The sequence below is a fragment of the Telmatherina bonti genome (genome assembly GCF_933228915.1).
Source record: "Telmatherina bonti genome assembly, chromosome: 1".
NCBI lineage: Eukaryota > Metazoa > Chordata > Actinopteri > Atheriniformes > Telmatherinidae > Telmatherina > Telmatherina bonti.
Window position 1 is genome coordinate 39261079 of NC_136619.1, and position 72089 is coordinate 39333167.

General features: G+C 40.7%; 3 protein-coding genes across 3 annotated transcripts in view; all 3 read left to right on the forward strand.

The window, feature by feature from the left end:
• Positions 1 to 9031: 9031 nt before the first annotated feature.
• Positions 9032 to 10213, forward strand: socs4 (suppressor of cytokine signaling 4; the record flags this gene model as incomplete). Its single annotated transcript, XM_079246029.1, has 1 exon — positions 9032 to 10213. The coding sequence occupies one exon, from the start codon at positions 9032 to 9034 to the stop codon at positions 10211 to 10213; it is 1182 nt and encodes a 393-aa protein (XP_079102155.1).
• A 5484-nt stretch (positions 10214 to 15697) lies between these two features.
• On the forward strand, positions 15698 to 46876 carry wdhd1 (WD repeat and HMG-box DNA binding protein 1; the record flags this gene model as incomplete). The annotated part of the gene is made up of 25 exons (XM_079246366.1): positions 15698 to 15774; positions 16307 to 16418; positions 17758 to 17909; positions 18556 to 18667; positions 20187 to 20237; positions 20318 to 20413; positions 20495 to 20587; positions 22538 to 22648; positions 27094 to 27231; positions 27751 to 27961; positions 29198 to 29382; positions 29450 to 29634; positions 29713 to 29954; positions 31827 to 31964; positions 32057 to 32213; positions 34449 to 34563; positions 34910 to 35041; positions 35156 to 35379; positions 37425 to 37558; positions 37644 to 37697; positions 38833 to 38864; positions 39423 to 39587; positions 39696 to 39838; positions 39928 to 40063; positions 46700 to 46876. 25 exons carry the CDS (start codon positions 15698 to 15700, stop codon positions 46874 to 46876), a joined length of 3372 nt encoding a protein of 1123 aa, XP_079102492.1.
• Positions 46877 to 49845: 2969 nt separating this feature from the next.
• Positions 49846 to 72089, forward strand: part of gch1 (GTP cyclohydrolase 1) — a gene marked incomplete at both ends in the record, with an annotated part of 29360 nt that continues 7116 nt past the window's right edge. Inside the window, 4 exons of the mRNA XM_079250287.1 lie at positions 49846 to 50218; positions 62683 to 62792; positions 68762 to 68817; positions 71605 to 71636. Of these exons, the coding sequence (XP_079106413.1) occupies positions 49846 to 50218; positions 62683 to 62792; positions 68762 to 68817; positions 71605 to 71636 (571 nt within the window). The remainder of the gene's footprint in view (positions 50219 to 62682; positions 62793 to 68761; positions 68818 to 71604; positions 71637 to 72089) is intronic.

Sequence of the window (72089 nt, forward strand, 5' to 3'; positions counted from 1 at the left end):
CACAAAAGTTCAGCTTGGGTCTTTCGGATGCTTCACTAAGGACACACAAAGTGTAATAGATAATCTACAGCAACTGTAGATTACGCATTTATTACGCATTTATCACAGATCTGATTAAATGGTGGCCTTGACAACAGACACAGAGAAGGAATAAGTTGCACCCAAACATGAGGGAAAACAATCTGTCATCATTGTTGTGCAGCATGAACGGTCACACGTTTCTAATAATCCAGCATCACTCCGTTAATTATCTGTTCTAAGCCACCTTGTTGAAGATCATTTTTACACCCTGAGCAGCAAACACAGGAAGCCTGTCCTCATACGATCGATGGAAGAGCTTATCACCACTCGACCTGACAGCTGTCGTGTTAACAGGCTGGCTGATGATGAAGCAATCCATCCCAGAGACAAAAATGCTGAATATTATCATCTTCTGCCTGTTTTAGTTTAAACACTGAGTTGCTTTAAGTTGCTCTTCTTTCTGAGGGTTGTCGGTACCATCTCCAGAGTGCAACGATCTTCCCTGCAGGGCATCTGTGGTGTAGCATGTGTTACCATAGCAACAAAAGAGTCAGCTGAAACTAACTGGTGCATATTAATACAGCATGAACTAAACATTAGCTGTTAAAATGTAGTTACATGTTTGTTGTAAGCGATGAGTTCGTAGATTTATGGAAATCTTTTGGACATAAATGAAGCGTAATATGATTTTATCACTGATGAAAGGCATGATTAGAAGGATCATCATGCATCTAAATGATGAATTTATGCTACATATACAGGCTGCATAGGTTTTTCTTGGAGTCCATCATGTTTCCTGAGCAGAAAGAGGGAACATAATATCTGCCAAAGTCTTAGAACAGTGGTTCTCAAATGGGGTAAATGTTCCCCTGGGGGTGCTTAGAGACTCCACATGTGAAAAAAGGGGGGATAACTTGTTTAACTTTTTCTGTATTTCTGATTTAATAGATGTGACTTCAGTTTGTATGAGGTGAGTCAGTTCTTGTGGTCAGGATCACCACACGCGCATGGAAATGTACACGTATGTACTTTAAAAATAACTTCTAGATCTGGAAAAGTTATTCTGATTATAACATGGAATACTGTTTTTTTTTTTTTTTCACATTAAACATATGATCCATTGTGATCTGGAAGTTGGAATGCATGTGGAAATATGTAAATAAAATGTAAAAAAAAAAAAAAAAATCATTAAAATAAACAATGCATCAATAGAAATAAAAAATAGCAACATAATGTATTTAATAAAATTAATAATACATTTAATGTACAAGATGGCAAAAAATCAATATAAAATATTTCTTTTGTAAATTTATTGTTTTCTATAATATGCATGTATATAAAATTTTAGATTTTATCATAAATATGTAGCATTCTTTAAAAAAATCCAATCAAATCAAATTAAATTAATTAAATAAAAAATAAAATAAAATAAAATAAAATAAAATAAAATAAAATAAAATATGTAATGAATATCACAGATCAGAATCTGAATCAGAAATATTTTACCCCCCAGGGGAAATTTCAAGTTTTTCCATATATTTCAGGTTGTTTCTAAAAGAGTTTTTCATTAAATATGAATATCTTGACAATGGCCTTGTTATTCTTTGCACAAATATGTAAGAAAAAATTAGGACTTTTTCATAATTTATAAGTGTTATTTCACTGGTTCTGTCGACTGGAGACCAGACTCCATGTAGAGTAAATATGTTCAACGAATTTGAGTAAACCGAGCAAACAAACTTCAAATCTCCAAGAAAAAATGTGAAATATTCCTTTCAACCCGGAACGTGAGTGCTACAGCGATGCTGTTGGTCAGAGGAGCCTTCTGATACAGATCAATGGAAACAACTGAGACCAGTGGAGCCACAGACCGACTGCTGATTCAATTTACCATCTCTGTAATTCACATGATCCTACTGCCTCGCGCTGTACACACACACACACACACACACACACACACACACACACACGCACACACACAGCAGCAGCAGAGACTGTGTTACAATGCTTCAAGGTCAAAAGTATGTTACCATGCTATCATTTAGATCTTAAAAAACACAGATTATTGATAAATGAGAAGTTTAGTGTTTCACATCCAGTTAGTCATTTTCATTCATTCTTTCCCTGGTGATGCTGATGCTACGTTCTGTGTGTGAGATGGATCTGGTTCTCTTCATTCTCTCTCGGTTTGGAGTGAATGACGGACTCTTCTCTGCATCTACAGTCAACACACACTTCTTCACACTGGTGTTCAGAAACTGGTTTAACTTCCTGAGCTTCAGTTTGTTACAGATGTTTTCTAGCTGTTAGAAGGAACCAATAAATCACATTTTTCTGATTTATGATTATACATGTTCTCACATATTTTTCATTATTTATGATGTAGATCTAAACACAGTTTTAAATTGAAAAACAATAATTCTTTTGATACCACCAAATGAACCACCAAATTAGAGAGAATATGTCAGAAATGCACTTCAAACTGTGCTGGTTGATGATAAAAGAAAGGTTGACATGCAGTGGGATTTTGTTTTTAAGAATATATCCTGCATGTAAACCTACTTGCCTTTATGGACAATTAGTCCCAACTGAGACCAGACACAACCACAAGACAGGACAGGCAACGAACAATAGATTCATACTTTACTGAGGACCAGTGCAGAGAGAACAGTGACGTGCTGCGCTGTGGAAGAGTGGAGCAGCTTCCACCTCAGCTCCCATCGCTGCTTAAGCAAACTGGTTCCACACATAAATAAAAAAGCAAGTTGTTTTCAGAAAGATAACTATAATTTCTAACTTCTTGATTCCGTTTTGTTCTTATCTGTCATGTTGTTTGTTAGTCATGAGTTTTAAATATTTGGAAATGGTTTTATTTTTTCTTATCCATCGTGTGTTGTTGTCTTGGACCTCTGGAAGAATAGCTGTTGCTCCTGGAAGGGAGTGATGACTATTAGGGATCTTATGAAATTAATAAATATCTATATAATAAATAAATAAATGGCAGTGTAAATGTTCAACATGTTAGATCAGGGGTGCCCAGCTCCAGTCTTCGAACAATCCTGCAGGTTTTCCATGCGTCCCTGCTCCAACACACCTGACTCAAATTAATCAGGCATTGTGCAGAACGTCATCTGTTTCATGGAAACCAGTTGTGTTGGAACAGGAATACATGGAAAACCTGCAGGACGTCGGCCCCTGAGGACCAACTTTGGACCCCCCACCCCTGAGTTACACTAAATTTAGTATTATGGTGCAGATGTGCAACTATATGATGTCCTGCATGAGAACACTAAGACTCGGTAGGTCAGGAGGCTTTTATGAGTTCATGAAGCTTTCTGTCCTCTCTGCAGCATGCAGTCTTCTGCATCTGCTTCAAGGTTGCATGTGTGTGTTCAGACTGCAGATCTTTTTAAATAGGCTCAAAACCTGCCTTTTTAGTTTAGCCTTTAATTAAATTCTTATTCTTCTCTTATTTAATATATATTTAGTTTTTTAATCTCTTATTTATTGTTGTTCTTAACTAATTTTGCGACATTCCACATGTAGTTTTTACGTATTTATGCATTATTTATGATTACTTTTATTGTTTGTAACTATTGTTTTACAGATTTTGGGATTTGTTTTTATTTTGTTATTTAATCTTGGTCCTGCGATGGACTGGCGACCTGCCCAGGGTGTACCCTGCCTTTCACCCACAGACTGCTGGGATAGGCTCCAGCTTCCCCGCGACCCTTCATTGGATTAAGCGGTTAGGATAATGAATGAATGAGTGAAAGAATGAATACTTTATCTTGAGTTTTTTCCTTATTTTACCTCTTTAACTTTTTAGTTTACATGTTTTCCTCGTGGGGATCGTCCATGTCAGGGTGTTTGGTCGTCAGGGGTCTCCCTGGCCAGCTTTGTTGCTGTGGGTTCTGCGCTGCAGCTTTATGGCTGCGGTGTGGGTCCTGGCCTGTCCCACTCTGGACGTGTCTTTTGACTGTGTCTCTGGTGGTCATTCTCGAGCTCCTGATGTGGTCGGATCCCCCAGATATTCGTTCCTCGTAGCAGTGTCAGGCCAGATGCAGAGACAGAAACAGGAAGCTGTTATATTTTAGGGGAAGGGTTGGGCTGTGTGTTTGGGCTGCGTGTTGTTGCGTGTGTGTGTGTGTGTGTGTGTGTGTGTGTGTGTGTGTGTGTGTGTGTGTGTGTGTGTGTGTGTGTGTGAAAGTGTTTTAATGTCGTTAATCACTTTTAAATGTATCTGTATGAAAAGTGTTATATGAATAAAGTTTGATTTGATCCTCATATCTTTGTTCTAACCAGCATTAATTTGACTTTCTGTTGCTTTTCTAACATCTCCAACCAGTCTGCTGGTTCCCCTCTGACCTCTGACCTCTGACATTTTCAGCCAACAATGCTACATTCAGAGCCACTTTAATCCCCTTCCTCCACTCTGATGCTCGGTTTTAACTTCAGCAAGTCATCTTAATCACGTCTACATGCATAAATTGATTGAGTTGCTGTTGTATGATTGGCTCATCAGCTGTTTGTGATAGCATGCAGCTATCTAAGTGCACCTCACTGGCTGCTGCATTTCAATGCAACATGTTTAAGTTGTTTTGCTGAAGCTAATTAACACCAAAGATTTCTAAAAACAAAACTTATATGGGTTGTTGGATGCAGATTCACTGGCAAATTGATCAGTTTTGTACATTTAAAATAAAATCTAAAACATGATGAAGTGTGTTAGATTTAAATGGGTCCGAACACTTTACACCACAAGACGGGCTTGTTGATCTTTCTGGAATTTACATGAAGCGAAAGCAAGTGTTTGTTAAGTTTATGATTTAACCCAGTTTGCTGCAGTTCGAGTTCATGTTGTTAGCAATGTAAATTCAGCAATAGAACAGGATACCATGCTGAGTCAAATGAAACGTATCAAAAGTAAGCTGTTGGAAAAGTATCCAAAAACCACATCATACAATCTCACGGAGTGCATTTTAATCCATTTCTGAGAGCAGACTCTGAGATTGTAACTCTTTCCGTCTGAATTAATGTCAGGAAAAGGTCTTTTAGTCTTCATGTAAAAATACAAGCTGAATATCATCTCCGTTCATTCAAAGCTGAATCAATTATTTATAAATGTTCCTGTCAGCGGCGATTCTCCAGGGATCAATGCCTCTCTGCTGTGGACTGATACGAGGCCCTGGTCGAGTCCTTGCTGCAGCAAGTTAATGGGCCAACAGTATTTCATCCAGTGTAGAATGAATTAACTTCCTGGACAAAAGCCCTCGCCACACCTTCCTGAAAATCTTCATTTCATCTGAGTACGAGGAGAGAAAATCAAACCTGGAAGAGCCTGGAAGGTTTGGAGAGGGAATATACTTGCCTTTAGGTTCTGAGTCAACAAATATGTGCAAAGAAGGTCAAATGCTTTGAGCTGTGAAGGACTAGTTGGAAACTATTTATACTTTATGAAGTAAGTTTGATAAGTTGTCAGTAAATATGTCAGAAAGTTCACAAACCTGCAAAAAAATCTCTGTGAATTTAAATGTAGAGGAAGTGCACTTTAACCAGAATCAGAATCAACTTTATTCGAACACATGAAAGGATTTTTTTTTATTATGTCTGGTAGGAAGTATAAAGATAAGTAGATGCAGTAGAGGAGCAGACATGAAAGTAATGATACATATTGTGCAACTGGTTGGCTGTTTATCTGGAGCAATTTATAAAGACTGTGTGCAGAATGAGAGGAGTCTGTTATGATGTTACCGGTCCTCCTTTGAGTCCTGAATAGAGGACAGTCTGCAGTCTGCTGTAGTCTGGTCTTGTCCTGCTTGGTGGCAGCTCCAGACCACACAGTGATGGAGGAACAGTGACAGTAGCAGCTGTTCCCAGGAGAGCTCAGTGTGTCTCCCAGGCATGGGCTGGGAGAGCACCATGGGTTTTTGCAGGTGTTGCATTGGTTTAAGTTGCTTTGCTTGTGTTTTGGTTATGTTTCTTTAATAAAGTTTTCTTTGCAAAACACCCACTTTCATGCCTGCCTCCCTTCTTTGTTGCAGCCTTTTGATCTGGGCTGTAACTAGAGATAGAGATAGCAAATAAAAAGCACCTGTTGACTCAGTAAAACCCATATAAAAGAATCATAAAGGCAGAGGAGATGCTTTCTGCCTCCAGAATCCTGAGAGTTGGTACTAATAGAGCTGGTCCTGAAAGCTCAACGCTCCGCTGCGCATTCTTTTATTTTTTTAGAAGCTATAGGAAGCACATATAATAATAATTTGTTGGGGAATTAATTCACTGGAAGAAGAAATATTCACTGAATATTTAGTTTGTATATTAACCTGCTTAATATATCTTTTATACTTCATCTGCGGTTGCCTCCAGGCGTGTTTTCATCTGTGGAATTGAACCTAATAAAACTCAGGTTTTATTCTCTCAAACAATGTCTTCACCCACACATGACAAAGATAAATGGTCTACTCTGTGGTTCCCACACAGCTAGGAATTTCCAGAATACTACGTATTCCTTGTGAACTGGCGTGAAACTCTCTTCCTCTGACGGGATGAAACACCTTGCACACTTTTGTCAGCTGTTGCCATGGTGAATGCAGGTATCAGAGCACCACTGATGATGCCTTCTTTCGTTGTTGTTGTGTTTTTGCACGTATTTAGTTCTGTGTAAAGGCACTCAGCTGACTGAACAAACTTAAAGCAGCTGCTTTGGAGCCAACAGCTCAGAGTTCCTCAACTCAGAGTAAAGTAACCTAAACTTTCCTGTCAGATTCAGAGTTAGCTGAGCTGCTAATTATCTTGGCCTGGATGCTCTTGGTTCTCCGTTTCCTGGTTAAATATGCAGAAAGAAACAACAGTCACCATGTGAAGAGCTCACAAATGAAACCACAGTGATCTGGAAACATTAAAAAGACAGAGGTTTTGTAATTTTAAACACCTTAGTAAGGAGTTAAAGTTTGCATCGTGTCTGGTTTGTTCTGTAAAATGTTCAAAGCCCGTCCCCCGAGTTGGGAGTCAAATGCATTGATCTTGTTTGCCAGAACATGTGGCGTTATCATCCTGCTCGGCTGAGTGATAATGTGAAGAGCATTAAATATTCAGTTTGGAGGAAGTTGAGCGTCACTACACGGTCTGAGATGTCAGGAATTTATTGATGACCATCCTTAATCTATCAGAGCTGAAAGGGCACACAGAAACAGACACAAGCAAACACACTAAACCACTGGGAGTAATATTATTTGTCTGATAGATGTAGTCTGGTTGTTTCATGAATTATAGATCCTCCAAAATTCAGCGCCAAGCTCACACATTCTGTGCATGACATCATTTTGACTGATGAGACCTTTCAGCAGGATCCGCTGGAACTTTAAAGCAGGACACTCGAAGGTCACTCAGTCAATACGCCGAGCTTTTTTTAAAATGCTTGGATGTTTCCTCTGCTGTGTTCAATCGTTAATTTGAGTAAGTCCACACGAGTAATCTGTTTGTAGTCTAGCATCCTCTACGGCCAGACTTAAATCGATTTAAACTCCCCAACAAAGGCACTTTGATGCTTTAAGTCCATGCTTTGCCCTAATGAAGTTCAAATGACTCAAACAGAATCACAAGCAGAAATAATTCACTTTATGTATGAAAAAGCACTCTCTGGCTGCTCTGGTTATCTTTTATCTTTCACTTTTTCCAAGATGGAATTCGTCAGTGAATAAGTAAAGAGGACATAAGGCAGAAAATAGGATGTCTCAGTGCTGTTAACCTGAGACCACCCCCTCCCCTCCCTTCCACCCCGGCCCGCCTCTTTCTGCCAGCTGGACCCCACTCCACCTCCAGTCCATTCATTCAGACCTGGCCCTGGCGGAAAGGAAACTGCTGCCCCCTCAGGGACTTGGCACCATAATTATATAGGAAGCAAAACAGTCTGCCGTCTCTTAGAGGATAGAGAGGCTGCTGGCTGGTCACAAAGTGCTGCAAACAACTGGCTGCAACGTGGAAATGGAGCTCCGTTTCTGACACAGTTTGGAAGGTAAGATAATCTCTTGCATTAATCTCCGAAGAGTTTATTTTGACAGCCTCCTGCTGCTAACAGTTTGTTCACTTTGATGAAAACATCTCTGCATACTGATGCACAAGGTAAAACAGCTGGATGAAGCTCAGAATGAACCACAGATAGTCTGACCTATATCTAGATGCTGTATCTGTTTTTGTGGGTTATAGAAAGTGATTAGCTTTTGCCTGCAGGTTGATCATTTATGGCCAGAGGTGGTTAATGGATCAAATAAGGACTTTAAATAGCAGTCTTGCACACATCCAGTACATTAAGCTCATTTCTAACGAAATACGGGTTTAAAATGATGATAAATCGTTGCTGAAATCCACTAAAGCACTTTTAAGGTCCCATCTGTAAATAAGTTTCCTTGTTAGAATCAATTCAGTGAGTTCATAGATGTTTTTAGGAGAATAAAATCTCTTCAGAAAATAATTATCTCACAATAACCTTTCAAATTATTATGTTAATGTACGCCATGTACATAATTTACATCTTATAATCATGTTATTTATTTATTAGCATTTAAATCATTTCACTTGGACTTGAAACATTTTATTTGCTTTAATGTTCTCTAAGAATAAATGTTACTGCAGAACCTTTTGCCTAAAATGCTCTGTTTTAACTCCTGTCTCTTTTAGAAGCCACCCCTCCCCTCCTATAAAGATAACGTCTACTCTGATTGGTTGGAAAATGAAAAAAAAAAAAGCCCTTTGTTCCTTGTTTGATGTGTTCCAAACTAACTATTAACCCTGTATGTTAACAGTATTTCTATTGAAGATCAGTGTTTACTGAGAGAGAAAACGACTTGGATTTAACATAACTTTCCAGTCCTTTTACTGGCACCATGAGCGACAAATGACCCCTAACCTTAAACATTATAAAATAGCCTCATGAATGAGTCGTCTTGTGATCCATTCATCTGTTTGTTTTTGTTTTTTATATTTCTCAGAGCAGAAAGACAAAGCAGGCATGTCAGAGAAGAAGCCAAGAGGAGCCGACACTCGGCCCAAATGTGGCCTCCGCAGCTGGAGCGCAGACAGTTACATTTGGCGGGGAAAGAAACGTTCCCGGAGCGCTCGCAATGGATCAAGTCCTGGAGGTTCGGAAGCAGACGGGACCGAGGAGCTGGGTGTCCGGTCAACATCCTGCCCGAGGCGGCGCAGGGAGAGAAAATGCAGCTGTTGCGCTCTTGGGGAGGCTTTGACTGCTGGAGACATTGATGTTTGTAGGAAGGCGTTGTCCAGGCGCTCTCTCCGGCAGAAGTTTCAGGACGCTGTGGGCCAGTGTTTGCCTCTGCGCTCTCACCATCACCACCATCACCACTACCACCACCCACCTGGGTCTTCACGGGCCTTTTCCGTTCTGTTCTGGTCGAAACGCAAGATCCACGTCTCAGAGCTTATGCAAGACAAATGTCCATTTTCCCCCAAGTCTGAACTGGCCAAATGTTGGCATCTTATAAAAAATCAAGCTAGCCACCCAAGTGCCCTCAAAGACATGGAAGCTCCCTTAAAGCCCAATGTTTCATCTTCTACCTCTCCACCACAGACTCCCATTTCCTGGGAGGACATCTGCTGCTCCCCTGGGTCTGGTAGCACCCCTCTGGAGGACTGGAACCCTTCGTGTCATCATGGTGGAGCAGATGGCAGCTGTGGCCATACCGACTACATCCTGGTTCCTGATCTTCTCCAGATCAACAACAGCCCTTGTTACTGGGGAGTGCTGAACCGCTTTGAGGCAGAGGAGCTACTGGAGGGTCAGCCTGAGGGGACATTTCTGCTCCGAGACTCTGCCCAAGACGAGTTTCTCTTCTCGGTCAGCTTTCGACGCTATAGCCGCTCGCTCCATGCTCGCATTGAGCAAAACGGAAAGCGTTTTAGCTTCGATGTGCGTGACCCGTGTATGTACCAGGATCCCAGTGTGACAGGACTGCTGAGACACTACAGCGACCCAGCAGCCTGCCTCTTCTTTGAACCCCTTCTTTCCAAGCCGCTGGCAAGGACCTTCCCTTTCCCCCTGCAGCACTTGTGCAGGGCTGTGATCTGTAGCTGCACCACCTACCAGGGCATAGACACCCTGCCGCTGCCACCTCAGCTCAGGGACTATCTCAGACAGTACCACATTAAGTGTGATGGAGCCTGTGCTGTGTGAACTGTGCCTCAAAACATGGATCATCAAAGGAACAGGTACTAAAGATGATTGTTGATCTTCAGGAATACAAAAGTGGATAATCCAAACTATGAGATAACAGTCTTGAATCTATTATGTGGGAGAGTTTGGACTTAATGTCTCAGTTGTCATGCCTCTCTACTGACTAGCTTTGACAGTATTAGGATGAGACATCATCAAAAAGATCCAAATAGTCCCATTGACTGTTATATAATGTTGTGTTTTCCATTTTGAATGTAATCTTGGCTTGAAGGAACTGCACCAGACGCTACTTCTAAATGGGAAAATTGTGTCAATCAGGGGAATTTGATTTAAGCTGCAATACTTGTCTTTACAACAGATGGGTTAAAGGACTTTGCAATCAGCAGAAGCAAACAAAAGAAACATGACAGAAAATATCAATCCTGGGCAGGAAGTGGACTTTTTGTTAAATCAGGGTGCATTCTGCTCTCTGGCCACAAGATGGAGCCCCAGCTGCAACGATCAGGAAAGCATTCTTTCTGTCTGTATTTCACTTATCTGTAAATCAGTACTTTAACATCAGTTCTGTCTCAAAGTATAGTTTCGAGGACTATTTAATTCATTTTGGACAGATAAATCCCCTACAATGTCTTCTAAATATCTGAATAACAGTGTTGCCCTTCCTTTCAAACATATTCTAATAACCACTCAACTACACAAACCAATAAATGTAATTTTCATTGCCACCGGTGTGACAGTTCCTCATGCTTTTGTCATCTCTGCATCCTTTTAGCAGTACAACAGGAGTCATGCTCATCCATCCTTGCTCCTGCTGCATAGCTAGAGAAGCTAATGATATGGAAAATTCTACTCGCAAAACAATTCATCCCAGTTTTTGTAAAGGACACCTCCAAATGTCAAAGCAAATGGACAGATAAGGACATGAAAAAGACAATTTTGGTGGAATTCAGATGTTTTTTTCAGTAGATTTGTGTGTCATTCAGCCACTCTTCGGGGGGAAAAAAGTGCAGAGGTGACTGCATTCACTGAATTTCACTGAATTAAAAAATATAAATGATATATTCATCATGCATCAGTTTGGCTTGATACTTGAATATTTTTCCCTTTTTTCAGAAATTTTCTCAGGTTTTACTTCTAAAATACATTAGTAAAGTTTTGGAACATGATGTGCCTTTTTCATCCTCAAAGTTCTCAGTTCAACAGCACCATATGTCGGCATTTATCAGTGAAAGTGGATATGTAAAACTGATAATCACTTTTTAAAACCTTTTCTGTATTGCTGATTATTCCTTCATTCAGCTTGGATCAGGAACGGACTTTCTGCAGACAGTGCCACTGAGCCACCATATCAATCTAAAGAGGAGATCTCAGTGAACGCCTAAACAAAATTAAACATTAGAGGCTCCATGTACACATCCATGTTGTAACACTTCTGGTTTTAGAGAAAAAAATACAAGAAAACTCAAAGAAGTTTTTGTTTTCCTTTCAAAGACTCGCCATGTGTGGCCGTGTCATCCTGACCTTTAACTTTAAACCCTCGAAGGCATCAGCAGCCACTGAAATAAGATATGAAGATTTCTGCTTTTCTGGAACTAATCAAGGTAAATTAAAGTAAAAATCATCACGATGACCTAAAAACTGCTGCATAAGGTGAGCTTTCCAGTCAGTTATTTAACCCTTCAAGACCCATTTATAAATAGCAAGAAAAGCCCCATCTTTTGAATATGAGATATTTATTTGGACCCTGAATAAAATGTTACAAAGAAAATTGACTTTTTTTTTGTAGGATATTTGCCATTTATTAACATGTCACGTGTCAATAATACTATAGTATAATCTTCTGCTTCTTGGTATCCATCCGGAGGCAGAAGACAAGTATCAGACTGTGTTCAACAGGATTTTACCATGAAGTGATGCAAAGTGCATGTATGAAACATGTTGACTCTTGTGGGTTAATATGGACTTCATTTCAAAATCACAAGAGACAGTTTAATAATCCTCCTACATCATGGTCCATCTACCCGCATTTCAGCAGGAATTCCAGTGTATTTTTGTAAACAACTAAGATCTGGTTCCTCCAATAAAACAATTTAATCCCTCAAGCTTTAAAGTTAATCATAGATGTCTGAAATCACACAATGGTTTTGTACAAATCACTTCTGATGTTAGTTTTTTATTATTATTATTTTATTTAATTTTTTTCTTATTCATTTTTTAATGTACTTTTCTTATTTATGCATTTATTGTATGTTATGCATTTATCATTTATCTTTTTATATTAATTGTTATTTATCTATTTAATATTTGATGGCATTTTATTTGTGTCCAGTCGTTCTTTTTGTTAATATGTTTCTCATTTTTTTTCAATACTTACTTATTTTTTACATTAACAAATGCAGGTCTTACAAGGAAAACAAACCAAAGAGAATAAAAAAAAAATCTAATAGAAATAAAAGAAGCCAAAATAAAGAGATGCAGACAGCAGAATTCATTGTGTGGGTTTTATATGATACAAACAGACATCAATTGGAAACTTCATCATCATCACCATCATCATCACCATCACTGTCAACACGTGTGATGATATATTCAGGAGGAAGAAGAAAACCTCTCTATCTTATTAAAATCTGTGGCAAATGAAAGAGTTTTCTGACCTGACTGAAAAGAAGGAAAGTTTGGATCAGACTTCAGGCTTTCTGGTAGATTATTCCAGATATGAGGAGAAGAGAAACTAAAAGTTTAGTTTCAACTTCAGGACTAAAAGTAAACTGGACCCAGCTGATCTTTAGAGGTCTCAGCAGCACCTTCAGGAGATCGGATCTATATTTTGGATCCGAATCGTTCTGATCCTTGTACACCAGCAGCAATACATGTAAAATCAGTAATTTGGAAGGAAGCCAGAGTTGACATCTGAGAACCGGAGAAAGGCTTCCTTACATTTGTCTGTGTGAGGACTCGACTGAATCAGCTGCAGTTGTCTGAGCCATATTGTAAACGTGTAAAAACTCCATTAACGTCGTCAGGCTGACTGAAAACAAATGCATGAAGTGGTTTTTCTAAACCATGCTGAGCCATCAGTTCCACTTGCATTGTAATTACTGCTGTAATCTGGCTATTAAAATTTACTTAGAAAGTAAAGGTTCTTTATCTATTTATTTTATGCACCTTTATTTAACCAGGAAGTCCCATTGAGATCCGAAATCTCTTTTTACAATGGAGACCTGGCCAAGGTGGCAGCCATACAAAGTCAAAACTATATAAAACAAATACAGAATTAAATACAGAAGAGGCAGAGATGGCTTTTTAAGAAAAACAATGACATTCCTCCTTCACTGCATTCCTCAGGGTAATCTTAAAATCATAAATGGATATGAATATTTTTTATTTGACAATTTAATTTAATTCTGAGTATGATGAGAAAACCCGTATTAATAATTCTCAGGGTCAACTTGGACTATTTTATTTTCTTTCTGAACCAAAACTTTTTTAAATCAGTAAACCAAAAACTTTCATTTTTTGAGCAAATTTCCATGATTTCTATTTTTTTCCATTAATGTCTAAAAGGAAAAAGTTGTTAATGTAAAATTATTAGAGAATAATTTACTATTTCCTAAAATAAAAGAATAAATGTAAAGTCTCTTTTGATGCCATGAGTGCCAACGTGCTCATAGACAGTCAGGAGCCACTTGTATTGATTTTTCTGAAGCACATCCATGAAATATTAATGCTGTCCTGTATGATCTGGTAAACAGCCTTTTTTTTACCAGCTCAAAACCAATATTTAATGTTGTATTAGTTGCATGATACATTTCATATTCAAACCAGAAATATTAAAGTTTGTTTTATGATGCTTTAAGTTAATCTGAGACAGCTTCAGGTGTCCATGTGCATGTGTTGGCTTTCAGAAATATCTCCCAGTTTACTTTCTCCTCAATTATTCTTCTGCGCTGTTGGTGTTCAGTGGTACAGTGTTTTGACACCCAGCTCTCTGCCAATGGATTATTTCCTGTTGCACTTATCAAATTTCCTCCAGAGATGACCCTCAGACAGACGAGGGATTAGTCGGTCAACAGCAGCAGGAGCAAAAGCCAATAGGTGTTTGTGTTGAATGGATAAATAATCAAATGAAATAAGTGCTGAGTGAACATCATTGTGTTGGTTTCAGTTCACACCCTCAACCTGACCTCAGACTAAAAATACAAGCCTTCTCAAAACATATAACATTTATCTTCTCCAAAACAAACATGTTCGTTGAGGTAATAAGAAAAATATCCATAATTATTGACGATTAAACAACACAAACATAATATGATCAGATTTTGTATCAGGTTTAGAAAAAAATATTTAATCAATTATTCTTTGACACTTTAATGTTGCTGATGGCAAATATTTTCTTACCAACTATTTTAATTCCTTGTTTGGCTTTGTCCTTAGTTTTAATGACTTATAGGTCAGGATCCAGTGGATAAACAAACACATTCCTTTGAAAAATTATGATGGACTGGAATGAAATTAAAAAAAGTAATCACTGTCCCAAAAGAAACAGAAAACACATACACAAAAACACACACTTAAAAAGACACGAAAAACCTTTATAACACATCCATGAAAAACATAAATAAAGCTATCATCTAAATGAAATGAAATTACATGAAATAAAATGAAATGAAAAGTACTTTATTAATCCCCAAAGGGAAATTAAAAGAAGTAAAGAAGTGAGACTGGTTAAAGCTTAGTTATCAATTGTTTAATTAATAACAACATATCATTAGTTTTTTTTTTATTAAATTAAATTAAATTAAATTAAATTAAATTAAATTAAATTAAATTAAATTAAATTAAATTAAATTAAATTAAATTAAATCATGCAGCAATATGATGTCTTATTTGGAAAGTTAATCAATCATTACCAAATTAAATTTAGTATCAATATTATTTCAATAAAAGTTATTTTCTTAATCTAAGTTGATTTAGAGTTAAATATAAAAGTAAATTAGTTTGCTCTAACAGTACGTGGACAAATAATCACAGCAAAGTATCCAGAAAACATAAATCCGACTCGAAACAACGTGGCCCTATTGGGGGAGGAGTTTCCATCCTTGCGTCATGACGTAGCTGGCGGGAGTCGTGACGCCGCGCTTCCTTGTTTTCAAGTCAGCGCGGGAATCCAGCAGAGTAGCTGAGTCGTCGTGGAAGTTGTAAGTAGTCTTCCTAACTCGATAAGCAAGTCGTTGTTGTTTAGAAAACGCGGTTAAGGAGCAGAAACCGAACGTGTATAGCTGTAAACAGCGTTTGTTTCACTGACTGAGGAGTTTTTAAGCATTTCACAGCATTTTATATAAATGTATTATTAGCATTAGCTTCACTGTTCTGTTAGCAGTAAACATGTGACGGCAAAGCGGTGTCAGGTTGTGTGTAATGTCCACCTTCACGTGCTGATTGTTGATTTTGTTTGCATGCTCAGATTGGGGTTTTTGTGCCGAAATGCCTTGTGAAAGGAAGCCGATGCGCTACGGGCACTCGGAGGGACACACCGAGGTCTGCTTCGACGACACGGGGAAGTATGTCAGCCGAGGCGAAGGCTTGAACTCTGGGAGCTGATTTAACAATCAATGTTGAAATAGATGAGATCTGATGTTGTTTCAGAGTAAACAGCTATTTCTTTGCATCGTGCTTATCTAATCAGCTGCTTTCTATATTAATAACAGAGCTGGTGTGGGTTTGGGTGCATCATCTATCAGTGTAGCCTGGAAGTGTGTAGTTTAGTTATTCATAGCCAGGTTTAGGGCCTGATAACCAAAGGCTCTGCCTTATCTATACTCATTTACCTGGTAAATATTAAAACATTACATAATCTTGTGTTTTAGATTAATATATGGTTTAATTACCTGAAAAAGAGATCTGCCATTGAAAGCTTAAGTACTAAACTTGTGTACGTTAATAAGAAATATCATAGATATAGAAAACACACAGTGACATATTCACTCATAATAATATCAAATCAAAGTGAAATAGATTTTATTTCTTGAACATTTAATCTGATTAATACCGTATCAAAAGTTTAATCGGGAATCTGTGTGTAATTTCTCTCAGGTTTATTGTGACTTGTGGAAATGATGGAGATGTTCGTATATGGGAAAGTCTGGATGACGACGATCCAAAGTTCATCACCGTCGGGGAAAAGGCTTACTCTCTCGCGCTCAAGGTCAGTCACCTGCCAGCTTCTTGCTGATTTAATTGATCAGCTTGGACACTTGATCCGGGGCTGAACGATTGAAGGAAAAATTGCGTTTTTTCTGACAAATTGAGATTTAATCTTCTAAATTCCAGTTTCCTCCGTGTTCACAGAGAATAATATTCCCCTGAGATAACATCAAAGTATGAACAGCTATATTCTAACACAAGGGGGGGTGCAATGTTATTTATGAGTGGCTTTACTTACCTCCTGCCAGCTGAGGCCAACATATTGAAGCCTGGATGTTACATTACAAGGTTTATATTGTTTCCTTGTAGTAAAAACTCAACAGCTGCCTTTCAATGTCAGGGCAACTTTAGGCCTCATCTCAGCCTTGAAAAAATTGAATCCACACTTGAATGATCTGGAGACCATTTTCTGCACCAGGGCCCTCCTTTATTCCCTTCCTGACCAGGTGAAACCTTTTCCACATCGCTGATATTTGTGATACCAACCTACTTTCTAGATTTATTAATCTTAAGCTTTTTGTTTTCATTTTTGGTTTTTAGCTATTCCCATTCCCCCTCTACCTCTATGCAACATATGGATGATCACTGAAATAATTGTGGGTAATGCAGAACTACAAATGTTAACCACTCAGGGTGAGGTATGCTTCAACATTGTTTCACCAGAAACGGCTTGTATTAGCATTGAAAGCTTCAATAAAAAGAGCTGAAACATCATTTCGACGCGACAATCATCCGTTTTCTATGCTGTTTATGATGCTACCCAGCAATGAGCAGGTGTAGGGCAGGGTAAACGCTGGACAGTCCATCACAGGGCCAAAGCAGCGGGACAGACAAGCAACCATGATCACTTCTAGGGAGAATATAGACTTTTCATCTAACTGAACATTAGGGCTGGGGATTGCTTCAATTTTCAAGAATCGATTCGATTCTAATACTGAAAATTTAGAATTGATTATCACAGTCAGATCTGATCGGTTTGATCCAATATGGTTTGGTCAGAATAGTTTTTTTTTTTTTTTAAAAATACATAACTTATGTTGTTAAGTTAACTTAAAATTGATCTTTGGACTAACGGATTGATCTTTAGGAATAAATATGAAAATCGATTCAGAATAGCTGAATTGATCTTTTCAACACACCTCGACTGAACATGCATGTCTGTGTGCTGTGGGAGGATGCCAGGGTACCTGGAGAGATGAAAGCTTAGATAAAAATCTCTTAAGAAATCTGTCCTCTTACTTAACTGCAACTCTAAAAGTCATGATTTGGAGTTAATATCTGTTAATCGTGAAGCGCTGCTGAACTGCGATGTTCATGGCGATGCTCTCTCTGCCCTACAGAATGGGAAGCTGGTGACAGCGAGCTCCAACAACACGGTGCAGATCCACACGTTTCCTGATGGAGACCCGGACGGCATCCTGACCCGGTTCACCACCAACGCCACGCACGTCACCTTCAACAGCAGCGGCTCCAGAGTTGCTGCCGGATCCAGGTAGTGTGCTGACAGACGGCTTTCTGTTGGACTTCGTGGACAGAAGCAGTCGTTTGTGAAAATGTGTCAAATTTTAAAAGGCAACATTTGTGTGGAAATCCTCGACGGGGAATCTTAAAGAAAGTTGGTTTAAACATGTCAGACATGAGCTGACTGAACAGATTTGTTTCTTACATCCAGTGGAGAAAGGTGGGGGCTGACAGATAAGCGGATGCCACTTTCCCTCAGTCAGACCATGTGCACTCGCTCCGCCGCAGTGATGTGGTGAAGCTGTCGTGCGTAACGCGTTCACGCTACGACTAAACCAGACATGTCATGTCGGTCCAACGTTGCTTCTCCTGGCTGCACATGCTCATGCAAGGCGCCGCTTTTTATTGCTTTATGATTACTTTTGATTGGAGTGTTTGCTGTCTGAATTGATCACTGAACACGTTTATCACAGCCATAAAAGCTCAGAGCATGATTCCTTATTGATGCTGCTATTTTTACACTGGTGTGATCGGTTGTGGTATTGATTATTAAAAGTCAGGCAGCTGTGGCTGCTGGAGCTGATGATGGAGGAAATCTGGGGTATTTTATCTTTCTTTTTTGTTGATTTACTCCTGTAGGTTCAGTCTGTTTGTGTTTTATTGTTTGTTTCCTTCAGCGACTTCATGGTGAAGGTGGTGGAGGTGTCGGACAGCAGCCAGCAGAAGACACTCCGAGGTCACGAAGCACCCATCCTCAGCGTCTCCTTTGACCCTAAAGATGAATACTTGGTGGGTAAAATGACAGTAATGAGATTTGTTTAATCATCACAAACTGTAAAAAGTTACATAATTATCTGAATTGTATTGAAGGTTTTTTTTTGTCTCCTAGTAAAACTTCTAAAAACAAACCAGATCTGATTTCATGTGAACACAGGATCCTTTCTGTTGTGTAGCCTTAACAACCTCAGTCCGTTGAGCTTGGATGTCATGTATAGTTTCTGTCTGCAGACCAGAAAGGCCCCCCCCCCACCTTCATAGTCTTCCATTTTAAGGATGTCCAGCAGGTTCTTATCAGGGTTTAGGTCAGAGGATGATCTTAAGTTTAGTTTTTTTTCCTTTCTACCCTCGGCAGTGAAAGATTTGGTGATATTTCTGCAGCATGGGATGGAGTGATGTCTTTATTTTATATCCTGACATGACATGTTCAGTTAGAAAGCACGCAGGGGGGGATCCACGGTGGCCATCCGCTCAGTCTAGCATTAAATTCATCAGTGAGGAAACTCTGAAAGTGATTCGTCTTGTGTTTCTGAGTCCTTTATAACCATTTCTCTTCGTTAGCTTTAAAGGAGGCACAAGTGCAGCTTCTAATAGCTGCTGGTTGTTCATCAGCCGCTTTATTTAGCATCACAACGATCTCTCTTTCGATCATGCTTTTGGGCTTTTCATTTTCAGAAAGACTCCCTCTTTTTCCCCCAGACCGCATGGCCACTGGGATGTGAAACAACCCCGGTAAATCAGCTCAGCTGGGAAAGTAAATCTGTAACCTGTCTGAGACTATAAAACTGTCTCAGACGTTTCCTGTAACACAAACAAACAGAAATATTAAAACCCAAAATTACAGAAATCCTCTAAGCAGGAGGGTGGCGGTGGCTCCGGTGGTACAGCCCATTGTCCTGTGTGCCTTGGAAGGCGGTGGTCCGAGTCCTGCTCCCCTACACTGCAGCACCGAGCCCGGATGAATGCAGAAAGTTGCGTCAGGAAGGGCAAACTGTGTAAAACATGTACCACCATGTGACCAGCATGAAGCTGGTGATTGGCTGGGGCGACCCCGTCAGTATAAACCATCATAGGAACCAACATTTCCATTCCAGTTTAAAAAGCTTTCTGCTTTAAGTTTCCTGTGACATTTGATGTGATTGGAACATATTTTGTGTGTCTTTCAGGTCTAACAGAAGGTAAAGGTGCATCCTTCCTCACTCACAGCAGTGAATATCACTGAGAACTGTGTTATGTTTGCTTTTTATTGCTTTTATTTGCATTTGATGTGGATTTAATTTGCCGTTTTGGTTTTGTCCCACGTGTTTTGTGTGAATTATTTAACCTTTCATTTCCTCCCAGAGCTCCGTGGATGTTAGTTTGTTTTAGTTGTTGCTGCTTGTAAAGAAAACTAAAGTTTAATAAGATTTGTTCAGTTTTTGTTTTTTTATTCAGATTTTTGTTTTTTTTATTTAATAGCTGACCATACCTTTAAATGAAACTTTATCCTGCGTGTTTGGAGCCTGACGGCTTTGTGTGCTTTTTCTGTCAGGCCTCTGCCAGCTGTGACGGCTCGGTGGCGGTTTGGAATATCGTCGATCAGGTCAGTGTTTCAGCTGTTATAAAGGCGTTATTGCAGGCGAACGAAGCTCATTGGTGACGGCGGCGTCTCTTCTCGCTCAGACTCAGGTGATCAGTTGGCCTCTCCTGCAGAAGACGAATGACGTCAGCAGCGCGGCGTCTCTGTGTCGGCTGGCCTTTCAGCCCACAGCAGCGAAGGTCGGGAAAACTTTTATTTCTTGCTGTTTAAGAGAAATATCAGTTCTGAAATAACTACAAAAAATATGATGCGCTCATCAGTTTTTAGCGGTTCCCGTGGAAACGAAGGTGCACCTGTATGAGCGGGGGTCCTGGGAACATGTCGGTACTCTGTCTGATGATCTGCTCACGCAGGTAAGAACAAGTCGGTTTCAGTAAAATGACCTGCGAGCTTGTAAACTGAAGCTTTTCTTTCAGTAAGAAAATCGCGATCAAGTGTTTAGAAAGCAGTCAGAATATCAGAAACCTGCTCAGAAAGGAAAAACAACAAAAAACCTTATCTATGTATAAACACCCAGAGGTTACGTTTATTTCATAATATAGTTAGTTTATTTTGTTTTGTTTGTATCAGTCACAATCAATTTGTCCATTTACAAATAAACAATCAAATAAAACAAAACCAAAATAGGCAGAAGCAAAGCTTGTATATCTAATAATGTCCACTTACAAGTAGTTACCTTAAATTATACAAATAACAAAAGCAGATGCATTACATACACAATGTATGTTTTATAAAGAAAAATCATTTATAAAGTCTCGTATCTCTCAGAAATAAACTGATAAATCATCTTTTTAAATAGAAATAAAGAATTACAATTTTTTTTTTTTTACCTCCTTACTGAGTTTATTCCACAGTTGAACGTCCTGAACGGACAAACATCTCTGTTTCTCCCCCTGTCCTAGATTTTGGAACAATAAATTTCATATCTAATAAAGTTTATTCTTTCTTTTAGTTTTTAGTGCCACATGAGCAGCAATATTTCATGATAGAACACACTTAGGACCTGCAGACCTTCAAAATAATATCTCATTTATTTATTTATTTTGGTTACTTTAATTATTTAATAAATGTTTTCAATCTTTTGGAGGGCATACAGTCCAGGACGGTTCCTCCATCCTGAGATTTCAGCTTCTATAGCAGAAACAGAAGATTCAATTCATTTTAATTTCAGCTTTTTTTGTACAAAACTAATTCATCATGACTTTACAGACATAATCAGTTCAAGCCAAGTCATTGTGATCCGATGAAAACACACTAGTCTAATCTATAATAGCAACATAATCACTGATTAAATGAATGTCTTGCATCTCGTCTTTGATTCAGTCGCCCATCCTGATCATCCTGAGCTGTAAACAGAACTGGTTGTAAAACAGGATTATTGTGGGATTTATTCACACGAGGTCGAATTTTTCTGTAAACTCAACCAAGAATAAAAAAACAAGAAAAGCAGGATATGGGTTGAAATTCGACAGCTTTGTGTGTGTCTGATGTTGCCTGAAGCTACAGAACTGGCGTCTCCTCTGGGGAGTCCGCGACGACGAAGAGACCAACAGAAACACTGAAACTCTCCGAGCAGTTAGAAAGTTTCCAAAACAAAATGAAGCTGCCTCAGTGTTTTATGTGAAGCGTTACAAACGAGGAGTTGTCTCCATCAGAGCTGAGCTGAGTGTTTAAGATGCGGCTGGAGGAGAATTGTGGGAAAATGATCAGTCCGTGTGCACGAAGCCACTGTGGGAGATAATAACCTGTATGTCGAATAAAACGAATATTTTTTTAATGAAAAGGGGATGTTTATGGTTGATGAGCAGACTACTGAGACAACGGCTCCTCCCTGCAGACAGAGCAGGTTGAAATCTTTTATCTGGTGCATTTTCACATTAAAACACAGAGCAGCGGCTTCATCTGCAGGTGTATGAGATAACGTACGATTAATGTTTATAGTGATGCGGTGAGTTCTGTCCAGGCGTTATGCTGGAAGAACCTTACAGCTTGTAATTCAGACTAAAGCAGATTTTGCCTTAAATTTTATGCTGAAAGTGATCAAGCCGAATAGAAGGGAAACACAAAAAAGATTTTTCTTTTAGCCATTAGTTCGTTTGTTTAAAAGTTATAAAACTTTAATTTTGAATTATTATTTAGAACATTTAACACAAAAATCTACTCATTAAACTGGTTTTGTTAATGTGTCAAACCATTCAAAATCCAGATTTTAGTGCAAGATTGTTGACAACGGTTTCAATAAAATTGTTTTTTGTGAAGAGTTGAAAGTTTGTCTGGATTTTTTCTTTGGGTTTTCCCTGCAGCCCATCAACGTCTTGGCCTGGTCGCCATGTGGTCGGCTCCTGGCAGCTGGAAGCGTCGGTGGTTCGCTTACAGTGTGGGACGTGAACAGCAAGCTGTGTGTGGAAAGGTTTGTAACACGAATGTCTGCACAGGTTCAGTCGTGCTTAGTTTAGTCTGAAAAAGCAGATCGGATGAAAAACAATTCAATTCAATTTTATTTATATAGCGTCAAATCACGGCAATGCTATCTCAAGACGATTTACAGACAGAGGGGAAAACATAATGAAGGCCAATTCATAACAGCCTATATAAGGAAACCAACAGATTGAGTTGAGTCCAACTCAATCTCCCATCCTGAGCAAGCACACTGGCAACAGTCGGGGGGAGTAAAAGAGAGAGATAAAGAGAAAGAAGCTCAGTGTATCAGGAAGTGTCCCTCAGCAGTCTAAACCTATAGCAGCATAACTAAGGGATGCTAACCATCCCTAGCTATAGGACTTATCAAAAAGATAAGTCTTCAGCCTAGTCTTAAAGGTGGGGAGGGTGTCTGCTTCCCTAACACTAACTGGGAGCTTATTCCATAAGAGAGGGGCCTGATAACCAAAGGCTCTGCCTCCTGCTCGGCTCTTTGAGACTCTAGGAACCACAAGTAAGCCTGCAGTCTGCGAACGAAGTACTCTACTTGGTATATAAGGAACAATGAGGTCTTTGATATATAGTGGTGACTGGTTGTGGAGGGCTTTATATGTAAGGAGAAGGATTTTAAATTCTATTCTAGATTCAACAGGCAGCCAATGAAGAGAGGCTAAAACTGGAGAAATATGATCTCTCATGCTGGTTCTGGTCAGGACTCTTTGGCTGCAGAATTCTGGATCAGCTGAAGGCTTTTCAGGGCATATTTAGGACAGCCCAGTAATAGAGAGTTACAGTAATCTAGTCTCGAAGTAACAAAAGCGTGAACCAGTTTTTCTGCATCACTCCGAGACAGAATGTCCCTAATTTTGGCTATATTACGTAAATGAAAGAAGGCTGTTTTAGTAACCTGCTTAATATGTGGGCCAAAGGACAGGTCAGGGTCAAATATTACTCCAAGGTTTCTCACTGTAGCACTGGAAGCTAAAGTAATGCCATCCAGGTTCATTACAAAACCGGAAAATTTAGCTCTTGAGTTTTTCAGATCCAACGAGAATTACTTCAGTCTTATCTGAGTTTAAGAGGAGAAAATTTCTAGACATCCAAGTCTTTATGTCTATGAGACAATTTTGTAGCCTATTGGGCTGATTTGTTTTATCTGGTTTAAAGGATAAGTATAGTTGAGTATCATCTGCATAACAATGAAAGTTTATTCCATGCTGTCTAATAATTTTGCCTAAAGGGAGCATATATAGCATGAAGAGTATTGGTCCAAGTACAGAACCTTGAGGAACTCCATGACTTACTGTAGTTTGGGAGGAGGACTTGTCATTTACATGAACGAAATGAAGTCTATCAGATAAATATGATTTAAACCAGCTTAATGCTGTACCTGTAATTCCAATCACCTGTTCTAGTCTTTGTAACAGAATGTTATGATCGACTGTATCAAATGCAGCACTAAGATCAAGCAAGATAAGTACGGACACAAGTCCTTTGTCTGAGGCCATAAGAAGGTCATTATTAACTTTCACCAATGCCGTCTCAGTGCTATGATGAGCTCTAAATCCTGACTGAAACTTCTCGCATAAATTATTTCTGCTCAGGTGGGCATGTAGCTGAGCGGAAACTATTTTCTCCAGAATTTTGGACATAAACGGGAGGTTAGATATAGGTCTATAATTTGCTATCACCTCTGGATCCAGAGATTGCTTTTTAAGTAAAGGCTTGATGACAGCAGTTTTAAATGATTGTGGTACATATCCTGTCACTAAAGACATATTGATAAGATTTAGTAGTGATGTATTAATTAAAGGGAAAATGTCCTTAAAGAGGCTCGTTGGGAGAGGGTCTAAGATACAGGTGGATGGTTTAGATGAAGCTATTATTTTAGTTAATTCAGAGGGTTGGACAGGACAGAAACTATTTAGACACAAGTCAGATCCTGGTTCTAAGGATGCTTCGGAGACCACAACAGGCTCAACATTATAGGTAGAAGGAAGAGTATTGTGAATTTGATCTCTAATAGTGTCAATTTTATTCCTGAAAAAATACATGAAATCATCACAGCTAAGTGAGAAAGGAATACATGGCTCCACAGCGCTCCGGCTCTTAGTAAGCCTAGCTACAGTGCTGAAAAGAAACCGAGGGTTGTTTTTGTTTTCCTCTATCAATGATGAATAATAAGCTGTTCTTGCCGTACGTAAGGCTTTTTTGTATACGATTAAACTTTCTTTCCAGGTTAAGTGAGACTCCTCTAGTCCTGATGAACGCCATCTGTTTTCCAAACGCCTTGATGCCTGTTTTAGAGCTCGAAGCTGGGAATTAAACCAGGGAGCCTTCATAATCTTACCTAATTTCTTCTTCTTTAGGGGAGCAACATTATCCAAGGTTGTACGTATTGAAGCTGTTATAGTATCAGCATGTTGATCAATCTGAGCAGGAGTAAGGCTTAAAGGGGGACTCTCAGTCATGCTAACACATGGTAGATGTGAAAAAATTGATTCAATTGATTGTTTAAATTTTGTAACATTATTGTCTGATAAACATCTACTATAGTAGAATTTATTTTTGGTCAGTGAGTAATCAAATAAAGTGAATTCAAAGGTTAATAGGAAGTGATCGGACAAGACACGGTTTTGAGGAAAAACTTTGAGCTTGTCACTCTCAATACCATATGTTAGAACCAGATCAAGAGTATGGCCATGAGAGTGAGTGGCTCCATTGACATTTTGTGAAAACCCAATTGAGTTTAGAATAGAGCTAAAGGAAATGTTTAAACTATCATTTTCATCATCAACATGAATATTAAAATCACCTAGTACAATGACCTCATCAGTGGTCAGCACTAACTCAGACAAGAGATCAGAGAATTCGGTCAGAAACTCAGAGTAAGGTCCAGGTGGGCGATACACTAATGCTAAAAGGAGCGGTTTCTCTGAATTCCATTTTGGATGAGATAAATTTAATGTCAGGAATTCAAAGGATTTATAGTTAGTTTTGTGCTTAGGATTAATTAAAAATTCTGACTTAAAAATAGCTGCAACACCTCCTCCTCTGCCTGTAATTCTAGGAATGTGAAAGTTTAAATAGTTAGCTGGCGTAGCTTCATTAATACTAACATAATCCTCTTGCTGTAACCAGGTTTCCGTAAGACAGAATAAATCAATGTGGTGATCACCTATCAAGTCATTGACTAATAAAGACTTATTTGGGAGGGATCTGATATTCAGTAGGCCACAGTTTATTGTCTTATTTTCAGATTTTATTAGATCCATTGTTTTTATTTTTATGAGGTTTTCACGATTAACCCGTGGAGTGTTTTTGTGTTGTTTAATTCTTATTGCTGGGAAGTTGTATAAGGTCGGAATGGGGTTTTGGGTGGGCGGCGGCAGGTGGGAAGCTGCAGAAAAGTGTGTAGGACTACAATTCTGCCTCCTGGTCCCAACCCTGAGTTGTCAATTTAGCTGACTAATAAAAGAGTCCATATTGCTAGATAAGAGAGCGGCTCCATCCAACGTGGGATGGATGCCATCTCTCCTAATAAGACCAGGCTTTCCCCAAAAAGCGCTCCAATTATCTATAAAACCCACGTTGTTATCGGGACACCACCTAGACAACCAGCGGTTGAAAGACATGCGGCTAAACATGTCATCGCTGATTAAATTTGGCAAGGGACCAGAGAAAACTACGGAGTCCGACATGCTCTTGGCAAAGTTACACACCGAAGCAACATTAATTTTAGTGACCTCCGATTGGCGTAACCGGGTGTCGTTACCGCCGACGTGAATTACAATCTTACGGTATTTACGTTTAGCCTTAGCCAGCAGTTTCAAATACGATTCGACGTCGCCCGCTCTGGCCCCAGGAATGCATTTGACTATGGTCCCCGGTGTCTCTAGATCCACGTTTCTGACTATGGAACTACCTATAATCAGGGTTTCTGCCTCAGCGGGTGTGTCACCGAGCGGGGAAAATCTGTTAGAAACGTGAACAGGTCGGTGGTGGCCAGTGGGTTTTGGTTTGGGGCTACGCTTCCGCCTGACCGTCGTCCAGCCCGCCTCGGCTCCCAGCTGCGCGGGAACTGCTGAGGGACCACTAGGGTGGAGGATAATGATGATCTCCTGCTATCTCCACAGACATACTTCTGCAGGACAGTTCTGGTCCATTAAGCTCACTGTTAAATGCATCATTTCAGTCAAAAGTAAACATAAAAGATGAAGGTAATTAAATGTAAAACACTTGAATGATGGGAGAGAAAAACAGCATGAAGGAAAAAGCCAGCAGACGTTCGCTTAATGATTGCTTCTCTTCGGACGGTTTATCGCAGCGGTGCCAAAGTTCTGGTCTCTGCAGAGCTGAACGACGTGTGAGGGACGCAGACAGAAAGGTTGTAGAGTTTTGGCATCTTTAGTTAATTGTGTTTCGTCATTGCTGCAGGCAGAAGCACGAGAAAGGCTTCACGGTGTGCAGCTTGGCCTGGCATCCATCAGGCCGTCAGATCGCTTACACCGACACCGAGGGCTGCCTGGGCCTGCTGGACGGACTCTGCACCTCCTCCACCGACACCGGCAGCTCCAAGGTGCTCCTCCACCAACAAAGTGAAAATCAGCACAAAGCAGAGAGATGGCATCGTTACATTTCACCTGCACAAACATGGTTTTATTCTGTTGTCACTTGTTTAATTTTTCCTTCATTTTGTGCTTAAATGGCGGTTAAAAGTGAAGCCTATGCAGAAGTGCATAAAACTGCTGTTCCAACACAGAGCGAATCCCCATAGACTCCCATGTTAAAAAGACCAACTTCACAGCAGAAATGAACATGTTTACAGCAGGAATTAACATGTTTACAGGAGAAATAAACATGTTTACAGCCTGGTACAAAAGTACATTATAGGTTTAATAGGTCAGGTTTACCTTCATGACAACTGTGGGAGGGGGGGACAACTGTCGTATCAGCTTGCGTCGTGGTGCACACCTTTATATTATTTCCTATTAACACCATAATCATAAACATTTTGTCGTTTTCTATGTTATTTTTCTACTTTTTTAAACTTCAAGCTGTGAAATCGGTCATAATTTACTGGTTTGACTCTCAGCAGGAACCTGCAAAGAAACCTGCTAAAGACTATGACGACCTGTTTGACGACGACGATGACGATGACAGACTCATGGATGAAGGACTCAGTGACACCAACTCTCCGGCGAAGAAACCCGTCGTCGGGGACGACGATGACGACGACGACTTCCTGATGCCTTCCACCGGGCGGGTGAGGAACAGAGGGGCGATCCTGGATGATGAGAACTCTCTGGGTGAGTAAAACACGAGTCAAAAACAAACTGATGCTTAAATAAAACTTTGAATTTATCCACGTTGATCCAAATACTCGTTCCCTGAACACATTCACGTTATTTCCTCTACCGGCTGCAGCCACTTAAAATAAATTAACTTTTCTTCTTCAAGCTTTTTGCTTCAACAATTAGTGCTGTGAAGTCTGCATGACAAATGGACTAGTTGACTCATTGAAACAGTGGACAAAGTGGACTTTGAAGTTGGAGCAGAGGAGGTTAGCTGTGAGAAACTGCCTGTTTGGTGGTGAATAGACCGGCTGTAAACACCAGCACAGTCCCATGCCTGCTGAAGGTAGCTAACCCTGAAGATAGCTGCAGCTTCAGCCCAGGAGGAATTCCCTCCCTTCCACTTTGTGATCTTGTTTTGGAGGCTATAGAAGACATGTATTCTGGGGAGCACTATGTGCGTGTGTGTGGGCGCAGTTAGGTGTAAGTGCATGTGGGTGGCGCAAAGTTTTAAAAGGTACATTTTCACTTGGGGAAATGTTTGGGAGAGGCAGCTGGGTAGCCGTAATTTTTGTTGACCGCTTTTCGCTTTATTCCTTTGTATTTTGCTTTAGCCTTTTGTGTGTTTTCTTCAATATTATTCCGGTTTATTTTCTGTCTAGTCATCACAGCATGTTTTCTGTATATGTAAAGCAACGCCGATCCTTGTAAAATAAACCATCTTAAACGCAACTGGATCCAGCATCTCTTTAGCAGGATGAAGCGCGTCACCAATATTACAGGACCCAACACCTCTCAGCGGCTTTAGGAAAAGGAAGCCGCAACAGAGGCAAAGGCAGAAATATGTTTCAGCTGGAAGGCAACAGGCAACAACGCAGCTGCTAAAGGACGGATACAAAGCATTTAGTCTGTTTTCTGCACACCTGACATGCATAATTTGGTCTGTTTTCAAGCCTCTTGCTGACAGAGCAAATGGAGTAGTTCCACCAGAAGCGGTGGAGGCAGTATTTAGCAGTAAAGCTGATGAACAAGCAGCAAAATGAAAAAAGAAAACGAATCGGATGTATTTAGTGGCAACACATTGGTTTGTTTGTCGTTGTCTGAAACAGACGGAGGTGAACCCTGCCCTCTGACGGTGGTATCAGCTACCAACCACACCAATGTTCCTTATCACAGAGAGAATAACCTAATTTACATCATTTATTTACTGAAACATTTAGGATAAATCTGTGTTTGTGTCTCCTGCTGCAGACACGGGATCTCTGAAGCTCGGTCAGGACAAATTAATCGATGATGATGATGCTGGCAGTGCTGTGGTTCCCGTAGCCGCCCCGCTGGTCCCCCTACGCCCCGTCTACGAGGGCCCCATGCCAACGCCCCCACAGAAGGCCTTCCAGCCGGGCTCCACACCCTCACATCTGACACACCGCTTCATGGTAGGACTCTTGACGGCTGGCTGACGATCAGACCGATGGAGATGTTTAAACGGGAAATGTGCCTCAGGTGTGGAACTCAGTGGGGATCGTTCGAGGGTACAACGACGAGCAGGACAACGCCATCGATGTGGAGTTTCATGACTCGGCCGTTCACCACGCCATGCACCTCACCAACTCTCTGGGTCACAAGGTGGCCGACCTCTCCCAGGAGGCGGTGCTGCTGGCTTGCCCCAGCACAGACGAGCTGGCCAGGTAAAACCCCCCCCCCCACCCGCCTCCTGCGCCTCTCTTTCAGTAAACATCTCAACCCGCTTCCCTCTGTGCTCCCAGTAAGCTGCAGTGCCTCCACTTCTCATCGTGGGACACCAATAAGGAGTGGATGGTGGACCTGCCGGGGGGCGAGGACGTGAAGGCGCTGTGTCTGGGTCAGGGTTGGGCGGCGGTCGCCACCAGCGCGCTGATGCTCAGGTTGTTTTCCATCGGAGGAGTGCAGAAGGAGATGTTCAGCTTGCCGGGGCCGGTGGTGTGCATGGCGGGACACGGAGAGCAGCTGCTCATCGTCTACCATCGAGGTTCCACAACCTAAACTCCTACTCTGTTGTTCTGTTCTAATCTTGCTCCGTATTTTATAGATAGATGGTGTTTGGTTTTAAATTATGTTTTAAAAACAAGCAAAATGTGACAGATTCCTGTTTTCTATTACTGCGTGCTTCTGTTTTAAGATTAAATCGTGATATTATTATTTGATCAACAGACAAGCAGCTAAAAGTACCGGAAAATGCTGAAATATTACAGGTAATATAGGAAAACTAAAAGCATTTCTGGAAAAAAATCAGGAGATTTCAGAGTAAATATCAAAAGTTTAATCTTTTATATCACAGGTGTCAAACTCAGGTGTATCCGGCAGGTTTTTGTTGTCTCCATGCTCCAACACACCTGACCGAAATCAATACACAGGTTGATAAGAAGCTGCTAGATCCATTTGATTTGAATCAGATGTGTTGGTAGAAGGAAACAATAAAGACCAGCCGGATACCGGCCCTCAAGGACTGGAGTTTGACACCCCTGTTCTGTATGAACAAATTTATGCCATTTGTGTTGCATTAAACCAGTTTATTTCCATAACGTGAAAACAAATGAGTCTGACTAAAGTCAGGCATTTAAATGCATTTAAAATGTGAATAAACATATTGAAATTATGGACTACATGTCCAAAAATAAAAGCTACCACCTGGATATAATGAAGCCTATAGAAACGAGCCTTTCAGCTGCATAATTCCTGTATGGATGCAGGTTATTTAACACAGACTTGTGCAGTGAGCAGCTTGTCATTCCTGAAACAGCCGTCAGAAGGGACATCCTGTCGATGTGGGGAAGATGTAGTGTGTGTCAGGAGGGTCGGATTACCAGCACAAAACAAAGAAGACATGCTGAAAGTTTGATTAGGGGAAAAAAGTCCAACTCATGATTAAAAACAGGAAGGCTAGCGGGGAATCTTCATCTCACAGGACGAAATGTGGTGAGAGATCACCTCATGTGTGGTGAAATGCAATCATAAAACAACAGTAGAACTCAAGACTATGTTTAATAGTCACAGTAATTCAATTCAATCCAGCTTTATTTGTACAGCGCCACTTCACAACAATGTTGTCTCAGGACACTTTACATACACGTCATTTCAAGCCAGTTCATACATATCCTATAATAGAAACCAAGTGATTGCATCGAGTCATGACTTGGATCCAATCCTCCATCCTGAGCTGCATGCGGTGACAGTGGGAAGGAAAAAACTCCCCTTTAACAGGAAGAAAACCTCCGGCAGAACCCGGCTCAGGGAGGGCAGCTATAAAAAGCTTTCCACCTGAACAATGTAGAGGATTATAACTGAGCCGCTGTGCAGCCGTAGGGGAACCTCTGATCAGCGAGGCTAACCAGAGGAAAAGGCTACAGGTTGTTAGGGAGTGTAAAGGCTGGACTCTGGAGCAATGAGAAGGTCATGTGGGCTGATGAGACCCTGTTCCAGAGCGATGGGAGCATCAGGGTGAAAAGAGAGGCAGCCATCATGCCTGGTGGTCTGGGATAAGAGGTTACTGCAGTCGATCAGGTGTAAGTTCAGAAACATTTTGTTTCCGCTGAGCAGGTTGTTCCATCTTACCTGCTGGCATGCACATATTCCCAGTTAATTATAGGATTCATGGAGCTCAGAGTGTGAAAGAGCGGTTCAGGGAACAGGAGGCATCCTTTTCACACATGGATCCACCACCAGAGTCCAAACCAGAACTCCAATCAGAATATTTGCAATGTGAAGGAATATTTCCAACTGTTACTGCAGAACTACATAAATTCCCTTTCTGGGACTGGAACTGTAGTTGTGGTATAACTAGCTTTGGTTCAAACCTGCTTGTAAACACAGGAGTGGCGTTTCTGTCTGCTTACATCCTCAGCCACAGGATTCGATGGAGAACAGGCTCTTGGAGTTCAGCTGCTGCAGTTCAGTCGCAGGAAGAGGCAGCTCATCAATGGCGAACCCCTCCCTCTGTCTCCCAGATCCTACCTGTCCTGGCTCGGGTTCACGGCCGAGGGTCAGAAGCAAAGACTCAACACACTTTTTTAACTTAACTGTATCATTTCCTGCAATATGTGTGTTTAAGAGGCGATTTGTGTCGTTTTGCAGGAACGCCGTGCTACGTGGATTCAGACGGGATGGTGCGGATGCTGAACCGCTCACTGGGCAACACGTGGACACCAGTGTGTCACACCAGGGAGACTTGTAAAAGCAAATCAGATCACTACTGGGTGGTTGGAGTGCACGAGAACCCCCAACAGCTCAGGTGGGAATAAAAAGTCTACATATTAGCTTTTTATTTTCACTTGTTTTGGATAAAAACAGAAACTAAAACACTAAAGTGATGTTATCGTCACCTTTGTGACCTGAAATAACACATATACAAGTTTATCTATGTTTGTATGTTTGTTATTTTGGACAGCATTAACTTTTCAGTATGAGGCAGTTTTTTTTCTGGCTTCTGTTTAAAAGGAAATAACCAAAACAAATCAGCTATATCTTCACAGCTACAAGGGCCGGATGCATAATGTTGCTTTCAGAAAAACCGGTGTTACGACCCGTTAGGAAGGTTGGTGCAACAAAGTACGGCGGACACCATGGATGCAAAAGAAAGGCATTTTATTTTATACCCCTGGGTGGCCAACACAATGTAGTTAAGCATGTAGCAACACGCTAGTTGTTTGTTGGGGTAACGGGAACAGCTAAACAGGAAAAAAAAAAAGGATTGCAAAAGCACATACTAAATCACAAAACACAGCCAATGCAGCTGTTCCCATGAATGGAATAGGGTGGTCTGATGAACCCGACCCAGGGTGTTCCAAAAACCCAACCAGGGCAAGACCGCAGAAAATAAACAAAACAAAAGACTGAATCCCAAATCAGTGGTTCTTTCACAGGTGCTCGTAACAAACGGACAGTGTGATGTTTGATGTGTCTTAATCACGATAGGCGTTAAATTCACCTGAAACACAGCAGAAAACGTACATGGTGACCCTCTCGTCAGGTAAAACTTCATTCATTTCAGCCCAACGCGGAGAAAAGCAGCTCAGTTCATCCAGGAACCAGGAATGTCAGATGAGAAGCTGTGTCAAAGTAAAAGGTTAAAAGCCTGAACTTGAGCTGTTTTACATGTTTAATAGAGGTTTTATGCAGGTAAATAATTCAGGAAGCTGCTGGCTCATGCTGATTATCAACATCTCCATCAATGGTTAGAGTTGTGAGAATAGAAAGATGGCCACTAGATTCATCCATTTTCTGCCGCTTATTCGGCGTCAGGTCGCAGGGGCAGCAGCCGAAGCAGGGAAGCCCAGACTTCCCTCTCCTCAGCCACACTCGTCAGCTCGTCCAGGGGGATCCCGAGGCGTTCAGAGGCCAGATGATCTCTCCAGCCTGTCCTGTGTCTTCCCTGAGGTCTCCTCACCAGGCAGGCATCCAGAAGGCATTCTGACTAAATGCTCGAGCCACTTAATCTGCGGAGGAAACCCATCTCAGCCGCTTGCATTCACGATCTCATTCTCTCGCTCACTTCCCACAGCTCATGACCATAGATGAGGATAGAAACATAGATCAATCTAGAGCTTCAGCTCCTTTTCACCACGACAGAACGATGCAGACGCCGCACCGATCTGCCCGTCATCCTCACGCTCCATCCTTCCCTCTCTCATGGACAAGACCCAGACATACACAAGTCCTCCACAGCAATCCTCCTTGCCACAGCTGGCATCGATGTGCCATCCTGGATGAGCTGCACTACCTGAGCATTCAACAGCATGTGAAATTGGTTGTCAATCAGTGTTGCTTCCTAAGCGGACAGTTCCGTTTCACAGAAGTGTGGTTGACTTGGAGTTAAGTTGTGTTGTTTAAGTGTTTCCTTTGTTTGTTTGAGCAGTGTATGATGGGAAAAAGCGAATTTTTCACCAAAAAAGAAAAACTGCTTCATATTCATGGAAACCAGCAGGAGAGGTTTTTTTTTTTTTTATGGGGGGATGAAACTTTTCACCACAAAACTGTAAATGTAAGACATGATTTATGATTTTTCCCCCACAGTGATGAGACAGATGTCTAAGCAGAGACTGCTTGTTCATGTGACTTGCTTCCAGTGGTGATAATGCTTGGTAGAGTCTTTTAGCTGTGATTTTGGTGTATTACATGTTAGTTTTACAGTTTCTTAGCATGTGCAAAGACCTTCTGTTTTGCACATATATGATGCTGCCTGCTGTACAGGGTCTCTCCTCAAGGAGAAGTTAACATTGATGCAGTTGCTGAAATAGTTTGCAGTGGGAACAGAAAAATGTCACCATTGAGGGACATTTTAAAGTGTTGTTTTAAATTTTATTTACCTGGAAAAACAAAGCAAGGTAAAGTTTTGATGGACATATTGAGAGATTTAGATGGTTTTGCTTTTATTATTCAGTCACTTGCTTCATTTTGTTCATATTCTTCTCTGTTGCCGTGCTTGTTTGAGCTTCTGATTTCCCTGTTTCCCTCTGAATCCCATCAGGTGTATTCCTTGTAAAGGCTCCAGGTACCCGCCCACCCTGCCCAGACCTGCTGTGGCCATCCTGCCGTTCAAGCTGCCTCTGTGTCAGACCTCCACAGAAAAGGGGCAGATGGAGGTAAACTGTGCCATCCTTTTTAAGGCCTTGTAGATGTTTATTCATTGTGACATTTGTCGCTTGAAATTACATAAAATGTGGTGTTTGCTGCAGCACTGCAAGAATTTCTCCAATTTTTCCTCTCAAATACCACAAATAAAAGCAGATTTTTTGTTCATTTGAAGAAGCAGATGTATATTTATTACAGAATTCTGCAGCATCTCTGTGTTCTCCCCAGTTTTTAGTTGGTTTTTGTTTTTTTTTGTTTTTTTTAAGATGCTTTTATTCAACCACACGTTGTCCAAACCTGCTTTCAGGATCCAGTTTGATTCGTTTACACTCTCTTCCTCTGTTTCTGGTCCTGCAGGAGCAGTTCTGGCGTTCAGTCCTCTTCCACAACCACTACAGCTTCCTGTCGTCCAGCGGCTACGAGATCGATGAGGGTGCTCAGAACCAGTCCCAGAAGGAGCAACAGGAGCTGCTCATGAAGATGTTTGCTGTAAGTATTCGCAGACTGAGCAAAGTTGTTTCCCACACAGCAGCTGTGGGTGTTAGGAAGCACTCCTTCACTCTTCTGCTGAATCCAGTAGTAAAATCAGCTGTTTTGTTGCAGCTGTCCTGTAAACTGGAGAGAGAGTTTCGCTGTGTGGAGCTGGCGGAGCTCATGACTCAGAATGTGGTGACTCTGGCCATTCGATACGCGTCCAGATCCAGACGTATGGCCCTCGCCCAGCGGCTCAGTGAGATCGCTCTGGAGAAGGCCAGCCAGATACAGGAAGAGGAGCCCGAGGAGCAGGAAGAGGAGCCGGACTACTCCAGCATCAGACAGACCTCTGGGTAACACAAAACTGCATCTGTCCATTTTATTTTTGCTCTCTTACTGATCAGACTGGCTGAAACGGCCTTCTGCTGCAACATCAACATAGAGCTGGGCAATTAATCAGATTTTAATCTCAGTACAATCTGGGTTTTCAACAATGATAAAAATAAAAGGGTGTGATTATTTCTCTCTCTGCAGTTTCCTCTCCTGCTGTCTTCAGCTGCTAATCGAGCGTCTCTGGCGTTGCAGCGCTGTGCTGTAAACTCCTCCCACAGCCGCTTTGCTTTCATTCAGACACTGTTGCCAACTTGGAGACTTTCTCGCTAAATCTGGAGAGTTTTTTTTGTTAAAAGCGACAAATCTATAGTCTCATTGTCAGATCATGGTCTGGATTCAGGAGTTTCTTAAAGGGTTATTTTCTGGAGGGAGATGGGAAAATGTTGCCTTTAGAGCTTCTTACTTTCAAAAAAAAGTGTTGTGTGTTTTTTCTGTCAGGATGTAAAACATTGTAACAAAGAATTTATTAGCTTTTTTAGTTTTATCCCTTTATTGTCTGAAGATTTAGAAAAATTTAAAGGGTAGAATTTTCTTTTCACATTTCCATTTTTTGGGGAAAATGATAAAAAAAAAAAAAAAAACAATGCTGAAATCATCTGTTAGCAAAAACTAAGCTGTCAGATTCTGAAAATGGTAGTGGTGTAACAAACATTTTGGGGTTTTTTTTTTTTACCCAAACTGAGAGGTAGAGATGAGCCAAGGCAGGTTTACATCCACAATTTTTAAACATATTCATAATAGTCAATAAAAGTTTGCTCCATCATATGATGAAAGAGGCAGTTGGAGGCTGAGTTTACATCGTAGTGAATGTGGTAAAAACCGTACAGTGACTGCAGGAAGTTGACATTGGTGAAAGATGAAGGTGAGCAGGATGGATATCTAGATTTACATCTACTGCAAATATGAAGTGCTCACCAGAGCGTTTTGGGTCTGTGGTTACCGCTGACAACCAAATATACGCTCTGAAGGACAGGATTGTATTTCTACATAGTTCTCGTCTCGTCTTCGTGCCGCTTATCCGGGGTCGGGTCGCGGGGGCAGCAGCCTAAGCAGGGAAGCCCAGACTTCCCTCTCCTCAGCCACATTTGCCAACTCTGCGGGGGGGATCCCGAGGCGTTCCCAGGCCAGCCGAGAGATATAATCCCTCCAGCGTGTCCTGGGTCTTCCCCGGGGTCTCCTCCCAGAGGGACGTGCCTGGAACACCTCACCAGGGAGGTCCAGGAGGCATCCTGACCAGATGCCCGAGCCACCTCAACTGGTTCCTCTCGATGCAGAGGAGCAGCGGCTCTACTCTGATCTCCTCCCGGATGACCGAGCTCCTCACCCTATCTCTAAGGGAGAGCCTGGCCACCCTGCGGAGGAAACTCATTTCAGCCGCCTGTATACGAGATCTGGTTCTTTCGGTCGCGACCCACAGCTCATGACCATAGGTGAGGGTAGGAACGTAGATCGACTGGTAAATGGAGAGCTTCGCCTTCTGGCTCAGCTCCTTCTTCACCACGACAGACCGGCGCAGAGCCCGCATTACTGCAGACGCCGCACCGATCTGTCTGTCGATCTCGCGCTCCATCCTTCCCTCACTCGTGAACAAGACCCCGAGATATTTAAACTCCTCCACCTGAGGCAGGACCTGACTCCCGACCCGGAGAGGGCAAACCACCCTATTCCGGCTGAGGACCATGGTCTCAGATTTGGAGGTGCTGATTCCCATCCCAGGATGTATTTCTACATAGATGAATCCTATAAATGTATTCAATCCTGTATTTAATCCAAACTCTGTTGATTCTGCTCTCTGATGAAATGAAACAAGTTTCATAAGTTGATATAGAGCGTCTGATCATATTAACTGTCTTTACTTTTTGTTTAATGAGATGTTTACTTGTGCGTTTGCTGACTTCTTTTCTCTATCAACCAATAACCATCTTCTGTTGTCTGCAGCTGCTGTAAACAACAAACAACAACTACTGCTGTTTTTCATCATAAGTGCATGGTCTTCATTTGACAGGTACGGCCCGACTGAGCGTTACGGCTCCAGACCTGATCAGGAGGAGGAAGAGGAGCAAGGAGGAGAGGAGCTCAGGGAGGAAGATGATGGAGCAGGGGAGGTGGAGACTGACGAGACAACAGAAACCAGAAAACGTCAGTTTCAGGGTTTTATTTACTTTTTTTTGGGCAGTAAATGCAGTGAAATCAGCTAACGTGTCGCATGTGCATCAAACTGCAGGTGTGAATCCTTTTGCTAAAGAAAGTTCTGCTGCGACGCCGTCGTTGACACCAAGTGAGTAAAAACATCAGCGCTCTGCAGTCTCATGCATCAGAGTTAAGAAGCAGATGGACTTATTTCACAAACCGTCTGGCATTTGGCAGTTTGTGGGCATCAGTTGTGGCCTGAGAGAAGGCAGACGGTTCAGGATTTAGGACGAAAGGAAAGATCTCCATCAGAAAGAATAGAAATCTGTAGCTGGATTATTGTTGCAACACTCCTTCATTCGACTGTGTCTTGGTGTAGAGTGGTCCGTGGGAACCAGATATATTTTAAGCTGTGAGAAATGATAAGGCACCTTATGTCTGTGGCCAATAAACCCATTTCCAAATGCAGAAGAACAGTTTTTTTGCAGCTACTGCAGCCTTTCTCAAACTGGGGACCCAGGATTATTTCAGGGGGTCACCAGGTCAGGAGTTTTATCCATAAATCATGGATTTTTTATTCGGGTTGGGGCAGAAAGATGGCATTTCCCTATGTAAGACTGTGTGTGCGTCAGGTTGGTTACTCCATAACTTCTGTGTAGGTCTGCAGGGGCTCGACGTGCACCTCTTTGGACCTGACATGCGTCCCGGCTACGCGAACACAGCTTCGTGGAAGTAATTTCTAAGTTAATCCTTTTTATTTTGGAAGGTGAGGATCCTACTTCAGGTGGAAACTCTCATTTTGCCTGTTGAGGTGCTCTAATTCGGCCAGTCTGGGGGGTAGAGGGGACTTTCCACGGCAACAAAATGTGTTTGCACCCCATGCATCCCCAAGAAGAAATGATCTCAGGAGAAATGAATGAAATAATTAATGAATTAATAATGAACCTCAGTCCAAAAATGTTGAAGTTAAGAACGTGTTAAAGTTGGTTTCCCAGGATGATCTTTGCGTCGGTATTTCATGTTATTTTTAGGAGCACTGAATAATATTTAGACTTCCAGGCATCCTAATGTGAGCAAAGCAGCTTATTTAAATTGTTATATTATTCTTTTTAACTCCTGTTTTTATTGCATAAAGCACCTTGTCCTGCTCCTTATAATTAAAACCCAGTTTGATGTGATATTCTGTCATATTTCATGCCTGTTGGTAAATTTAGTGGCAAAAGGATCCAGAATGTTTTCAACCTGAAAGATTTCCTGGTTTCTCCGTTTTTTTTCTTTTTCAGTCGGTAAAGTAGGACGAGCAAATCCGTTTAAGGTAAGATTAAGATATGAGTACAGCTTTTTATTCTCCTGAGCAGAGCCACATCCTTCACCTTTTTGTACAGTTGCTTTTACTTTTAAGAGCAGTGTTTTAAACCATAACTAAAAGAATATGCTGTTAAATATAGATTTAATCTTTGTCTTCCGACTTGTATTTCTGTCTGATTGATTGTAGTTTGGTTGTTCAGTTTCACATGTTTCAGCTGTTCAACTGCACATTAAATAGTTTAAACGTTTACATTAGAAATGATCTTTATTAGTCTAAAAGGCTCCTCCACAAAAATATTTCCCTTCTTTTTTATCATGAAGGTATTTTTCCCCCACTTCTTCTCGTCTTTACTGCATGTTTTGGTCTTTTTATGAGCTTTGTTGGATATAAATAAATAAATGTGTCAACATAACCAAACAGCGTTTTGTTAAATATCAGCTCATTATTGTTGACTTTTTAGATTTAAGTCACAACTCTGCCTCCTGGATGTTGTTTAAACATACAGAGTTTATATTTGGGGATTATAAATAACCCAGACTTTCTCCTGAAACGCAATGCGGTCAGGTTGCTGGTGGTGGGAAACCGTTGTCCTCTCCTGGTCAACCTCGCATGTCAAACATCCTGGACAGCATGACGTCCAGCAGGAAGTTTGCTCCGCTCGGCGGATCTGCAGGGAAACCAAGCAAAGGCCCTGTCCTCAAACCGTTGGCCCCCAGGCCCAAATCCAAGGTGTCACCGCTTCATCTCCAGAACAGAACATTTTTGCAACAAAATACTGAGTTAGAAGGAAAAACCTGCTGCAGATTAAGTCCTCACACTTAACATTGTTCTCTGCAGACCCAGTCCACTCTGCTGCAGATGAAGAGCACCAAAGCGGCTAAAAATAAGAGTCAGGACAACACAGAACCAGCTGTGGATCAGCAGGAACATGCAGAAGCCCCACCTCCAGCCTCACCTGCAGAGAACACAGAAAACCAGAGGTAAAAACTTAAAAAGGAGGGGGAAAAAAGCTTTATGTTCCTGTTTTTAGCACATTTAGCCTCATTCTCACTATGTCATGTGACTTCAGGCCAAAAACAGGCTTCCAGCTGTGGTTGGAGGAAAACCGGAAGAGTATCATCAGCGATAAGCCGGAGCTGGAGGAGACGGGCGTCATCAAAGAGGCCATGGGGCGTTTCAGGACGCTGTCGGCGGAGGAGCGACTGGTAGGAAACGCGCTGGGCTGCGTTTACGCTACTCACACTAAAGGAATTTTATTTCAACTTAGAATCGCTTGTTTTAATTCATGGGGGGCAGATTCAGCTTTTAATCACTGCATCGTGTTTCTTATTCATTTATAACTCATAAAAGTAAAAAAAAAAAGATAATTTATCATAATTAAAGGAGAGAAAGAAGCTTTAAAGTGGTAGGAACATAAGTTTCTCTGGTCCGTCCCCATAAAGTGTCCACGGGACAAAAGGGGACAGTGCGTTCCAGTTGTGTCACCAGGTGGGACCAGTAGCGGGTACTTCCTGTCCCAGTTGCACCAAGTTGGAAAAAAATTGATGCTTCTAAAACAGCCAGTTTGAGAGCGTCTCTAAACGCTGTTTAAAGAAGAAAAGAACGCATTGTGTGCAACATGGGAAACACCGGGCGGGTTAGGTGATTATGATTATGATTATGAATCTCCTCACACATGGGAATGACTCGGGTCTGGCAGCATATAAAATCATTTTTATCTGCTGTTTTACCCAAAACAAACCCTGCAGGTGTTGTGTTACCTTTGTCTTTGTGATGGGATAAAGTTTCTTTTGACTTGGTGTCATATTAACACCTCAGGTTATCTGGTAGGAATGTATTTTAAAAAATAATCATGTAAACACTCATTCTGATCTTTTCTGTGGTTGATGGGTGGGTTAAGGGTCTAAAACATTAAAATGATATAAAAACAACCTCAGTTGACAGAAAGTGTTGTATTAAACATAACAGATAGAAACTAAATGATCAAACCTATCCATTAAAAGAAAATCCTAAAGAGTAAAACACAAAGTAAATAGATAAAGTGCATTGAAATAACACAGATGCATCAAAAGCCAAATGAAAATGCTGAAGCTGGAGGAAAAACCAGTGAGGAAGACTTGGGGAGAAGTGGCAAACCAGAACTGGACCGTGGCGGATACATTGTTTTTGTTGGAAACGGAGATTTAAGAATGATTTTAGCGTCTCATTAGTCCAAAGTTTCAGAGCAGGATGGACATTTTAGGTGATTTTTTTAAGTAGACAAACTAAATGCATTACAGATGGCACCTAAAATGATAATATTAATTATAATGATTATAATATATAATAATATATACAATTATTATATATAATATAATAATAATAATTTATATAATATATATATAATGTAATATATAATAATTATATAATAATAATGATAATAATCATTATTATTATTATCATTATTTCTTAATATTCTTATTATTATTATTAGGAAATAATTACACAAAAGATACTAAAAAAAAAATCCAGATCTCTCCCAAAGTTAGACCCAGCACAGACATAACCAAACATAACCTCGCTGGTGGAGGTAGAAAGAAGGGAAATTATAAAAGACGTGTAAAATGTTCCACATAGAAGAGATTTTGGCTGCAGTGTCCAGCAGGTGGAGGGGAACATGGCTCAGGGAGATGTCAGGATTGAACCTGCGCTGGCTGTTTGTGCGGCTGCTATGCTAGGTGAGCTAAACGCTGCACGGTGAGCTGGCTTCACTTTTCCCAGCGGCAGCGAAGTAAACACCGGACTGGCACTAGAAGAGCTGTGTGATGTTTGTTGCTAAAGCTTGAAACAAAACATCCACTGCTAAACAGGAAGGCTCTAACAGCTAACACTGCCCTGACCTGAGCTCAGTGTCGCCAACTCCTCAGGAAGAAGAGAAGCTCCTGATACTTTCCAGCTGATGTCACAGTTGTCGCAAGTGGCCTTTTGGAAAGGCTAGAGGGGTCTGAAAACCTGCTAAATATAGCGACCAAGTTGCTAAAATGCTGTTTAAGCCACAAATCCAGGAGCGCTGTACTTAGGATTCTCAGCAGATGAAACAGAACAACGTGCTGTCTTGAAGATGACTTTGGCATCGCAGTTGCATGTCTCATGCATGGAGGTAGCCCCGCCTCCTGATTTGGAGCTGAAATCTCCCCACTTTTTCTTGAAAAAGGGCGGCATGAACAGCCTTTTTTTCCACAAGCTGGCAACACTACAGTTGTGCTCATATGTCTTCATCCCCTTTCATTAAAGAAAAGGCTGAATTTACAACAGTCACTCAAATAACTGGAGACTTTAAAAAAAAGGAACAATAACTAAAAATTTGCAAAAATATAATTTAGTAATATAAGACACTGTTTTTTTCATTTAATTGAGTTGAAGAAAGAAAAAAAAAAGAACAAACAAACAAAGAAATGTGTCCTGGACAAATTAGAGCACTTTTCTGTTGAACAGTGGGACAAAATACCTGTCAACAGGTGCAGAAGTCTGACTGAGAGGAACAGAAAACACCTGACTGGAGCAGAAACATTAAAGGATTGTTCAACTAAATATTACTTTATGACTGATGGAATATGTAATAAATTCTTATTTGTTTGTTTTTTAAGAAAAATATTTCTATTGAACCAGAATTAGAAAATAATGCAATGATTTTCATAATTTTTATTTATTATTACTTCAGTCAATTTTTAGCTTATTTGACAGGCAGCTGTTTTTTTTCCTTCTTTAATGAAAGGGGATGAATAAATATTAGCACAGCTGTACCTGCTGTACAGCCCTAAAGGGGCCACGCTGTTCTTTTAACACGGCGCTGAAACCAGCAGCATGTTTCTGCACGCCGGCACATAACTCCCATCAAAACACTGAATTTGTGTGCCATATTGAATAATTTATTAGCCATGCACATACTTAGCTCAAAACAGAAAAATATAACATTTATATCTTAATTTAACAATTTCCCTTCAGGATTAATAAAGTAGGTTTAGTTTATTTCTTCCTCCTCCTCCCTACATGTCCAAAACATTACGATCATATTATCTCTTCCCGTCATGTCAACATGTAATGGATCCGATCATAATTGATTTCAGCCATTTAGATTAAATGTTTATCCTTGTAAATGTATCTTATGTCATATTTTTTTAACTTTTAATGCTTTTTTGGATCACGTTCTCCAAGAAGCAGCTGTGCAACATTTTCTACAAACCTCATAATAAGCTCATCTGTTTCATGCGTGTCACTGATGCACTGTTTCTGTGTGATTATTCCAGCCATTTAGCATCTTCTGCTGCTTCCATCTGCAGTCACTTCACCTTCATTCGTCCCATTTCTTTGCCAAACTGCTTTTAGTTCAGATTCTTCTGAATGTTGATCTTACAAGAGGATTTTACTCAGATATGAAGCATTCAGCTGCAGCCGCGTGGAGACGGCAGCATGTCTGAGAAGGGCTTCAGAGAGACAGAAACCAGAGCCGAGGGTTTCAGAGAGGAGGGCAGGATGGACATCAGCGCACAGTATGACGCGAATAAAACATTAAATCTGCTCACGGTACGACGTGAGCGCTTTAAAGTGTCGTCTTACTGACCGCTGCCTCAACTAAATCTGTGGCTCTGCGTTCAGAAAGAAGGCTTAGAGTCTCAGCATCTAAACACCTGTCGCAGCTTGCTGGACACGCGTAGCTCAGCGTTATTTGTTATTTGTAAACCGGTAATTAAAAGTGATTTAATTCAAGTTAATTCTGTGGACTTTGTCACAGCAGTCATGGTTTTCCGGCAGGTCTTGTAGAACTCAACACTCTTTAAAAAAAAAAAAAAAAAAAAAAACAACTATGAAAATAAACGGTATGAAATAAATCTGTTTACCCTGATGGAGGCAGGTGCAGCCGGCAGAACCCTCCAGGGTCAGCCAGTCGGCGGTGGTCCGTCGATGGGTGAATAAAGGAGGGCAGTTGTGTCGGTAATGACATGTTTTTGTTCACCTGAATGCACTCTCATGCGGCCCGGTCCTGAGTCGTCATACATCATGTCTCTCTCTGGATGTCGAGAGGTGGGGAGAGGGATGCCTGTTGCCTGGGAAACCAGTTGGAGTGTGTTTTTGTAGTGAGGGCACAAAACATTGATCTTATGATAATTATGTGAGTAATAATGACGCAGTTAATGTTAGTATGACAACTTTTAACAAGTGTTAATGTTAAAATGTTTTCTTAAAGATTTTTTTAACACTAAGAAACGTGTCAGTATTTAAAGGGAAACTAACTTTTGTTCACTAGGGGGCGCTAAACCTGTAACTTCCCACAGCAGAAGTCTCCATCTGTGTTGTGGGATTGTTTGCAGACCACTTTGACCAGCTGATTTCAACATGATTCAGGAATTAAGAAATTTTTCAAATGACTTTTCACCATTAGAGGAACCCTGTTATGCACTTTTCACGTGTTTAGGGAGTTATGTTCTGTAGCCGATTAGCTTCAGCTAGCCGCATTTAGCTTCTACTAAACAGCAAAATAAAGACACAGACGTATCCCATAACGTTCTGCAGCTCATCAGGCGCTTACTGGCTTTGTTGTGAACAAACGCTGGCAGAAAGACGTGAAAAAGTTCAACACATTTGGTTCGTTTGCACAAAAGGCAACGAGCTAACTTAGCAGACTGATAACACAGAGTGGGTTTTACATCCACACTGCTCTTTCATCAGACTCCAACCAGCCAAATCTTCACCAAGGTGGACTTCCGTCTTTCCTCTGGAGCGATCCATTTTCCCTTTCTGGCCTCTTCAGACACTGTTTTCACCTTCTTACTCTCTTCAACCATGAAAATTTTATTGGAAGTGGAGTAAAAAGTAGCTCAAAGCAGAGACAGAGGTGTTTATTGGGGGGGGGTAAAGCAAAGGGCTACAGGTCACATGATCCTATGATGAGGGACGGATCCACTCCTAAAAAGTTATGTCTGTATACTGATCACATACATCATCAGTTATTACTCACTTTAAGCTCATGTTTGGGTCAAAAGCTACACAGTGTCCCCTTTAAATAACCATTTCTAAGCAGATCAAACAAAAATATTGGTGGTTTTTCATATTGACATGAAGAATCACACATCCATGATAAGAATCTCCCATTCCTCCATAACATGATGGGAATCGCTCCTTCCACCACATCCCAGACCCTGCTGGTGGCTGTAGAGGCTGTTGGAGTTCAGTAGAGTCATCGTCATGTTGGAGATGATTTGAGCTTTATGGTTGTAGTTCACGTTCAAATATGCAAACGTAGTTATTAACTCGTCTGTGACGATAATCTCTGGGAATTTGGAGGAAATTCTGCAGGTTTCCAGCTTTTTTTTTTCCCCTTTTACTCAATGAATGAAGTAAAAAAAAAAAAAAAAAAAAAAAAAAAAAAAGTACATAAAACATAACATGAGAGTCTAAATATAAAAAATCATTAAATTAAAGATAAGACAAATATATAACAATATTACTTTAATATTACTTTTATATTATTTACTTACACAAGTACTTGCGATCATATTAGATGTAACAATACCAAACTACTGATACCTCTTCATGGGGATTTTATTGTATTTCGTTATCATATCTTGTTAAATTAAGGCCTTTAAATGTTAACATAAGTTCATTAAAACAGAATAAAAAAGGTTTACAGCACAGAATAAAGATGTTTTCCATCATTTTCACAGCACTGAGTGTCTCCAGCAGACAGTAACAGATGTGCGTTTAGACACACGTCTCCCTGAGGGTCTCACGCCACCTTGATGAGGCTCTGCATCCATCCGAAACCGCCTCCACTCTAATCAGGTCTGCTTGATGCGGCAGGTTTTCATTGTTTCCCTGCTTCAACACACCTGACTCGTATCAAATGGCTGCAGCAGCCTGTGAAGTTCTGAATAATGACTCATCCATTTGAGTCAGGTGTGTTGGAGCAGGTTCACATGGAAAACCTGCAGGATTGTGGTTGTAGTGGGAGGGAATGGTAACCATTCCAGGCTAGCAGTCCTCACAAGATGGCGCTCCATGCTCCCTGCAACCAGTGGGAAAATCATCTGTTTTATATAAAATTTATCCACTTTGTGAAGACAAACTCAGGTGTTCTTGGCGTTTCCACCAGATGATAAATGGCAAACTGCAGAGTAATTTCCTGTTGGTTGCCTTATCGATCAGACAATCATTTCATGCCTCATAAGGACACCAGGCTTCCAAGTCCTTGTAGTGGATTTAGTTTCTTGTCGGCACGTTGAATATTTTTAATGTCAGTCGTTATGAAAACAGTTTTGATGTGACGTTTGCATTTCAGCTGCAACATGACTGCAAAATGACCCTGCAGGGACACCGTAGGCCAAAAAAGGTGCTCAATGTGTCTGTTGCATCAGCTGTAAGAATAAAATGTAGCTTTAAAAGCAAAACATCCTCGCTTGCTCCATACCTGGTGCGTGCATGGGGTTAATGATGGAGCGTCATCAGGAGCTGGAGGTGAGGAGTGTGTGTTGTTTGTGTGTCTCTACCGCCAGGCCTGATGATTCATCCCAGCTCTATTACGTCCAGGAAAGTGCTTCCTTTTGTCTCAGCTTGAAGAGAAAGAGGGGGCAAACAAATCACGAGGAGGAAGAGAGCCAGCAGGCCAGAGATGCAGCCTGTCAATAGTGATTATACATGACAGGATGCAATTTCAAACTGCATGCTTGAGTGTCCGTGTGGGCTGTTAGTCATCCTCATGTGGGTGTTTGGAGTCGACACAGACCAGCAGCACGTTTTGGGGTTTTAAATCTGTCTTTTTTTTTTTTTTTTTTGTCATTAATACATACATTTCATGTCTGTTTCAGTCGTGGACAGAAAGAGCAAAAGGACAAACGGGGGATGGAGAGAAGAAAAGAAAAAGAGCAGAAGAAGAAGAAAGAGGTCCAGAAATGGAAAAAGAAGCTGATGAAAATATTGCCAAGAAGAAAAAGTCTGTGGATCCTTCCTCCAAGCTGTCTGCGTTTGCGTTTAATAAAAACTAAGCGTCAGGTGGAAGCTGAGTTATCTGACGTGATCCGTAACGTGCGTGTGTGTGTGTGTGTGTGTGTGTGTGATGACTGTTCTGTTTGATATGTTAGTAACGCAGCTTTGTTCTGTTTTATACATTTATAGCATTTCTTTTTTTAAAAAACAAAACAAAACACTGTACTGTATTTGAAAAATTTAATAAATATTAATCTTTTAATTTGGTCTGGTTGATAAAATGTTTAAAACTTTTTACATAAATAGCAAAAAGGTGATGTTATATGCCCACATGGAAACGCCGTTTTCCTGTGGAACAGACTGAACTCTGGGTGTCAGATTCAGCAAAGTGTTGGAAACATTTTCCTCCATGTTGACATGAAGCTTCACACAGTTATCACAGAATCTCCCGTTCCACCACATCCCAAAGCTGCTCTGCTGGATGTAGATCTGGTGACGGTGGAGGCCGTTGGAGGACAGTGAACTCATCGTCATGGTGGAGATGATGTGAGCTTTGTGACATGGTGCATCATCCTGCTGGAAGTTTCCTTCAGAAGATGCTACACTGTGCTCAGAAAGGGATGGACATGGTCAGCAGCAGGACTCAGGTAGGCTGTGGAGGTTAAACCAGGTCATGGTGGTACTAAGGGGACCAAAGTGGGACCAGAAAACCTCCCCCCACCATTCCACCAGCAGCAGCCTGAAGCGTTGATCCTGACGGCAGGATGGATCCATGTTGTCATGATGTTTCCAGCAGATTCTGATCCTACCATGTGAATGTGGAGCTGAACTGGAGACTCATCAGACCAGCAACGTTTCTCCATCTTCTATTGTCCAGTTCTGGTGAGTCTGTGTGAATTGTAGCCTCAGTTTCCTGTTCTTACTGACAGGAGGAACCCGCTGTGGTCTTCTGCTGCTGGAGACCATCTGCTTCCAGGCTGGACGTGTTGTAGTATCAGCCAGACCTTCTGGTCCAGACTGCTGCTGCTCGCTGGATATTTTCTCTTCTTCAGACCTTCTCTGGAGACCCTGGAGATGGTTTTATATGGAAATGCCACCAGATCAGCTGTTTCTGAAATACTCAGCCACTGAAATCCTCTTTCTTCCTCATTCTGATGCTCAGTTTGAATTTCAGCAAGTTTTTAAAACAAGTTTTTAGCCATAAAACTTATTTTAGTCCAGCAGGATGTGTGGAGCAGACTAGTGTGTGCAGAAAAATGATGGAATCTACTTTTATTTCTGAGCTTTAGCATATTGGGACAAAATGACTCTTTGTTTATAGCAGGCATCAAAATGCAAAAGCAGTGCGTTACAAACATAAACACCCTCGTTAGCATCAGCCTGTTAAAGCAACCTAAGCAGAAATAACATGGAAATACAGGTATGATGTTTTCAGTTTCTCAGGTTTGTGGAGGAATCCGGACTCTTTACAGTCGCATGTGTTTACCTACATCGCTCCTAACTGTCTGCGTTTCATCCAGTTGTAGGTCAGGACTTATTGTGTCCTGCTGCTTGGCTCCACGTTGACCGGGCTTCAGCTGTCAGACGGCTTCACGTAACTCCAGAATACTTCGGTATCCAGATGCAACTTTGCTCACCTGCTGTAAACTCTGGTGTCATGTTTTGCTTTTTGTTTTTTGTTTTTACAAAGGAGGAGAGGTGTCAAGTAACAAAGTACAAATACTTCATCACCTTACTTCAGTAGAAATTTGGGGTATCTATACTTTATTGGTGTAATTATTTTTTAGACAACTTTCTACTTCTACTCCTTCCTTTTTGGTGCAATCATCTATACCTTCTATTCCTTACCATTTAAAAATACAAATAAAAGTATTTTCCTCCTCCGTCCATCTTTCCAGCACATATATATGAATGTGTGTGTATATGTATATATATATATATATATATATATATACACACACATACTGAACCCTTTTATTTTTCTCATCAATTATAACTTCATTTTTTTTTTTTTTTGTCTCCTACTACACCTCACTGATTCCTGCAGCTAAGCTTATATTTACTTGTTTTCTAATAAAGGTTGTTGATAAAATGCCTTTTGAAGTTGAACTCTTTCCAACAGTACAATGCTTACAGTCATCATATCATCCAGACCATGAAACACATCTTAATGCTCAAATGTGGTTCGTTGAAATATTTGCATTGCACTGTAAAATGTTAATTTTTAATTAGAATCTACGTGGCTGAAAAAGATGTAGTACTTCCCAGATTTTTCAGTCTTAACATCCTGATATAACATTATAGTCATTAAAACTTTTAGAAAAATGTTATTTTGGGGAGAGCGCTGAAGGTTCTAGTGGCACAGTTTAAGTGTTTCTTTTTAATGGTATTTTTCACACTTGCATTACTTTTACTTCTATACTTTTTTTAAAATCAGTACTTTTACTTAAGTAATAAAATCTGCATTGGTAATTTTACTTTTACAGAAGTCTTTTTAAACCTGAGTATCTATACTTTAACCTTTTGACTTCACAGCAAAGGAGATGCTTCATCCCCAGAACTTTCCATCTGAGCCAAAGCTTTGCTGTTTGTACTGTTAGCATGCTAACTGCATAGTTAACGGGTTGTGGTTAGTTTTGCAGTTTTCTGTCAGCATCATGCGGTCTGATCTTGAAGGAAGCACAGTGGGAAGACTGGACCAAACCCCGTAAAGACATGCAGACAGAGATCTTGCTTCCAGGGGCCCAAAACCTCTGATCTGCTCAGATCTGAGCATCCTAAATGAGCCTGACTACCTTCTGCTTCCATCCAGAAAAACGTGAATCAAATTGTGTTGGCCCCGCCCCCTTCAGCCCTGTCAGCCAATGGGAGCGCTCTCTGGATTATCCTGCTGTTATAAAGCCAAGGGATGCTGAGGCTGCGGGAAGAGTTCTCCTGGAAACACTGACCACCCAGCAGAGCATCAGAACCAGCTGGACCAGTTGGACCAACTGACCCAACAAGTGCTGAACTGCGGAGGAAAGGAATGATGGAGCACTCTAAACAGACAAAGTACGGCTCAAAGGAGAGGAAAGACAGCGGGGACAGCGGTTCTGTCCTGAATGGACACTTTGACGGCTTGGTGAAGCGGCCGGCCGGCGGCCCCGCGCGGAGCCCGGCGGCGCCTGCAGCGGAGCCCGGCGCGCACCGGGCGGCCACCGCGGTGATGGAGAGCTGGAAGGAGGAGAGGACCAGGAGCGTGGAGGACAACGAGATGAGCCTGCCGTCCCTGGCCGCTGCATACACCACCATCCTGCGGGGGCTGGGGGAAGACCCTCAGCGGCAGGGACTCCTCAAGACCCCCTGGAGAGCCGCCACCGCCATGCAGTTCTTCACCAAGGGCTATCAGGAGAAAATTATTGGTGAGTTTTTCTTTTTTTATTATTTAAATTAAATCCACAAAGCCGCTCAGAGATGGTTAGGATTTGTTCTGCATGCAGCCAACAGGTGGCTGGTCTGACTCCCTCCAAAGCTCACTGCAGACCCACCTGGATGTGCAGGAAACAGTTCATGCAGCTGTTTTCTTTTATTTTACAGGGTTTATGTCTAAAATAAAAAAGTTATTTCCACTTCAAACACTTGATTTCTGAAAGTCATTCTGCAAAAAAAGCTGTTAGGATCCCATAACTAAAACAATCACATTTAGATGTGTATTTTTAATCAAGTTTCACTACTTTTACCACTTTTTATGACTAAAGTAATGATTCATTTCATTCACTTTTCTTAAAAGGTTTGTTTGAAGTCTTTATCAAAGCAAAAATGATCTGGTTTGAGCTTTAGGTTTGTTTTTACTGACACAGGAGAGACTTTTGCTCCAAATCAAACAGTTGTGTAACGCAGTTGTTGTGTCATGAATTTGCTGCCCTTCATGCTAAAACCAGAGAAAGCAGCCTATGTGTCCTCTATTTGGGCATTTATACTCTGTTTCTCTGCATTTCAGCTGCAGTAAGATGAGTTTTCAGCTTATTTACTTTTGTAAAAGTAACACCACAAAGTACAGATACTGACAAATTTTAGAAGCAATGCTGTTTTTTTTAAAAATTAAATTTAAAAGTAATGCCACCAAAATGAAGGAGTGATTTATTTAAGTATTATTAAAGGCAAAAATCTTGTTTATTATTGACCAACTGTTCAGAGTTATGACTGATGCTTGTGGAACTTTTTTTTTTTTTTTTTTTTTTTTTTTTTACAGCAAACCATTATTTACCTAATTACATCCATTAAACAGTTGATAAGTTTAATTATTCCTCATATTTTTGGAGTTTTTTTTTTTCCACTTAAAACCTTCGTGGCATCAACAGCTCTTTGCACGTTCCTGCTGAGGAGATGAGCGCTTCATCATGAGCAGCCACATCCCAGATTGCTGCTTTCTCTGCATGCCATCAAATGTCTGATGCTTTGGTGACATAGTTCTTCATAATAAAAATGATTAGCAGGTTATTAGTTTGAACTTGTAGTTCGCTCATAGAGTTGGGGAAAAAAACATCATCTTGTTCTGATTGACATGCAGCTTCAGATGCACGTGGGCCGGATTCTCCATGCTACGGCCTCGTGGAGTGGCTGGAATCAGGGATCTGCCCCTTCCAGCTCCATCTGGAGGTAGTTTGGCAATCGTGGGGTTCTTGTGTACAGAACTGTAAAGTGAGGAATGCAGGGGAGAAAATGATGGGGGCACTCGGAGAAAAGAGGATGCAAGTTTTTCTTTTTATAAAATCCCAATTCTTACCTGAGAGCATGGTGGGATATGCCTGTGATCCTCTGGGATCAGAGGATGCTGCAGGTATTTTATGGTATTTTATGCGTGTGCTGTCATTCAGGCGAGGTGGTGCCTCATCTGTGCCCTGATTGGTTGTTACAGTTGCCTCCCCTTTGAGTTGCTGGAAAGCAGAAAAAACCAAAAACATATGTAAGATGCCATCTTTTTTTTTGTTTTTTGCAGAGCGTTATTGCATTTTCAGAAAAGCGTCACACTGTTTGCCCAGTGTTTCTGTGCGTGGAGGTCACGGGTTCAGCTTTCATCATAACCTGAGCTGCAAAGCCTCTTGTTGAGCACATGATGTGCAGAACTATAGAGAGGAAAAGTTATGCAGAGATTAAACAGGACGTCTGACGGGGAGCGATACAGGAGGCCTGTTATGTAAAGACACTTTTGGGCTGATTATCTGAAAGGGACATGCACCCAATCATTAAGTTCTTATCAAGAAAACTTGATTTTATTATCAGGATTTATTATTTTTACATAGCTATTAAAACTGCAAACCAAAATGCAAGCTGGATTTGGCTTTTTTTCTTATTCTTTTTTCACAAATACTAATAATAATCATATTTATTATATGCATTTAAGTCATTTAACCTCTGTGAAATGACATTATAAGGTTGAACTAAATAAAGCAGAAACCTTTAACCTTTCGCTCCGAGCTAATCTGAAAGATGAACTTAGACAGGTTGCACTTAAGTAAAACTTTTAAGAAGTAACACACTGCAGCAGCTCATGCAGGAAAACAGCTTCTGTGACCTTCCCGACATTTTTATGTCTGCAGAGAAACAAAGAAAAAGAAAGTCAAAGACCATAAATATGCAGGAAATGAAAACAACCCCGGCAAACAGTACAAAGAGCTGAAAATGTAAGATGAAACATGAATACTGTACATTTTACACCTGTAGCCTAAACCTTGATAACTTATAGGTTGATAGTGAAGCAGCAGCCAAATTCTTCAGGCTAATGTCGCATCAGAGAAGCTGCACTTCTTCACAGAGCCGTCCGTCAAAGCCACACAGCTAGATGAGAGCAAACGCTCCACTTTGTCCACAACCTGCCAGTTCTGCAAGATTTTTATTCTTTTTCCCCCAACTCGATCTATTTTCACCGTTTACTGTAATCAGGATCATTCGTGCTCACATGAACTATCTTTGTGTTAGCTGGCATATGATGCAACACCTGTTTGGACTAACAGATGATGGCCAGCTGTTTGCATGGTTGCCTAGCAACTATGAAGCCTTTTATGACCTCTAACAAAAGGCAGCATTTGGCATAAGGTGTCCTCAGATCAATAGTCAATGGATGTTGTTTTAAGTGGTGGTGGTTGTTGGGGGGTGGGCATAAATGATCACAATGACTGCTGTAGCAAACCGGAAATAGGCTGGTTTTATAGTAAATTTGAAATTTTGGGAAAGGTTTGGCAAAAGCTTGTTAAATCAAGGAATAATAGATGATTCCTATGTTCACTTTCACTTCCTGATGATTCAGACAACATGAACCAGGATGTTTTATTCATCCTATCAGCTGAATGTTCTTGTTTACATGCATTAAGCAACATAAAGACTCACTTTTATTCTCTGGCTTTTAGTACCGCGTGAATTATGTGGTCCTCTTTGTACTTTTATTTATTTATTTATTTTAAATTATTTTATTATTTCATTTTTATTAAATTATTTATTGTTTTTTTTTTTTTTTTTTAACCTGTGTATTGGGATTGATTTTAAGTTTATTACTTTGTATTTGCTGATATTTTAGTATTGTAACTTTGTTTTTGTTTTATTCTGTGCAGCACTTTGGAAACTGTTTACGTTTATAAAATGTGCTGTATAAATAAAATGGATTGGATTAAATATTGTCCATGCATTGTTCCAAACAGGACAAGGTAAAACCACAAACTGCAGAGGCATGGCTGTGTAAGAGGAGGGTGCATGTGCTGCAGGACTGCTTGCTTGCAATGTGGGACTTTTACACAAAATTTGAAGCAAAAAATGCCACAATAATTCCACAGATTGACACTATTCCATTTTTGTAGGAAAAAAACAGGATAAAATACCACCTAACACTCCTCCTGACTCGTCCTGACTCCTCACTGTCAGGTCTTTTCTGTGTCATAAAGAGTGGTGGTAGTACAAAGTGAAAAAAGCTTCACTGTAAAGCTTATTATGTCTGTATTCTAACATCTTATACACTAGGGGTGGGAAAATGGAATCGAATTGGGACAAAAGCGTATTGTCACAGCCCTATTATACACAGTGGAAAACTGTTCATTTCCCTTCTTAATGATGCAACATCTATAAGGAGAATGCGTTAGTGGGAAACTTGCCAAGGACAGCTGAATGAAACACTGTGAATTCACATTAAATACCTTAAAGTCCCTCCTGAAAAACTGGTTTTTAACCAACCAAACCTGTTCTGACAGATAGATTAAGCTCTGCAGCACATGGATACACAGATGCAGCCGCACACACTGCCTCTGTTTGACTGTTTTATTCTTGTTACGTATCTTATATGTGCAGGACAAGTTGACACATATTTATACATTTAACACCGTCTTTGTCTGGTTTATGACTGTGTAAGAGAACCGTAGTTATTTCAGTTTATTTTTTTATCTTCTATTTATATCTTCAACCTCATGCGATTGAAATAAACTCTTAAATCATGTATTTTATACAATGTTTACTGCAACTGGGTTGGGCTTTACTTTTTATTGCTGTTATCTGTGTCATTGTGAGCTGGTCAGTCAGTCAGCCGCACATTAAGCATTTTTATTAGGGCTGTGACGATATGCTTTTGTCCCAATTTGATTCCGATTTTTTTGGTGCCGATTCAATTTAAATTGCGATTCTCACAATTCTTCGATATTGCTAATTTTTGTAGATTAAAAGCAAAAAAAAAAAATGTATAAAACTTTATTATTTGCTCATCATTTTTCTTGATTTCAATTAGGAAAAAACAACACAGTAGCCAGCTGCTATAATGCCCAAGAAGACAAGTTAAAAGATCAATAAAAACAATAAAATGACAAAAAAAAATTGTAATGAATTATATTTATTTAATTGGAAGAAAAAAAACGATTTTTTTTTAACAAAAAAATCAATTTTAAAATTGTGAAGCAAAAAAAAATCCCGATTTCTGATTTTTCAATTCGATTTTCCCACGCCTAATTTTTATGTTTGTTAATGTAGAAAATTGTCCCTTTTTCAATCAATAGATAAATAAAATAAAAAGAAAAGAGCCTAAATTTATCGGAGAAGCCTTTTTTATTTTCAGTAGTCGCTAAAATGATCGAAGCAGATTTAGATTTGTGAGCAAAGCAGTAAAGTGCCCAAGTTTACAGACATTAAAGCGGTGCTATTATGGTGTTTGGAGTTTTCTGAGCTTTCTACAGTGTTACAGTGTTGAATCCTCATCAGACATGTGAACGGCACTGTTTTTTATCACCTAAACGCATGTTTGAGTTTGAGTTTTAGTTCCAGCACTCTCTCCATTCGGTTTCCATGGCGACGAAAAACGCGTAGTTTTAGAGAGTTTTTTCTGCTTGGAAATCCTTGTGACGTCCCGGGGGAATAAGGTTCGGTGATTGGTTATCTTCTACTGGTTAACAAGGACATGTACAAATACATCAGGCGGGTGGAAAACGTGGGATAAAGTTATTTCCAACGATGGCTGGTGAGTTTACCAAAGAGAGACATCCTGCTGCATTCGTTGCTGTGGGTTGTTGTTTTCCACTTCGTTTTCAGGCTCTGATTCAGGTTCCAACATGTAGGGCTGTATGCTATGTGTTGACATTGTATTTAACTGAGTTCATATGAGCCTAATCCTTCTGTTTATGAGATGTTACAATGACGGTGAAAGCAGGTGCGGTGCGCGCTCCCGATGTAGTGCAGTGGCGGGAGGTGGGGCTTAATGCGGAAGAGTCTCAATCCACTCGTTTTGCCCACAGGCTGATCTGACAGCCTACGGAGAGGGTCGCTCTGAAGTAAATAAAGCCATTTGTGACAATAACTCGATCAATCCCAGCGCTTCTGGTCTCAGAAATAAAAAATAAATTAGCCTGAAATGCACATAATAGTTCCACTTTAAATCAGGAAAGGACAACTCTGGAGCTCAAGGGCTGCAGAGTTTCCCTGCTGCAACACACTTCAGGCTTAACTAGCGGACTGGCGCAGAGCTTGACTTTAAACCCTGCACCTGTCTGCTAACTAGCCATGGATTGAGTCAGGTGTGTTGCAGCAGGGAAACTCCCACCACTGCATTAAACAGTGTTTATAGCTTGAAATATTTAGATGTTATTAAAACAACGTTCAGAAGAATGATACAAAAAAGTCTTTCACGCAAGAAAAGACATAAAATCCCAGTCAGGAAACGTTTTCTTTAAAACTGCTCTGCAGGCTAGGCGGCCTTTTTTTCGATGCGATCCAGCTTCCTGCACACCGTCTCCTTTAGATCTAGATCTTCCTCCTTCTCTTAGGATCCTGGATTGACGGCAAACTGCTGAGTCCAGGTCAGATTGGAAGCTGCTGCAGAACTCCTTGAAGAAAAGTTCGTAATTATCCGGAATGACGTTCAGGCTCCGTGTTCCTGATGTAAATGAATTTAGAAGCAAGCAGACCCCACCGTGATCATATTACAGGACTGATAAGGATCTGCGTCGTCATCTAAAGCGTCGTGCAGCTCTGCATGTGTGAGATGTGCTGCTTGTTTGTTCAAGCGCTTGGTTGTTTCCTGCTCCGCTCAGAGCGTGGTAACATCTGAACTCATCACTTTATGTTTGTGATGCTCATTAACCCACACACACACACACACACACACACACACACACACACACACACACACACACACACACACACACACACACACACACACACACACACACACACACACACACACACACACAGAGAACATGAGGCCTGTTGTTGAGTTAAACCATCATTACCTGATATCTGTCTGGCCTTTCTGACGCCCCAGTCCTCCACTGCCCTCCTCATTTCTTCCTCAGCTAATTAATGTTGACTTAACATTATTTCCCTTACGGTGTGTGCCTGTTTGTGGTGCTTTAAGGAAACTAAAAAGAAGGTGGAGGGTGAAATTACTGGACAGGTCATCGTTTCGGTAACTTGGATGTTATTTTGTGCAGATCTCAGGAGCCAGAATTCTTCAAATGGTGCAGTTTTTATCAAATAAATCTCTCTCACTCGTACTGCAGGTGTGACTATCCACACCTCCCATTGCAGGTAAATGATAATAATCTAAAGAAAAGAGGCAGAACTTGTTGAAAGTCCCCCTATTTTCAGTTCTCTGTGTTTGATTCTGTAGTTTGGTTGGAAGTTTGTTAAATTTCTCTGTTCTTTTCAGCTTCCTCTGATGCTTTCACTGCATCCAGACGTTGTTAAATTGGCACAAAGTCCTGCTTGAAATCGTGGTTAACTTGTGGTGATTTAGGAGACTCTGAAACTGGGTTACCACTTTGTGACTGTTAACCTGAAGGCAAGCTGCTTCCTCGATGAGTTTCTCTCATTTGGAGGCTGAAAACTAAAGTGTGTTCAGGAGGTGTAGACGCAGAATCATCAGATCTCCTCTCCAGTTCACCTCAAGCAGAACGAAGGAAACCGGAACATCTCGAAGCAAATAGGTTCGAGCCTCCCGTTGGAAAGTTCCTGCATGGATGATGATGATGGTTCAGCTGCAACAAGAATATGACGAGAGAGTTCTGGCATTTTCATTTCCCACATACAGAAATAGATTATCTTAGCATCAAATCTTCCCTAAAGAGGATCAAAATAACACTTTGAGTGTCCAACTTTTACCAACATGCAACTTCAAAAAGTGCATTAAAACACTGTGCTGATGCAGCAAATCTAAACGTGATGATCTGACACTCCTCGGCCACAACCTTCATTTCTTCAGGAAATATCTTTAGATCTGTTGCACAAATGACAAATAAAGAAAAAACGGAGTGAAAATGTGGGAGTTTTGTTGTTCGATGTCGAGAAATCCCACCGGTACTTTTTCTTTTAGCAGCAAATTTAGAATTTTGAAGTTAACAAAATGTTTTTTTATTTTCTTTTCTTTAATGAATCAGTCATCATATCCTGCCGTGTCAGCTGGTCTGGGTCGGCTACACAAAAAACCTGGCACCAGTACCTGGCAGACGTTCTCTGCAGTGGTGAGGTGTTTAAGTGGTGAGTGGGAGAATGCAGGCAGGTGGTGGAGGATTTTGTGGAATTGCCTGTGAAACTAGGCAACAGCTGATGTTGAGCGTTGATACGACCAGAGAGACGGTGATCAACTTCCACTGCCTCTTTGCATGCTGGGGAGGAACATCGACAGCAGACTGGACTGGAAGACCAACGCCCAGGCTTCAACGTGTGCAGCAAGATGATGGAGATGTTCTACCAGTCTGTCCTGTTCCTCGCTGGGGGAGGAGCATCAGAGCCAGAGACAAGATCAGATTGAACAAACTGATCAGGAAAGCTGCTCCGTGATTGGCTGCAGACAGGAAATGTATCAGGTGGTGGAGAGGAGGACTGAAGACAAACTGTGGACAGCTCCGCGTTACCTGGAAGATTTCCTGCCAGTCAGAAGCACTTTGTACCAGTCTGCCAGACTGGTTGGGAACAACCTCAGTTTATTTCTTCTCTTCATACACAACCGTACTCCTGTTTTATATCATGAATCACAAATTGTCTCATTATTTATACTTTTAACTGCATAGCTATCATCTGTCATGATTTATACATTATATAACTTTATAAACTGGTATTTGCATGTTTATTTATGTGTGTGTGTGTGTGTGTGTGTGTGTAAGTACCTGCATGTGTATATTTTCTTAAATCTCATCTGTCCACTTTTGACCTGGATATCTTTTAAGTGTGTTCTGAATATAACATGTTTTTGCTTCTCATATATTAATTTTTATTCCTATTTTTCTCTCTTGTTCTGTAATGCTGCTGTAACCCTGAGATTTCCCAGCATGGCATTAATAAAGTACTTCTGATTCTGAAAAGACGTAGAAAGCTTTGAGATTGTTGCTTCGCTTTTTACAACAGCTGTTTGTTTATTTTTAGTAGTTTAAAGTTATATTACACCCCTGAGTATAAAACTCTGCATTCTGGGTTTGCATGATGGCACAATGAGCTCTATTGTGCCGTCGCTGTCCAGCAGCTGAAAACTGCACGATACAACCTTTCCATCCAACGTTTACATATTGTTTCACTTGCTAGATAAATAAATATAAACACAACAAGCATTTTAAACACACTGAGGCTGAGAAAGCGTAGGAATGCATGAAGATGTTATCAGAGAAGGAAAGGAAAGAAAGTGCCAAGCAAACAATGAAGCTGGAAAAGTTGATTGTGTTGAATCTTTAAGTGAAAAACAGCTTGTGGAAACGATGGCTTGTTGCTTTTGGACTCCCATGTGAACATTATTTGCTCCTAATAGTGAAGCTTCAAACATTTTGACATCCTGCTTTCAGGACACAACAAAAGCAAAACGACTTCACGTTTGTGATATGATGGAGAAAATCTGAAGCTCCTTTAGGAAAGGATATTTTCAGATATGTGGGTTGTTCAGCAGTCTTCCTGCTCCTGCTACCATGCCCAGAAGACAGCCAAAATGCTGCGTGGCTGGAAACGAACAACTCAACGACCTACAGTTGGTAAATACAGCCATTAATCTACCAGATCAGCGTCCAGTGCTTGGCTGATTGTCTGACAAGCTCAGATGTCTACAGAGAACTTTTCTCCTACAGGCTGGAAGAGCTTTCAGAACGCTCTGTGTCGTTTCAGTTGTCCCAAAAGGACCGTAACCTTTTTTTTTTTTTTTTTTTTTTCATTAAATTTTTTCACTTAATGTTTTATTTGTTTTGTACGGAAGCGTAGAGCTGTCATCCTCATAATAAAAAGAAATGTGGGCCTTATTACGTTATAACGTGATATGTTTTATTGTAAAAACGTGAAACGTATCACGTTATAACGTGATATGTTTTATTGTAAAAACGTATAACCACTTGAACGCTGGAGGGATTACATCTCTCAGCTGGCCTGGGAGCGCCTTGGGACCCCCCGCAGAGTTGGCGAATGTGGCTGAGGAGGGGGGCTTCCCTGGTTACTGCTGCGATCAGACCCCCGACAAGCGGTAGAGGAGGGATGGATAAATGGCACTTGGATGCACCGATGATGTTTGCATTCTTAACGATTCTCGTGCCACTCAAGTTTCAATTAGAAATGATGCCACGTCGTGGGGATTGGACTCATTTTTCCTTCTGTACAGACCCATGCCTTTTAAAACTGTCCTTAAACTACGCATATTTATTATAATGGCTCGAAAGTGTTCCAAAGCACCATAATTTCACAATGTCTCAACCCAAGTATGAAGAAAAACTCTATCAAGTCCTGTAAATGAGCCATTTGAGATCTCCTACCCACCCCGCACTCAATTTCCTCATCTAAAGTCGAAAATGACGTTATAACGTGATACGTTTCACGTTTTTACAATAAAACTATCACGTTATAATGTAATAAGGCCCAAAGTTTTTTTTTTTTATGAGGATGACAGCTCCACGCTTCCGTAGCTTTATTAACCTGCGTTTGGTTAAAGAGACAGTATTCAGGGAGTGATGTCTTGTTATCTACTGTTTCTTTTAATCCTTATGACTTGATTTTATCTGGAAAAGCACTTTGTGTTGCCTGTGGCATGAAAAGTGCTCAAGAAATAAAGTTTGATTTGATTTGATCCTTTACTCAGCATCACTCTTATGAAATGGTTAAAGTTTTAACATCTGGCTACTCATACAATCTAAAAGATTATATTAAAGATAATAATTATAAAAGGAAGTGAAAAATATCTAAACGAATTATTAAAATGGAATTATTTCTTTCTTTTTTTTATTGACACATGACTCCAGTGTGTATAGGTGTATGGATGTGTGTATTTATAAGCGGGTGTGTATGTGTGCTTATATACACGCAAATGTATGTAGGTTGTTCTCTTTTTCAATCTTTTTTTTTTTCTTTCTCTCTCTCTTTTTCTCTACAAGTTTTTTTCTGTTTTCTCTTCTTTTCGATTCTCTTTCCGTCCCTCTTCTGTCCTCTCCGGTCCGGTCCAGCAGTACAAACTTTGTAATACAAACAATTATGCAAAATGAATAGAAAAATAAAATTAAAATCCAGAATATCAAGCGGAGCGTTATATCTATGATGCTTCCCTTGGCAAAGTAAATTTGCCCAGCAGAACACAGCATCCAGAAAACCATTTTGCCTGCTTGAATGCTTGACAAGACAAAAAAAAAAAAAGAAAAAGGAATTATTTATTTCTCTCGGCCTTGGGTAATCACTGCCTGCACACCATATGACTCAAACAATTTCACATGGAGTGAATATTCCTGGATCTTAAGACGCAGTTTTGCTTTTGCTTTCAGTCCCTCAGAAAACAATGATGTGACCAAATGGCTCTGGTTACATGATGTTTTTAAGTTCAGAATAAATTATTTTTAATTTAAAATTTCTGAATTCCAGTATTCTTCTTCAGGTTTACATGTTAAACACGTTTATTCACCTTTACTTAATTCTGCTTTTATTCTGGATGTTGGGAAGGGGGTCTGATTGTACTTACATCTACTGGAAATAAACCAACTGCACTTCCTGGCTCTTTTCATTTAGGTTGGAAAACCTCATGATAAAAACCATTTATGCCTTAATTTAGATTATATTTATGAAGTACCAGCTTGACACAAACATACTACAAACACCATGTAACCATAGCCAGTGAACCAATCAGGGAAAAGCAGAACAACATTAGTTCCTTTTCAGTTTTTCATTAACAGAACGATGATGTTTGTTTACACCTAAGTTGGGATAAAAGCTCAAAACTAATCCAGCCTGTCGCTGCCATGTGGGCCTGGAAGTTCTTCTTCTTGTGTTAAATGCATGCCCTGATTTACAGAAAATGGATTTTTCCACCACATTTATCTCCTTTAAAAAGGGTGGCAATGGCTCAGGTGGTAGAGCTGTCTTGTGACGTGATGGTCTGCGGTTCGAGTCCTGCTTCCCTGGTTGTTCTCTGATAAATGCAGAAGGGAAACTGGCGAAAAATGTGCCAAAGCCGATGTGTGATGATTTGCTTTGACGACCCCTTCAGAGGGACGAGCCCAGAAGGAAACAACAACATTTATCTCCTTCAAATGTCTTTAATGCGCCTTTTTCTGTCCAACATTTTCCTACTTGTTTGGTTTTATTTAATTTGCTTTTGTCGGTATTCAGTAAAAGTTTACTTCTCTTCATGACGGTGTATTGTATGCACCATTGTCTGAATGGAAAAATGTTTGCCTGAAAGCAGTAAATTCATAACCACCGCATGTCAAGAAGTCTTCATGGTTTAGAGAGAAAAGTTTCCTCATGATGAAGGATCGCTGCAACAGTCATCAAACAGGCGTAAATGCCCCAAAATAAAGCGTTAATCAGAGATTACCTGCAGTTCTGTTTACACAAAGTCATAAAGGAAGCAGCAGAAACAGAAGCAACAAGTCAGTTTGTTCTGTTTGTCTGACCTCAGCCTCTCCCTCCAGCAGATAGCCAGTCAGGAAATTAAAAAAGAGCTGCGATGAGAGCGAGAGACGTCTCCGTCGTCACAAACAGATAAAGCCGTTTATTGAACTCTGGCTACCAAAAAGTGCAATAAAGCAACAGCAGGAAGGAGAAAGCAGGGCTATAATTAGACAGCAGTGTTTGTCAGGGAGAAACACACGAGTCCACGATAAAGAGCTGAATGGCCGAGGTGAAGCTGATGTGCTCCTTCACGTCTGTTTGGTTTCCGTTTAGTCCGTCCTCCAACGTAAACACACAAATACAGGGCAGTTTTCTCCAACGGAAACAGATGAAACCTGAAATCTGGATTCTAAACATGAAGTAAAACAAAAGACGAGATTAAAAAAACTCTTTCTGAAGGTTGAATAAATGCAAAACACTGAAATCTGGATATATAAAAGCACATTTCTTCTCTTTTTACTTGTTTTTAGCTGCAAATGTTTTTTCTCCCTTTTCATTTTAACTTTTTCTTCTTCCACAGACGTGTTGAATGATGCCATCTTCGATGAAGACCATGACGAGATGGTGATCGTCAAAGACATCGATATGTTTTCCATGTGTGAACACCACCTGGTGCCCATCTTTGGCAGGGTGAGAAGTTCATTTTTACTGGATCTTAATGGAGAAATTAGCAGATATCTACATTAATTAATGGCCCACTGACTGGTGAAGGTGGACAGTTCCTGTCAAAAGTTTGGACCCTCCCGTCCTCCAGGGCTGGTGTCCTGCAGGTATTTAATGTTTCCTACTGCAGCTTACCTGCTCTAATAAACTGGATCAACAAAACCTTGTTGCCAAGTTCTGCACAAGTCTTTTAATGAGCCATTTTTTTAAAGTCAGGTGTGTTCCTGCAGGGAAGCATCTAAAACCTGCAGGACTTCGACCCTCCAGGGTCGGAGCTGGTGATCCTGCATTAAAGTTTACTCATACTGTATATCATACATTACATTTTATCATTTTCTGTTAGTAAGTTTTACAGTACAACTGGTATTTATGTAGACTAAGGTGTCCTTAGCAACAACCCATACCCACTGACCAAGCCAGATCCAAACATCTGCAGAATACATCGCTACAGACAAATCCACCAAAGGTTTGCTCCAAAATCCAAAAGCTGCTGCCTGCGTTGCAATTCGCAGAGAGCTCAGGACACCACCTGAGGTCCAAACCAGGTCAAAACTGTTTTGGTGGGAAGAGGAGGGTGGGTGTTTTTTTTTTTAATATAAATAATATAAAATTAAAAATTTAAAAATTTAAAATAAATAAATGAAAATAAAAAATAAAAAAATAAATGAAAATAAAAATTAATAAAAAAATTTAAAAGAAAAAAAAAGAAAATAAAACTTCTTAACAAACAGAGGAAGCAAAAAATGAAAGGAAAAATGTATTCATGTTGTTTTTTTGTTATTTTCAAGCTACTTCTTGTTGGATCCACACAAATATATGTGTGTGTAACTAGTTAGCCATGCAAGTCATTGTGTTCAGACACAAGGATCTCGTCTACCACCACCAGACAGTAAGATGCTTGGAGGAGAAGCCGTTGATCCTCCTGCTACGACTTTGAGCTCCACATTCTGCACCCCAAAACAAACAACGTACGTTTCTGTGCCCATTTTTCAACTGGCTGCAAATATTTACACCAGATGATCCAGATTATTAAAGCTAAACTGCTTTAATCCTCATTTCTCTGCAGGTATCACAGCCGTTTGCAAGTGTGTGTTACAGAGAAGAATCAGAATTATTTACATATTATGGATGGTATATGACCCGCCCCCCGATAAAGTCTTGCCCATCTCATGTATAAAAGGCATTTCAGTGTCTTGAATTGCGTTGTTCTGTTTACAGCTAGTTGTTTTGTGTCGTCTGCCATGACGATGTGAAGCTAAAGCTGCTGGAAGTGGGAACAAAATGTGCAACAAGTTGCAGCCAGAAAAGATTCTGTAATGAACACATCGCCTTCCTGCAGCAAAGCCAGCTATAGAGATCTTTTTTTTTTAAAGGAAAGGCACACAAAATCTGGTTACAAACATAGCAACATGTGAGCAGATGTGTATCTTAAAACCCCATCCTCCGTTTGTCTGCAGGCCTCTGGTCTGAGCAGCAGAGAACATGAGAAAGAATCAGATTAGCTGTGATCTGTTTATCTGCAGCCTGCTCTCTGCTCCCTTCACATCATTGCTCTCTAATCCCAACCAGCCGCCTCCTCCCTCGTTCTGCCTCTTCTGTCTCTGCTTCCATCCCTCCATCTTCACTTGCAGGTGCACGTCGTTTAACACAATAGACGGCAGCAGCTGATCTTTTTCCACCTCCGTAAATGGGCTCTGATGACAGCAGTGAATCACACAAACACTTACCGCGCCTCCCGTGTCGTGTTTGTTCTTGTTCTTAGATGTCTTTCCTTCCTCCCCCTTGTCCTCATCAGCAGCCGTCTGTCTGTCTCGTGTATGTTTGACCGTTTTTGGTCAGATGACGTGCAGATAGCCGCTGCCTGTTTGATGAGCTGTTTCAGTGTCTGCTCGATAAGAGCACTTTATTGCAGGCTGTCAAATCAATGGATCTGAGAACCTTTAAAAAAAAAAAAAAAAAACTAAATCTGCCGTTTGGTCTCATATTCAACAATCAAAACATCTTCATTATGATCCATTTACGCCGATCAAGTGTGGATCATAAAGAGTAAGATTAAAGTTTATGGTCAGATGAACAGAAACGTATTCATTAAAACAATAAAGAGGATGGAAAAAACGTAATGAACTATGGTTTAGTAAAGTCTTCCTACAAAAGGAAAGACAGAAACAAGAAAACTTATGCAGCCAAATTCATTGTGGTACTTTAACATTATATCCAAGAACTTGTCTAATTAGACTTATTAGCCAGTTTAAGTTGAGTGGTTTGTCCACTGGCCCGGATAAATGCAGGGGTTGCATCAGGAAGGGCATCTGGCGTAAAACATGTGCCAATAAAAACATGTGAAAACTGATTCTGTGTGGATTGGTAGGTGGGAGCAGGTGTTTCACTGTGGCGATGCTTTAAGAACAAAGCTGAAAGGAGGGGGGGGGGCTAGTTTAAGTTGAGTTATCGATGGTGAAAACCTGCCTGCAACATGTCGCTGTTACTGGGCAATTCGATAAAGTTTAATCGTTTTTAGATGCTCATCTATGACGTTTTACACGTCTGCTGATGCATTCAGGGTCGAGCTTAGTGGGGCAAGTTGGAGTGATGTTTTTTTACAAACAACTGTGGAAAACTGGGCTTCAGAAGTCCTGATAGTGTTAGGATATGTATAGTTTAGGGCAGGGGTGTCTAGCTCTGGTCCCCAAGGGCCACAATCCTGCAGGTTGTCCATGTATCCCTGCTCCAACACAACACTCCTGGCTCAGATCATAGTGCAGTTGTGCAGCCAGATGACCTGGAGCAGGAATACATGGAAAACCTGGTGGAGTGTAGCCCTCGAGGACCGTCTTTGGACAACCATGGTGCAGGATATGCAAAGACACATGTTCAGTGATGTTAAAACATGCTGAATGTAGCAGGACTGACTTCTGGAGTCCATCATTTTATAAGGAGAAAGATTACTCACAAATGGAAAACATTTAAGACAGCTGGGAGTGGACGTTAAGCAAATCAACCCAATGTCAGACCCCAAGAGCTAGATCTCTCCAAGACTAAGTTATCATTGTAAATTAGTACTATGTGACAATCTGACCTTAAAAATATGTGTTTATAACACATTTTAATAGCTTTAACTCTACAGTTTTTATCCAACAGCGTGCCAAAGCTGAGAAACGGCACTTTACAACCTTTTTGTTCCGGGACACTGCATTACTTGACAGCAGTATTTTGCTTTATGGCTTTATGGACGCGCTAGCAACTGGATATCAATACACGGGTTGTTTTTAACATGCACCATGATTGATTCAGCAAAGTAACCCAAAAAGAAGGAAATGAGGAAAGTAAAGAGTAGACAATGATAGAGCAAGAGATACGTTAGTAGTCAACATCAGACTTTCATTAGCTGGAGAGCGCTCAGAGAAGAGGGAGGATGCAAGATGGATACCGAAGCTGTCATGAGGGAATGCCTCACTGAGAAAATCTGCTGAAAGTTTAGCAACTTTAAATGTTAAAAATCACAACAAAAGCATGGCTTAGGTTTGCAAAGCTGCATCTGAACAGACCACAAGACAGACACATCAAAACGGAGACGTTTAGTCATAATTCACAGCAGCACAAGTGCAGAATATCAATACAACACCTAATACCAGCTGTTAAGTACAACAGTGGAGGGCTGATGAGTTCCTCTGCAGGTACAGGACCTGAACACTTTGCAGCCATCAACATAAGGCTATGAGCTCCTCTGGATCCCGAAGTGTTCAAGAGTCACCTGTGAGGTCATCTATCTGACAGCTTGAGCTCAGCTGAAAATGTCTCATGCAACAGGATAATGATCCCAAACACACCAACATGCTGAAAAGATGCACAAGGTCCAGTCAAATGGTCCAGTGGTCCAAACACAATTCTTTGTCACACACAGAAAACCATTACTTCAAGTTATTGCTGCTCTAGTTAGTTCTAAACCTTCCTGAATGATGAAGTTCATGTAGTTTTCCATACATTTATTTTATTTTATTTTTAAATAATTCTCTGACACATAAATAATCAGGTTATGATAGTTTATGTATAACTTTATACTCAAATGGAGCATTTTATTTTTTGACGTGATGGAAACAAGGCCCTTTCATTGAGAGGATCATAAGTCAGTGTAGGAGCCATAATAGTATGTGTGGATATTCATGAGGTGGTACAGGACGCTCAGCATCAGCATCGGCTTAGTGGGCGTGTTAGTGGGTGTGTGTATGTGTGTGTCACAAAGTTTGAAAGGTACCAACTCACCGGTGTTTAGATGAATGGATGAGGAACTGGGGTGAGCTTGGAGGAAGTTCAATTTTTGTTGGCGTATCACATCACACATACTGGAGGAGTCTGTTTATTCAGTATACTGTTTATTCATGTGTTGGATATAATTTTGGAACTTCATGGAAAGAATAAATGTGTCGCTGCTAATTCAGAAATATTTTGGAGTTTATTGAAATGCGCAACGGACAAAGCGCAACGGCCCTCGTATAATTTATCTTTGCCACAACAGTCAAGTCATCATGAAAACAGTGGATTGAGGCATAAAAAAGGAGGATAAAGCGGTTTGTTCACCGCTGTGAGAAGGTACCTACCGCTTCTCTGTTCAATTCAATTCAATTCAACTTTATTTACATAGTGTCAAATCACGGCAATGCCATCTCAAGACGCTTTACAGACAGGAAAAAGAAAACGTAATGAAAGCCAATTCATAACAGCCTATATAAGAAAACCAACAGATTGAGTTGGAAGCTCCAACTCAATCTCCCATCCTGAGCAAGCACACTGGCGACAGTGGGAAGGAAAAAACTCCCTTTTAACAGGAAGGAAACCTCCGGCAGAACCCGGCTCAAAGACAGGCAGCCATCTGCCTCAACACATCATCTCCCTCACAGAGATGATGCCAAATTAATTTTTTAATATAACATGCGTACACACTTCTTTGTTTATGCATTAATGTGTTCAAAATGAAGTTGTTACAGTTGTTAATGGTTTGATTTTGGCAGCCCTCCCAAAAATCCCAAATTTATTGAATAATGCAGTTTATATATGGCGACCCAGTGACACGATCTTCAGAGAACGACTTCTGTAAAGTAGCGCGACACAAAACGAGACGGAAATACGACTTATGAGCATTTCCACATCACAGCTGACGTCGTTCTCAAGTGTTTCCTTCAAGAAGTTACAAAATCTTCAGAAAAATGCAGGGATGATGGTTGGACGATACCATAAAGTTCAGAGTTTTGAATCTATCACGCAAGTAAACAGAAAATATGCTGGAAAAGTCGTTAAATGAGGCAAAAACGGAATGAAAAAAAGGCCTCTGAGTCTCTCACAGCATGTGCCAGGAAGAACGGCCAAAGCGAGCAGATAAGTCAGCCAGCAGTGGGCTTGTTTGATGTCAGTATATCAGGCCAATGCAGCAGAGAGAGAGAGCAAAAGAAAGAAGTGAAAGAAAGAGGAGAAGAAGAGGAGATCTTTGCATGCTTGTTGCTGCTGCCCTTTCTCTCCTCTTGTCAACAAATTGCGCCTGACATTTGAGTGGAGTGTGTTTGTGTGTTTGTGTGTGAGAGGATCGCTGCCTCCGGCCATCCACAGCCCATCTCTCCCTCTTCCCGTCCTTCCCGCCTTCTCCTCTCCCCTGTAATGATCGTACACCAGCTTTATTTCATTTTCCGAATATGTTGACGCTTAAGCTTCATTCTGATGCAGAGAATTAACCCACAAGCATTGTAGCCTTTTCCCAATTTCTCCCTTAACATCTAAATAACTCAAAGAAAAGACCACAGAGAGAATTTCCTTTGGCGGGTTTCCCACCTTGCGTTCGTTCCCACCTCAGGCAGTGTGACTGGTGAGCGTTTTAGCTAAGCTGGGATCAGTAGCAGCTCAATTTATGAGTCACTGACATTGTTACCTGAATTTTTCTCTGTGTCCAGGTTCACATCGGCTACCTCCCCAACAAGAGAGTTCTGGGCCTCAGTAAGCTGGCCAGGTGAGTAAATTTACTCTAATATGATAGAGTCTCTGCGTGTGTGTGTGTGTGTGTGTGTGTGTGTGTGTACAGTATGTGTTTAAGCTGATTATTAAATGTGTGTGTGATCCCGCTGACCCCAATACCCTCAGGCTTACAGTACTAACACACCTTACTAACACACTGCTGGACATACACGCTTGTACTGGTGACAGCGTTCAGGACATGTTTGGTTATTTTCCTTTCTCTGGCATGCTTAAATAAAGCAGGTGAACAAATGGAATATCGTTCCTATTTAGTTTCTTTCTTTGCCTCTTCCACATTCACATAATTTTATGTGTTTCTTTACAAACTGAATTGAAGTAAAAGAATCTGAAGTAAAACATTGATTCCCTCTGGTTCATCAAATCGTCTTGTCGACACCTCCACTGCATCGCTTAGTGAAAAACAAAGTGTGACCAGTTCATCCTGATTATCTACACCAGTTGCCTGATATAAGAAAAGAAAGTGCACAAGTACAGAAATAAACATTAAATAAACATTGGTAAACCCTGATCTCTGTTGCATTTCCATAGCCAACCAGCAGGTTGTGTATTTAGTCATGTGGACATGGTGAAGACAAGAAAAGCATCAGAATGAGGAAGAAAGAAGTGACTAAGTGTGACTAGGCTGTTTAGTCTCCATTTCAGCTCCACATTCAGATGGTATTGTCAGAATTAGATGGAAACATCATGAAAACAAAGATCCATCCTGGTTTGGATCAACGCTTCAGGCGGCTGCTGGTGGAATGTGCTGATATTACCTGTAACCTCCACAGCCTACCTGAGTGTTGCTGCTGACCATGTCCATCCCTTTCTGAGCACAATCTTCTGATGGAAACTTCCAGCAGGATGATGCACCATGTCACAAAGCTCACATCATCTCCACCATGACGATGAGTTCACTGTCCTCCAACGGCCTCCACAGTCACCAGATCTACATCCAGCAGAGCAGCTTTGGGATGTGGTGGAACGGGAGATTCTCATCATGAATCTGCAGCTACTGTGTGATGCTTCATGTCGATATGGAGCAAAATCTCAGAGGAACGTTTCTAACACCCTGTTGAATCAATATCATCAAGAATGAAGGCAGTTCTGAAGAAAAAAAAAGCTTCAACTCAACTCAAATGTTTGATTTCATGCGTGTGTTGTTCTCACTCTCATATGTGAGTTGCTTTGGATAAGAGCGTCAGCTAAATGACGGTAGAACAGAATAGAACAGAATAGACTAAAAAGGGGGTCCGACTCGGTACCAGTAAGGTGGACCTGGCAAAGCAGCTGAGTGTGTATCAGTGTTTCACAAAAAAGCTGAAATCATTTTGAAAGAAACTCTTATAAATAAGTCATAAATGAAGAAACAGCTATGTATTTACGAGTTGGCCAGATGTTTATGAGAGACGGTTGGCTTTAAGCTGTTCAGGTCCAAGTGTTTTCAGCTGAAAGTGACAGACATTCTGCCGTCATGCGGCTATTATTCACCTTGATCTGATGTTTTGGATGGTTACAGTATAGTTAAAGCTATAGTTAGTAATCTTGCTTAGAGACAGTCCTGTTGCTGTATGAAGTCCTGACTGTCGTCCTGCTTCCTCTTTGGTCTTGTGACATTTTCTTGGAGGTGAATGAGGTTGAGTTTGTCCAAAATACGGAGCAGCAGCAGGTTGAAGGTGAAGATCAGGTTGTTTCTGCTGATCTGAAGGAACTGAAGCTGCAGCAGAAGCTCTGAAATTGATGGCTTGAGGGTTTTTTCCAACATGGAGCCTGGCCTTTCGTGCCCATGAGGGATATATGAATGACTCCAGTGTGCTAACATTTAATAAGATGCGAGAGATTGTCTCTGGATAATCATGTACTGAGTCAAAATTGAAGCAGTTTATGATTATGCAGGTGATTTCCAGAGCAACAGGTGGCAACAGGTGGGAGCATTTCAGCTGTTTGGAGCCAGAAATGTTCATTTATCTTCCTCAGGAAAAACCTCAGTGGTCTTTTTGTGGAATATTTCATACTATCTTTGATGCAACAGAGAGGACACACCAGCTGATAGCAGAGATCACTTTTTAATATACAGCCTGAGAGAGTTTTGGTGTGGGACAGAGGAAGGCTCCTCGCCCATTCGTTATATAGGCCCTCTGCAGTGTGGCATCTCCTTACATGAGAGATCCCGTCTCATCTAGTAAACCCCAGATTGTATGTATAATTAGATCCAGCTGTTGTTTATCACACTCCTGTACATAACCATGACCTTGCAACAGACTCTACTTGAGATATTCCTGCAGTCTAAAGCATCTAAACAACAGGTCTGATCACTGGATGAAGAAAGCAGGTTTTTGTCCCCGCAGGCTGAACAAGTCTTAGAGGGTCTCTGTCCTGCATGTTTCAGCGCTTCAACACACCTTATTGTACAGAGAAGAATCTGTTGGAACCATTTGAATTGGATGTGTTGGAGGAAGGAAACATCTAAAACCTGCAGGACAGGGAACCTGAGGACAGGCGTTGAAAGCCCTGGACTGTATCATAGTATCAGATTATTTCCAATTACTTCTGTCTGAAGGGGTACATATAGTAAATAATGACTTATTAATAACTGATTGAAGTAACTGAATCCTCATTTGGCTCATGTTTGATGCTTATTGAGTCACATGGAAAATATTTGTGCTTCTTGAAGAAACAACATTAAACCATAAATTCTGTTTTTTTTTCTTATTTATTTATATAAGTTTGTACCTAAATGCTTAACAAGGTGCAGTAACACTCTTCTTCTCTTCTTCTGCAGGATTGTTGAAATCTACAGCCGTCGGCTACAAGGTACCAGGAAAACTATCATGAACGAATTAAATTATGATCTGTGTGTGCATGCATGTGTGTGTACGACTGTGTTGTTCTAATTACTGAAAAAGTAACTTGTAAATGTTATTATTCGTTAAACATTTTCCTGTTGCTTTATTGCTTACTTACCCCAAAAAGTAATACATTGTTGTTAAAAGTAATTTTTTTGTTGTTTTTGTAAAATATCATTTTTGCTGCCATGAATATCCTCATAACCTGTCATTTTATTTTGGTGATGTCAAAAATAATATAAACTAAAAAAGAAAAAGTCGGGTTTTTTTTGGTCAGTTAATCTTAAAAACCCCAGCATGACATATTTGATTTCACTAATTGAGACATTTTACGGTATGAGCTTTGCACAGCATCCTGTGGAACACAATCGGACTATCTTTTTGTGCCTCCTAATAGATGCCAGGAAGCAGAAAATTAGAA